Below are 72,089 nucleotides of genomic sequence, written 5' to 3' on the forward strand. Positions count from 1 at the left end.
ATGTCAACAAGCATTCATAGCAAAAGAGAGGTAAACCTCAGATGGTGATTAACTATAGAGAATTAAACGATGCTTTGTTTCCTATCAGGTATCCTCTGCCATCTAAAGAAGCTTTATTTCAGAAAATCAATAATAATAATGTGTTTAGCAAATTTGACCTTAAGAGCGGATTCTGGCAGATAGGGATCAAACCATCTGACAGATACAAGACTGGTTTTGTGGTACCACACGGGAAATTCTAATGGCGAGAAATGCCCTTGGGATTGAAGAATGCACCCTATGAATTCTAGAAAATAATGGAAGACATTTTTGGAGATTTGAAATTTGTTATTGTTTATATTGATGACTTAGTAATATGTTCTTTTGACTTAAAAGAACATAGAAAACACTTGGATATAGTTCACCACAAGATTTTGAAGCATGGGTTAATCCTCAGCAAGCCTGAGCTTGAGTTTGCAAAAACTAGAATTGAATATTTAGGACTAATCCTATTCCAAGGCAAAGTTGAATTGCAAGAACATGTGTTGAAATATTTAACAGAATTTCGAGATGCCATTTATGATCGTAGACAATTGTAGAGGTTCTTGGGAAGCCTTAATTACATTAGGAAATTTTATGAAAATCAAGCCAAATATGTCAAGGTCCTAAAGAATAGGCTCAGAGAAATAGAATTGACCCCATCTATGATGATTGCAGTTTAAATTATTAAACAAAATGTCCAAAATCTACCAAGTCTGGTTCTTCCAAGACGTGAATTGCCCCATAATTTAGAAACAGATGCATCTAATGAAGTATGGGTGGGATTTTTGACGCAAAAGCATGAAAAAAGGGAATAAGTTTGCTCATATGCATCAAGATGTTTTAATGACAGTAAAATCAGGTATCCATCTTCTCATAAAGAAATCCTTGCCGTAAAAAATGGAATAAAAAGATTCAAGTTGTTCCTGAAGCCAGTAAGATTCATTGTAAGAACAAACCTCAAACATATGGCTGGGATGCTTAGAAACAAAAGATTGTTAAAACAGGGAAATAATAGGGTACTACGATGGATCTTATGGTTGGATGGATTCAACTTTGAGATTGAATATATAAAGGGCAAAGATAATTGTTTAGCAGATTTGCTTACAAGAGAAGCAACTCCGAAATAAATCAAGATGTTCAGTTGTTCATAAGCTTCAACTTCATCACCGCCTCCCTCTGCTCCAGAGGGTTTTCAGTGGGTTCTAATATGTAAATATTGTCGTGTGTCATTTTTTTTTCAATATCTCATAGATAGGCTCAAGGAGAGTCATGCATACGAATACATCCTTGAAAAATGGGTTAATAGTAGCCATAGTAATGTAAGTAATATTATGTATTTTATAGAGTCACCTATAATGTTTCAAGGGGCCGTTAGATTTGCACCTTTTGTAGGAGAAAGATATGTTTGTTTGTATGAGCCATGGCTGAGCAATGTAGACTACTGTAATATCTTGATGTACACCAAATATGCCAAGAGAGTTTGGATGATGTTCGAATGTAGTTATATGTGGAACCCCTATAATCACTGGTCGGCTTGGTCCAAAATACTGCTACATGACTGGTGCCCAAGAGAAAGAATATCATGGACCATCAAAATACATGAATTTATTGATTATCTTCGAGACGATATCAAAACAACAACACAGTCTGAGGCATGGTTTTGCTTCCATATATAACATTTATTCGACACACTTAAAGTACATACTATTTAGCCACCATAGAAATCCGTCTACAAGGAAATATCTCAATTATTTGGATCGATTTGTAATCCTATAGATGAGAGCGTACCTAGTATGTATGGATCTCCTTTCTTTCTATGCTATAATATCATGCCACCTCATGCATAAGCCCATTTGTCATCAATCCTGCAACATTTATATTACTCAAGTGACAATGATAATTATGGATATCTAAGCGATTGACAAAATCTTTGTGAGGAAGCATGGTGGGTTGTATTTCATGTCTAGTCACCTGATAGTGAGTGTGATTGGTACCGTGGGATTCTGATAAAATCTCAACTGTGTAAACCTTAGAAGATATTTTTAGGACAATTTAAATGACTAAGTGGAGGGGTCTGTCCTCTAAAGTAAAATCTTAGGTTGACTTTCTGGGTGAATATCTGAAACTCAGAGCACTTCTCTGACTTTTGGTGGGACTTGACCCACATTTCATAGAATCTACGGAAAAGCTTAGATTTTAGATCTATAGTTTGTAAACTTTATGTAGACAGGTCAGGTTTCAAGAATATACTTGATGCCCTCTTGAAATCCCATAAATAAGGAAAATGTATTGCCATTTGGGTAGTCGAGTTTGGGTTTTCGGAGCTCTCTCTTTCTAAATCTTTATGTCATTCTGTCTTAGGTTGAGTTGAACAAGCCTGCACATGTGCACTTTGATGCATATGTTAACCCAAAGTGGTGGGACTCCTAGGAAGTATTGAGTTTGAGACTTTGCTAAGGTCAATTTGCGCCTCTGATTAAAAGACTGTAAATCTGGTATCACAACCGAAGTTGTGTAAAGACAACATTGTAATAGGCAGAGTCTGTAACGAGCCAAAATTCCTTTGGCCTCTGAACAGTGTTAGCTTCGGCTTTCTCATTTTCAGTGTGGTTGATAAATGCTCTTACAGTTAATATTTGTATTTATAACGTATCTGATGTAATTTTTGCTATCATCCAATAAAAGTTATGCCTTTTCATTCTGTGAGTTTTCTTTATTATTTGAGTAAGCATTCTAAGTCATATTAACTAATAGTATAGCAAGCGAGATGTGGTAGACGTGTCACTTGGATAGTAGGCACCAAGATTCACCATGTTTGGCTGTGTGATTTTGGCAAGTTGGTGCTGGAGGGCTGAGAGACGTTTTGTGAGACGGTGTTGGATGGCGAAATCTCCTGGTGTGAGGGAAGAAATATGAGGTTGTATAGATGCAATTCAAATATGAAGTCTGCAAAATTTTCCAAATGAAACATCTTGACATCAAAAATGAAGTCAAGATTTGAGGTGGATTCAGAGCAGAATGAGTCTTTAGGATGTGGAGATGGAGGGTTTGACTCATATGAATTTGTGACTGAAAAATATTCTTCATTTTGTGGGGGTTGATCTACTTGCTCCCATTCAGTCGGATCATAAATATTAGAAAAAATGTCAAACAATTTATTTTGGAAATGAGTTTTACCCTTCAAAGGACATTTGCTTGCCCAATGGCTTGACTTCTTGCAAATGAAACAAGTTCCTGATTGTGCTCTTTGGGTGCCTTCTTTCCTTTTCTTGAAATATCCTTTTCTTGGTCTCTGAAACCTTTGTCTCCTAGGGTAAAACCTTCTAGGCTGGCTTTTCTTCGTGCATTTTCGACATTGGCAATCACTTCCACATTGTCCTTTGCTAGCGTTCTTCTTTTTGCTTTTGCAGCCAAAATGATAGGTTTCTGCATAGATATCACAAACACTTGCATTGAAGCTGAGTTGTTTCTTCACTGATTTGGTTGTCTTCTTTTAGGCATTCTTTCTGTAGAGTAAATACAATTTGTTCATGGAGTCCTGCAAGAGAAAGATTTTCAATATCTATATTTTCAGCTTCAAATTTGGCCCTGACAAGGTCTGGGATCCTGCCAGGCATTGCAGACAAATATTTTCTCAAATAAGATGTATTATGTGGGTCTCTTGCCTTATAAAGAAGATCTTGCATTGTGTAGAAGAACTCAAGAAGTTATTTTATATATTCTTTCACCTTACCTATGTAAAGTTAAATTTATATTTTAATCTTCATCTATGGAATCACTCTCTTGTTTCTATTTCCGCTTTCAAAATAATACACAACAAAATTTCGCGTAAAGTTTATATTTTGGTCTTCATACATGGAATCACTCTCTCATTTCTACTTCTATTTTCAAATAATACATAACAAACTTTTCATTCCAATACATCTTAACAAGCATTGATTATATTTTTACTTTAATAATAGGAATCACACTATGCCAATTAGGTTTATTTCGAGTGGTTGGGAGGAATGATTGGGATCCTCTAGCCAAGTTAAATTCCCACAAGTGACATGATGAGCTTTGATGTAATGGATTTGAGTCTTATTGTTGAAAATGAATAGTCCATCGAGGACCAAAACATGTATATTCCTCATATGGAATATAAAGATATTTCCCACATGTAATATATATATAAAATTCATGTGGAACTAACCATTGTTCTCAAATCTTGTGGGCATAAGACTTTTGGATGGCAACACTTATACAAAAATGGTCCAACATTCGCCACCACATACCAGATGTTAATGTATGGCAAGCAAGTTTCAGACTTCCACCTCCAAGAAGCATTGTTATGCTACCTGGGATACCTTTGTGTTCCTTCAAGCAAGCGTGCCAAGTTGATTTCGGAGGTGCACTACAGTCGGGTTGTAGGACATTTTGATGTGGAGAAGATAGTGGCAGTACTGTAGAAGTATTTTTATTAGCCAAAACTCTAATATGATGTCGGAAAATATATCAAATCTTAAATTATCTATGCCATCGCCAAGCCAACCATTAAGAAGCAAGGTATGTACACTTCTTTGCCTACTCCTGGCCAACCTTGGGAATACATCTCCATACACTGTATGTCTGGCCTTCCTTCTACCAAGCATGGGATTTCAATCATTGTGTCCCATTTATGTTGCAATGCCTCTTGCAACTACACAGGAAAAATATGCACATGTGTTAGTCCAAAGTTGATAAAGCCACCAAGTTTAGTGAATGCATTCAACACATCTGCTAGTAGGTTAATGATATCTTGGATAAATCCAATGTCAAGTACAAATAACGTCACGATCAACATTGTGTGCCGCATAAATTTCAAGTGGGCATCAAGGTTTGGTTGCATTTGTAGAAGGAACGCCTTGTCGGAGCACATTGAAATCTTCGACCACTTTGATATGGGCCTTACACTATCACCAAGGTTGTGGGTTATAATTCTTTCGAGCTAAGTATCTCCTCCTTTCCTTGACACGCACCCAATATTCATTGTGGATTGCTTTCGACCATACTTTCCACCATTATTGGACACATTATACATTGCTGAGTAGTTGACACCAACTAAGCTCAACCCAAATTGCATTGAACAGGTCACAATTGATTGGATCGTGGACACATAGATTAAGAACACTCACTAAAAGAGGATCTAGATGTATTAGGTTGTCAAATTTGTCCAGGTTTCGCACTAAGGCAGGTGGCTCACTAGGGACCAAGTTTTTAGAAGTTTCCCGATCTCATGGAGGCACTCAACGCTTGCTTCCAAGTGGGAAGGACTGGTCCAAGTGGATATTGGTGGTCAAATTCATATTACACTTGGACCCCAACATTGTTTCCTTTCAGTTTTATATTTCCCAACATAGTTTCCTATTTCAACATTTTTCTATTTTTGGTAGCATTTTGGGTCGCGAACTTCTGGAGCCATTTTGAGGCCCTAAATGACGTTTTTTAGGGAAACAGGCAAACATGGGTTAGAGATAATGTTTGCAATCGAAATGTGTTGTCCTTAAATAGATATTTCTAATAGGCTACCATGCAAAGGGAATGGAGATCGTATGCCAATATTACGACCTGAGGAACTTGACGTTCCAACTAACCCCATTGGGGCCCACAAGTTTTTGGCACTTCTCCTAGGGTTAGGTTTTGAAATGTTTAGGGTTTCACACCATCTCTTTATGATAAAAAGGTCAGAGAGACTCATTGTAACTCAGTTCAGAAGGCATGTAGCCGTCACATCTCTTCTTAGAATAAGCTACCATAGTCGAGCTAGTTTAATTCCTATCTACATGTAAATAGTTTTCAACATCTGTTATTTTTAATTGAGGTTTTGTTTCGTAGGATGTTTGTCTATTTGTTTAAATCTCTATTTCATTTTGTTCCTTCATAACTCCAGATCATGTATGCTACCATTATAAATTATTTCATGGGGTAGCCATTAACTACCCTACCTACGACAAGGAGTTTTATGCCCTAGTGTAAGTTGTGAAGAAGTGGAAGCATAATCTGATGGGAGAGGAGACAATGATCCACATAGATCACCAACCACCATAGTACTTTCAGGCCTAGAATAAGCTACAACATACTGGACATTACAAGTGGATGGGGTTTCTATAACAATTTGATTTAATGATTAAGAACAGGAAGGGAAACACAAATAAGTTGGCAGACATGCTTTCAAGGCCACCCACATCAAGGATAACAACTTTAGGAACTCTGATGCACATGGAACCATTCACCCATGATGCATAAGATGCATATTCAGAGGATGAGGACTTCAAGGAGGTGTTTCAGCAATTGGAGAGTTAGAATCATGCACACAATGGAAACAACACCATTGAATACGATCTCCAAGATGGGTAATCTGCAAGCTAGATAAGTTATGTGTTCCTAAAGGTGAGTGATTGCAGCTGATTAGAGAGGCTCGCACCTCTAATGTTGCAGGGAACTTTGGTGTAGGTAAGATAATGGCCAACTTGCAGAGGTATGTGTATTGGCTCAATATGTAAGAACAAGTAGCCAGGTTCATAAGAGGATGCATGCTTTATTGTACAAACAAGCCTACTAACAAGAAACAGGGTCTGCAACATCCCTTACCTGTATCCACTCATCCTTGGGAAATCATTTCCATGGACTTTATGGAAGTTTTACCAACAATTAGGAAGGGGCATGACTTCCTATTCGTGGTAGTTGACAGGTTCAACAAGATGTGTGTTTTGATTCCCAGTATAAAGACCATCAATGGGCAATAAATAACAAAAACTTATTCTTTGAATAGGTTTGGGTGCACTTACCAAGGAGCATCGATTCAAACAGGGACACGAGATTTCTCAGTGCATTTAGGACTGCATTGTGGGAGAAAATGGATGACAGATTGAATAGGTCTACAACATTCCATCCACATATAGATGGGCAGAAAAAAGTAGTCAACAAGACTTTGGTGTAGTTTTTGAGGGGTTATAATCAAAATCATTTGAAGATTTGGGATGAAAATATGGTATATATGCAACACTCTTATAATAGAGTAGTCCACACTACTAATGGTGAGCCCCCATTTGAAACTTGTCGCATTTACCTTATGATATTGCATATGGGAAGTAAGGAGGAGTAAATGAGGATGTTATAGGGGACGCCTTGAGGGTTGAAAAATTCATAGAGAAGATTAGGTAGATCCATATACAAGTATAATAGATACTGAAAAATTCACAATAAAAATATAAGGCTAGGCATGGTCAACACAAAATAGAGAAATCGTTCAAGGTGGGAGATAGAGTATGGCTACAATTGAACAAGGAGAGACTATAAGGTCCTAGTAAGAAATTAAGGCTTTGTAGTGCCCTTCAAGATACTTGAAAGGTGGGTGATAATGCCTATCGACTCAGTCTACCACCATACATGCACATTTACTTAGTTGTGAATGTAGAGAATATGAAATTCTATGAGCCTTTCATGCTAGATCAGGAAGAGGAACATATCATGCCTTTTATGGAGGATTTACCACCAAATGCTTAGGTAAAGTTGATAGAAGATACAGTTTTGAAGAAGAGGTCCAGAACTATAAGACAGGGGCAACGTGACCTTTGGTAGATTGGGTTGAAAGGACAACTTATGGGCAAAGCTAAATGGTACACCCAAGAGAAGGTGGAGAAAAAATTTCCTCACCCCATTCAATAGAAGATTTTGGGGAAAAAAAGCCTCAAAAAATGGGGAGATGTGATCCAGATTGGTTCACTATATTGTTTTCACCCATATCAATGTTTTGAGAGTGGAAAAAGTGAAGGAATCAACTCACAATCCTGCTTTTAGTGGTGGGACTCAGTTTGGAAAATTGGCATTTGAAACCTTCCTCAAGCATTTTGAGGCATCAAATGACATTTTTCAGGCTTTAAACTTTGCCACTCTAATGTGGCATGTTTTCCTCATATTCTACACACAGAGACCTTTCTAATGGTGCAAGAATTACGTCAATCAAAGTTTGTATGCAAAAGTTATGCCACTCAAAAGTTGACCTTCCTCTTTTCACCACCATAATTAGAGAAAATGCCTTATCAAGCCTCCATTATTCATGGAAAGGGGGCTAGACACATGATTATGATTAAAAAGAATCCATATTGTAACTCTAAGAGTCGATATAGTCAAACCTAACCACTAGTAGGCTATTGAGCTATGTTATAATCAGGCCACTAGGAGGGAAAGGGGTTCCATTCTTTCTAGTGCATTTGTTCTATAGACGAGCAAAAATAACCAAGAGGGATAGGAGATAGAGCACATAGAGAGGATTTGTGTACTATAACAACCCGTGGGCCACATGCCATACTTGTTTGCACTCACAACCATTTTCTATTTGGAGGAAGAGAGCAAAGCAACCTCGCCTTCCAGTTGGGTTTTCTCTCGTAAGGATTTCCTAGGTCATATCTTGTGCCAAATCGTGGTTTGTGAGATTTTATTTCATTGTTCTCTATTTTTGGCATAATTTTAATTTGCATGCATATGCAATTAATAGTAATCTACAAATCTAAAGAGTAATAAAACCCTAATGGTGTAGATTTCAATTTTTTTTTTTTAAATATAGTTTTATCATATCTATTACGACGAACTATCCAGTGGAATATCTAGGGAAACTTATGGATCCTTTAAGGATGTGCTTATTGTGTATATTAGTGCAAATTCTCCTCTATCTTCCTACTCCACCATTAGACTTATAGCCCTCTCTATAAATTGACCTTTAATGTTTTCTTTTTGGTGTCTAGGTCGAGGCCAACCCTTATATTGGATGGAAGAAGTATTGATCACTCATATAGTGGGATGCTTATCACTAGGTTTGTGCGAGGCTTGGTCGAGCTTGGACACCCCTTGGGAAGTTTAATTATCAAATTGGCCTTTAATGTTATCATTAACAAAGTTGACTTGGTCACAACCTGGCAATGGCAATTGCTATTATTGTAAACCACGAGGTTAGTGTTTCAAATCTCAAGGGGAAAATATGGGTCATGGCTGCAAAACTCAGCCCTACCTGAAAACCAAAGACAACATAAAGAATAGGTATAACCATTTTGAAACTCCCTGGACCCACATATAATGGCTATAATGCTAGAGACTCATTCCCAACCCTAACGACTATAGGTGAACTAACCATTGTTTTCAACACCATTATTGTATAATCATGCTTGATTTATCTCCCAAAAAATAGAAAAATGAGAGAAAAAAAGGGTTATCATTTTTGTGTCATTTTTAATCTATAAATTTTTATATAAGTGGACTTAATTTTTATTTGAATCAAGATAATTTTCAAGTTTTCAAAAGATAAAAAATCACACTTGGAATGACATGCTTATATATCATGAATTCATATATTTATTAGCAAATGTATTATGTAATTAGAGCTAATGCAACCCCAAAAATAATCAATAGGGGGTGATAATTTGTGATTGGATGCTAGAGGGACTTTCTTCTTAGATGTTTGGCGAGTCCCATATGGAGTTCTAGAATGTGACTATGGTTGCGCATAGACACGATGACATTCAAGTTGGCTCTAGGTTGCACCTTGTAGACAACATAAAGTGTGAAACAATTTAGCTACACCAAACCTGAGTTGCACTGACCAAAGAGTCTAACACCAATATGAAACAATCTAGTTGCACCAAGTCCGCATCTTGGAGTGGAAATAAAGAGGAGGGAAATTATAAGTGTGAGCATATAAATTTGGATTTGGAGTTGGGCATGCAAATGACCACGACATGATATCTAACATGCCATTGACTACAATGACAATATTAACAATAATGACAAACTACAATGACAAGTAATTTTATATAGTAATAACAGTTATGATTGCAAATCAATCATTTCAACCCATTAACTCAACCAACCCTATAATTTAGTTTTAATATTTTTGAAAATTGGTTTTAATTAATGACAAATCTATAAATGATAATTAACCTTCACCAAATCTATTAAATCATCAACATATTATCAATCTAAAAATGAATTTTTTAAAAATATTTTTACAATAAAAAACAATAAATAAAAATATATATTGAATTAATAAAAATTCAAAATTATTTGACAATAGCCGAAAACTAATAAGATCTATTTTATAAATCAGCCCGTGATTTTATGTGTCAAAAGGCTAGTAAGTGAAAATTCCTCTCCATGGTTGGAGTTCTTCTACTCTACGTTTGTCTCCCCATTCTCACCATTAAAAATAGGTATATCATTCAAAAAATTTGACAACTCATAATATTTCATATTTTAGGTTTTTGCGATCTTTATAATTGTGTAGGTCATCTTTCGGATTCATCTCACATTAGGCTTGTTTTGATCGAAAAAACTTTAATCATACCAATATACACATTTCAAACCACATATGAACCATATTTATGACCTTAATAAAATATAATTTCAAAACTATAATTAATCTTAATAATAATTGAAACATACAATTAAAATGAAATATAATTAAAATAAGAAAATATAAATGAATTATGACCATAATAAAATATAATTTAACAATAATTTAAAATTAACAATAGAAACTATAAACAAACTTCAATTTAACTATATAATAAGATATCTTAATCATATAATTTTAAAAGAATTAAATAAAATATAATTAAAATAATAAAATATAAATTAAAATTCAACAATAATTTAATAAATTAACAATCCATAAGATCTGTCGGCAATGCATCTCAAACATCTATTTATAAGAAGACCAGTTTTCCACTAATCTTTCACATCCTGAAGATGAACCACCGTTGCTGGTTCGAAACGTCGATCAAAACAAGCCTAATGCGAGATGAATCCGGAAGATGATCTACACAACTCATAATATGGCACGCCTCTTGTAATGCATGGTCTTTTCAACATTAAACGGGTATATGATTGTTGTTATAGAGCTACTTTTCCTTTGATGATTCTATTGAATTTATTATGTCCTTAAAAGGAAATATCTAGTCTCATCCCAAGAATTCTTACCATGGGACTCCCATGTTTGCTAGTTTAATATTAATGTTGAAGTTAATAAATATTGTAATATTAATGCTTCTAGATTATTGTATATATTTGGGGAGGTTGCTAGTTTCTTATCAAAGTTTTTGGTTGAAAAATAAAGATCTCAATATTAATGCCAATTATTTTTCTAAGAGCATATAGGAATAAGCACTCAAAAATGTATAGATATGGTCCATTTAACCATTCAATTAAGCAAGACCTCGAAATCTTGTTGTTTAAATACATGCCTAGGGTTTTCATACACCTCATGGTTCAAATTTAACTACTTGTATGGTTTTCGTGAAATAAAGTTGAAAATGTTTGAGTTATGATTTAGTTATTGAAATGTGGTCATGGAATGTGAAATATAAGGTGTAGTTAATGATCGCTCAAACTGGAATTCCTCATTGCTGAAATGGCAATAATTTAAATTCACGATGACAATAGTTTAAATTTAAATTTAATATTGTGTAAATTTCTATAAGGAATAGTGATAAAAATGTTGAATTGAGATAGTTACTTGTAATGTCTACATGGAATGTCCAATCTATGTTTTATTGATTGCTTAGACGTGAATTCTTCATTGCCAAAATTATTATGGTGAAGATAAGTTAAACTTTAATTTAATATTGCACAATTTTTTTGTAATGAACTTTTTTTTAAAGGAAATGGGTATGAATATTTATATTCAAAAAGAGATATGGGATTGAGCCCATAACCGTTACATTTTTTCAACATTGCCAATATCCCTTGTGGGTTTGAGAATGAGCATGATAGCTCAATCCAAACTCTCAAGCGGGAAAGCCATAATACAACAATTTTATTCCCTTTCTAGCTAAATATTTTCCAAACTACTCCCAAAATCTAGATACATTTACATTCTATTTCGCATTGCTTGGCAATTTGAGTTTCACTAACTTCTTGTTTTCCTTGGCAAAATATTTTTGGCCTTTTTCCCAAGTTTGATCCAACCCATATTTTCAGCTAAATTTGGGGGGTCACCCTTGTGGGTGATCTTTGATGTCTGTCTCTTTTAGTATATTTTCCCTCATCAACTTGATTAGCCCAAGAAGTTGCTTTTCCAACCTTATTTCATGAGGATTTATAAGGGGATCTAGCGTTCACAAGGGATTATTGATCCTTTGTCACCTAGTATGAAGGATTCTCTTTGACATGCACTTCTTCCTATTTGATTTTTGTTTCCTTTGGTGAATCCTGTTTGACAAGAGCTTCTTCCTAGTTGCCTTTTGCTTCTTCCTTATCCTGGATTTATTCTTCTTTACACTGTATAATGTTTGCCTTGAGCTCCTTCCCACCATTTGGGCCTTTAATTATTTTTTGGTCTCTATTATTCTACAAACGCTTGGCACAATTTTTTATTATGTGCCTTGTTTAATAACACAATCGATAATGAAATGATACTTTTTCATAATCAAGCTTTTGAACTCATATAAAGCCGAGAGCCGTAAAATTTATTTTGGCATGAAAACCCTTATCAAAATCCATCTCCATTCATATTCAAGCATAAGCGGTCTTAAAAAAATATTTTTTTCTTGGGTTGCAGAAATAAAAATTCCCTATTGCATTTCCAATAGAAGTTAACAATGGGATATTCCAAAGATGTAGGGGAAGGTTCGAGAGCCTTAACAAAACTAGAGTTGTGGTGATTAATGACGAAACTGGACCAAAAGTAGGAGTTCAAGGCTGCATGAAGAGACCAACACTACCCCAAAACCATGGCCAAAAATAAAAAATAATCTTCTTATCCTCAATATTATCAAAGACAACAACAAAATAACCCTAGGCGAGAGGATAAATATTCAAATCATGAGTGAATAAAGGGTTCCACGATTCAGAGATCCACTTGTGAAGATTTGTCAATCGCAACCAAAACCCATTAAATCAATAGACCAAATCTTAATCTAAAAAAAATTCACAGATAAAGACTTCCTCCTCCAAAGGAACATTATGAGCAGGAGCTTCTTGAACAATTAGAAGAATAGATTCAAATTTCAACACAGACTAAATGAAACCTTGGCTTGATCTCCCTGAGAGGAAGAATTTACATAACCAACTGCCATTCTGTTAAGAGATATTGTTTTCTTTTCTAAATCACAAAATTCCGCCATCGACCAAAGAGTTGTCGCAACCTCATAGTGGAAGTCTGTTGGGAGGTTTGCATCAGGGAAGGAAGAAGCTATCTATGGTGAAACCCTATCCGTCACGTGATGCTTCAGAGTCCGCTCCATCACTTTTATATATATATGGAATATTGTTGAAAAATAGATTTGTGATTGAATTGCTTGTAATGTCTTCATGGAAGGTCAAATCTATGTTGTAATTAATTATTGCTCCAATTTGCATTCTTTATTACCAAAATTATTTTTCTAGTGATAGTCTCAATTTTTAGTTAGGAATTTTCAAAGTTTTGTAAGGAATGGTGTCGATACTGACAAGTTAAGATTTTATTGTTTGCAATGTCTTCACAGAATGTAATTTATGGGTTGTAGTTAATGATTTATTTGACTTTCATTCTTTATTTTCAAAATTCTTATGGTAATAATAGTTGACTTTTTATTTAAAACTGCTTAAATTTATGAAAGAATGGTAATGAAAATGTCGAGTTGATATTTAGTTACTTGTGAAGTATTTATATAATGTGGAGTCAAAGTTACAAGTAATGATTTCTCTAATTCATATTCTTCATTGCTCAAATCAAATCTCTTTGCATCTTAAGATATTTCCATCTCAAGAGATTTGATCCCTCTCGATGTTTGGTAGACCCAAAGTTAAGATGGATCTAGGCTGGTTTAATTCCCTCTTTAAATAGGCTATATTCCACATGAATACCATATGTTCTCATAAACCTAGAGCTCAAAAACCACTAGTAACTTGACCAAGTCAACTTTACCTTAACTGCTCAAGAAAAAATAATAAAAGAAAATAATAGTGTAGAATTTGTATTTTAACATAGGGTTATTCTTATTTTATTTTGACGGAGTTAAAATGTTTACATTACATTACAATAATCCTTTTATTTGATTTAATTTTTATTTATATTTTTATGTATTTTGACCAAGTAATAATATTTACAAGAGAAGACATTACAACATCTCTTGCATAATGGGCTGGAAAGCGTCTCTTGACGCATTATGCTAATGATAGTTCAAATCTTAAGTTAAGACTGCTCAATTTTTTGTAAGAGGTAGTATCGAAAATGTCAAGTCATGATTCCATTACTTGTTATGTCTTCATATACTGTTGAGTTCAGTTTTGCAATTAATGATTGTTCTTATTTGCATTATTTATTGTCAAAATTGATATATTGGCGATAGTTCCAATTTTTAACAATGCTCAAATTTATGCAATAAATAATATTGAAAAGTTCAAGCTGAGTTCCATTAATTGTAATATCTTCATGGAATGTTGAATTTAAGTTGTAGTTATGATTGCTCTTATTTGAATTCTTTGTTATCAAAATTGTTGTGTTGATGATAGTTCAATTTTTTTGCCAAGATAGTTCAAATTTTTGTAAGAGATAATGTTGAAATGTCAAGTTGAAATTATGTTACTTAATGTCTTCATGGGAAATCAAATTTGAATTTGTAGCTCTAGTTGTTTTCTTCACTTCCATAATTTTTTATAGAGACAATATTTCAAATTTTAATTTAAAACTACTTTTGATCAAATTTTTGTAAGTAATAACATTGAAAATGATGGACCAAAATTTAGCTATTTGTGATATCTTCATGGAATGTCAAATCTATTTTGTAGTTAATGATTGCTTTGATTTGCACTTTTCATTAACATAATTGTTTTACTAATGATAGTTCGAATTTTAGGTTAAGGTTATTAAAGTTTTTGTATGGGATAGTTTCGATATTGTCAAGTTAGGATTATGTTTCTTATGATGTCTTCATGGAATATCGAGTTTGAGTTTCTATTGATGATTTCTCTAATTTGCATCCTTCATAGCCAAAATTGTTGCAACATTGATTGTTTAAATTTAAGTTTTAAACTACTTAAATTTTTGTAAGGTATGGTGTTGAAATGTCGAGATGGGATTTTGTTACTTTTAATGTCTTTGTGGAATGTTAAGTCCAAATTGTAGCTAATAATTGTTTTGGTATGCATGGAATGACAAGTCCAAGTTGTGGCTAATGATTGTTTTAAGTGATATTTTTCTTTAGCAAAATTCTTGTGAAAGTGGCACTTCTAATATTAATTTCAAATCAAAATTTTGACTTTTACCCATGTACTAGGCCTTTGTTAATGTGAATTATCATTTTGATTTCATCATTGAAATTGCAAATATGAAAGATGAAATTACAACCTTACATTATTGAAATTATTGATGATAAATAGAATGGAAAATTTGTAGGCTTTCAAATTTTGGATGAGGAGACCATGATGGATCATGATATTGGGTTGGTTGATTATTTAGATGATTCTTTGTTTGAAGTGAATATTTTTGCATACACTCTAGTGAAACATCCCTTTGGGATCCAAACTTAAGATCCATGGGAGCGAATAGGGGGGCGAGGGAGGGGGGGGGGTTATGAAGATTATTGACTTATTAAAACCTTATACAATGGATTGGAGATGGGTAAAGTGATCCCAACATTGGTTCCCTCAAGGTTGGTACACCTAGATCTATCAAGAAGTTATGTGGCAAGTTCTGTAGATTCGTTGCTATTGACACAATAGTACCAATTCTAACATTCAAGCATAATTTGTTTTAACTATGCAGGGGAGTAAGGAGATTGGTTAATGTGTTGGATTTCACTTTAAACCTACCATTTCAAATATTTTTCTTGTTATTTGTTGCAATTTGGAGTCAAATGAAGGGGTATCAGGAGTAGGGTTTATGGGTTCCAATGTGTTGATGGAAGAGTTGAATAGTGGTGGGTGTACATAATTTGTGGCAAGTCATAGTAATAGGAAGCAAACATTGATAAAGTTGTGAGGTAGATATCTCATTGGTCAGGGAAGGGGGTGAAGATATTATGGTGGAAAAGATCAGATTGCTATCAAGTAAGATGCTTGTTGGCAAGTTTCTTAGTTGAAGAGTGACAATGAATTGTTTGAATGATTAGATACAATTGGAGTGGCACCTTAGCTGCACTATAGGATAATCTGTCATTTACTTGCTAAAGGGTGGATATGATTTATCTTTCGCTCCAAGGATGATTCCCTAAGACTTTTGAAAGGTAATTGATTTCTTAACAGGGCCTATATATCACTTAAGTTATGGCATCCTTGCTTTGTTGCAAACAATGAATTCCTAAATGTTACTTTGATGTGGGTAAAATTGTCTAGTTTGCTAATGAAGTTGTGGTAAAACTATTTTTTTAAATATATAGGGGATACCTTGGGTAAGTATAGGTCAATATCATTGAAAAGCTGCCTCGCGCGCGTGCCCTCCTCCGCGTCCCTGAGATCTGACTGCGCCCGCTTGTGCTTTGGGCTCCTGCCATGGCCCCCTCGGATCCGCCTCTGGAGGGGGTTGATACTCAGCAAGCCTTTTCTGATTTGGTGAAATATCTACCTCCGCAGTGCCCCAGGCCTGCTGTCTCAAGATTCGTCAAGAAATTGGATGTACTCCAGGAAGTTCAGTTACCTCCGGCTCTGCCTCGCATGGCGGCTTTGTCTCTCGCTGAAAAAGGTCTCATAGGTCAATTTACAGGCCTCTGGCCTTCTCCTAGAACTGTTCAAAGATGGGTTGAAAGAAACCGGTCTGACAAGATTCAAGGGAAAATCTCCATTAGGTTATGTGGGAAAGGGTACTTCACATTCCACTTTGAATCTAAAGAGGATAAGGATTTAATCTTCAGAAATGGGCCCTATTTCATGGACTCCAGGGGCCTCTACCTCAAGAAATGGACTCCAGACTTTGATCCTGAACTGGATGTCCCCAATGCTGTTCCGGTTTGGGTCCGTCTCCCTCACCTCCCTCTCCATTGCTGGGGAGATGAGTCTGTTCGTGATCCGGATTTAAACAGGAACGCAATAGATTACAGAGATAACCGTAAATACAGAGATGCAATAACCATAAACACATAGATGCAGTGGAAATAATGCTTCATTTCATTAATGGAAAATACTGAAATATGCTTACAACCAGAAATGGAAATAAACCAGCTAGGGCGATGGTAGCTTATCTCTGAGAAGAGATGTGCGGCTACATGCCTCTGAACTGTTCCGAACTGTATTACAATGAGGCTCGAAGGCCTATTTATTGTTGAGAAACAATGGAAAACCCTTCACATCCCGAAACCTAACCCTAGAAGATGAAACACCAAACTGTGGGCCCCGTTTGGGTAAATTGGTACATCAATTTCCCAGGGTCGTAACTTTGGCATACGATCTCCGTTTGACGCGTACGATAGCTCGTTAGAAAGATCTATCTGAGTACTACCACTTTGGGAGGCAACATCGGTCCATGGACCGATGTTGCCCCAGAATCCCAAAAAAAACGTCGTTTAGGGCCTCAAAACGGCTCCGGAAGTTCAGGACCCGAAAAACTGCTAAAAATAGTAAACTGTGCTACAATTAAGGAAATTGAAAAGACTGAAAGAGACAGTTATGGGGGTCCAAATGGGTTGGTGGGTGGCCACCAACATCCACCTGGATCAGTTCGTGCCATTGGGAACGCAGTGGGTAAATACATCGATCACAGTGAACCAAAAGATAAGATGTAGGCTTGCGCAAGGATCTGTGTCGAAGTAGATCTTGGCAAAGGTCTTCCAGAAGCAATAAAACTGAAAGTGGATGAATGGAGCCATATCCAGCAGCTGGATTACGAGCAGATCCCTTTTAAATGTAAGGTATGTCACGAATACAGACACTTTGCCAATAGATGTTCTAAACTTGTTGATGCAGAGAGCGGCAAACAAGAGGGCCATTGGGAAATGGTCAAAAAGAAGAAGTCTGCCCCATCATCTAAACCCCCCCTGGAATCAGATCCTCCAGCTCCCTCTGCTTCTCGACCCTCTGCTTCCTCCCCCCCTTTATCTGTCCACCCCCCCCAGATCCGCCGCTCCCTTCTTCCTCAAATCCCTTTCTAGTCTTATCTTCCCTTGATCCATCTTCTGAGGACCTTTCTCAGCCCCCCTTGACCAACTCCGAGCCCTCTGACCCCCCTCCCTCCCTGATCATCTCATCGCAAGCTTCTCTAGAACCCCCTCTATCCAGGCATACCAGAAGCAGCGCTAAGGAGCATGGAACTTCCAGCGATACCTTTAAGAGCCCTGAACCTGGCAGAAAATCAGCTAAGCAACATAGGGACGAAAACACTCAGAAAGATATAGCCATGGGAACTCAAACCCCAATAGAGTCTTTCATACAGGGACATCAAGAAAAAGATATAAACCACAAAGATCAAGAGAGGCGAGCACCTCTCCGCACGCCAAATACCCAATGATGAAAATACTGTCTTGGAACAGTAGGGGGTTAGGGCACCCCTCCAAAATTTTCGCCCTCAGAGATTTAATCCACAGTGAAAAGCCAGAAATATTATTGATACAGGAGACAAAATAGGATCAGCAAGTAATGAGAGGCATTATAGACCAGCATAAACAATACAAAGGGTGCGCCAGCGATGCAAGAGGAGCTTCTGGAGGCATAGCCACCCTCTGGGATCATAGTAAGTGGAACTGCGCCTCAGTTAACCTTCATCAGCATTGGATCAGAATCGCGCTGGACAACAGAACAAACAACCAAACTGTAATTATCTATAATGTGTATGCCCCCAACCACTACAGAGAAAAGGAAATTTGTTGGGGCGATCTTAAGGCCAGTATCGATGGTGAGCTAAGCATAAATATCATAGTGGCAGGCGACTTTAATCTCATCCTTCATGCCAACGAGAAACGGGGAGGCAGTTTTACTCCAGACCCCTTCAGAGGCCGGTTGGAGGCAATCATTCAAGATCACGACCTTGTGGACGTTGCCCCTAAAAATCGCAGGTACACTTGGAGCAACCGCAGACTTGGCATCGACAATATAATGGAAAGGTTGGACATGTTTCTAATCAACATTTCGTTTCTTTCCTCCTTCTCTGTGGGTTATGCCAACATTCTCACCTCGTCAGCCTCTGATCATTATCCTATTACCCTCACGCTAGAAGCTCATTGTCCCCTTGGGCTCGTTCCATTTAAATACAACCCCCTCTGGAATTGGGTTCCAGCAGTCACAGAAATAGTTCAGAGAACTTGGAAATAGCATGTAGAAGGATCACCAGGCTTCATTTGGGAAACTAAACAAAGAAAAACCAAGCAGGCTATCAAAGAATGGGCAAGAGTTAATTATAAGGAACCCGAGGAGACCAAAAAGAAAGTTGAGAGCGATCTAGAGAAAATCAAGAGATCGATAGAAGAACATGGCCTCTCCCAGCAGAGTATGGAGCAAGAAAGGGTCCTCTATTCTCAGCTGAGTCACATAAACAGGGAAGAAGAATCCAAATGGTGGATAAAATTTAGGCAACACTGGCTCCAAGGTGGAGATAAAAATACAACATTTTTTCATAAGCAGGCTACAGCTCGAAATCTCAGGAATAATGTAAGTTCAATCTTGGATAATGAGGGCAACCAACAAAACACCCAAGAGGCCATTAGAAACGTTGCTACTGAATACTATAGAGATCTTTTAACTGAAACTAAAGGTGAAGAGGATTATGCTGACCTTATTCAATATTTACCCAAAGGTCTCACCAAGGATATGAATGACAACTTGAATAAATAAATCGAAGAAGAGGAAATAAGAAGAACGATTTGGACACTGAATCTTGATAAGGCTCCTAGGCCTGATGGATTCCCCATATGTTTCTACAGGGCGTTCTAGGGTTTAATAAAAAAGGATATGATCAAGATGATCAGGTGGATTCAGCGGAAGGGTAAGATAGGTGGTTACACCAATGCCACTTTTCTTGCCCTCATCCCTAAAGAAAATAGACCCACCTCTTTCTCTCGGTTTAGGCCCATATCCCTCTGAAATTCCTCCTACAAAATCTTGTCCAAAATCTTAGCATCTCGACTCAAGCCTCTTCTCCCCTCTCTAATTTCTGATAACCAAGGAGGGTTCTTGCCCAATAGGCAAATTACTGATTCTATTCTTCTTGTGCAAGAAGCCATTCATTCGAGTCTCTCCAAGAAGGAGAAAGGATTCATCCTCAAACTTGACTTGGCCAAAGCCTTTGATAGAGTTAGGCACTCCTTCCTTATTGTTGTTTTAAAGAAGATGGGGTTTGAGTCGCCCTTCATTAGTCTTATCTCTTCTTGCATCTCTGGGCCATGGATCTCCCCTCTAGTTAATGGAAGACCGGGTGAAGCCTTTCAATCCTCCCGGGGTCTCAGACAGGGCTACCCCCTCTCTCCCTATCTTTTCATTCTCATGGCGGAATCCTTCAGTCAAGTTCTGAACCACAATAGAAGAGTGGGTCTCATCACTGGTATAAAGTTCGGGAATGGAGCCAAGAATATCAACCATTCACAGTTCGCTGATGATACCTTGCTCATTGGAGGAGCCTCCATCACTATAGCACAGAGGTTCAAGATTCTTCTTGATCAATTTATGGGGTACTCTGGAGGTTTGATCCATCATAAAAAAAAGCTGTATATATGGTTGGAACGCTTCAAATCAAGTCATTCACAATATTGAAAATATTTTTGGTGTCCCTTGCAATTTAGACTGGACTCATTTCTCTTACCTGGGCATGCTAGTGAGCCTAGGACCTTTGAAGGCAGGAACTTGGGACAGTATCATCGACAAGATGAAGAGGAAAGTTCAGCAATGGGGTTCAATGTGGCTCAACCCAACAGGCCGTCTCATCCTTCTTAAATAAGGTATCTCTTCTCTTCCTCTCTATCGCTTTTCTCTTTTCCAAGCCCCAGCATCCTTTCTCCACAAAATGGAAGTTGTTCTCTGCCTTTTCCTCTGGCAGGGAGGAAAAAACAACAAGAAAAAATTTAACCTTTTCAGTTGGAAACAAGTCATTCAGGCCCAGGACAGAGGAGGTCTCGGTATTAGGTCCCCCACTTTTTCTAATCTTTCTTTTGGAGGGAAGATCATTTGGAGGCTCATCACTGGCCCTCCTGCGTGGTGGAAACGGGTTCTGGAAACCAAATATTTGAATTCCCCCAGACAGCAGCTTCTAGATTCTGAAATACCCAATAGGGACTCCTCTAAAATCTGGCGATTATTAAAAAAAGCCATTCCCTTCATGTTTCAGAATATTTCCAAAGTGCCTAGGGGAGGAGCTAGCATAAATATTGGGGCTGATAAAATCCTGGGACAACAGCCAATAAACAGGCATGATGAAGCTATTCCTATTCTAACTTTTCTCAACAACATGGGTATCTTTTATGTGGATCAAATCTCTAGATGGGATCCTTTGTCTCATATCTAGATTGGATGGTACTTTCCTGCTATCCCTAGCGATCTTAATTTTAGCCTATTCGCTTTTCAGTCCCTCCTCCATAGTAAAGCTCCCATAAAGAAGAATGAGAAGGACGGCTTCCGTTGGGATCCCTCAGGATCGGATTACTCTGTCCAAGCAGGACATCAGCACATCTGCTACAACACCTTCCCCATGACATTGTGGAACCACTGGAGAATAGTTTGGAAATCAGAGGCGCTACCTAAAATCAAATTCTTTATATGGGCCCTTCTAAAAGGGAAAATCTTAACAGCTGAGAACTTGCAAAAGAGAGGTATTAACGGTCCATCTCGCTGCTCCAACTGTTGTGGCGCTGAAGAAACTATGCACCATCTTTTTGTTGAATGCTCCTTTGCTGTAGACTGTTGAAAAAAATTATCCCTCTTTGGTAAGTTATCATGGACTGCCTAGCAATCTATAGGGGAAGTGATCCTTGCCTAGAAAAAGAGCTGTCCTTGGGAAAATAAGAGGAGCAATCTAGTGAAGAGAGTATGAAATACTCTCCCCTACACCATGCTATGGAGTATCTGGCTAGAAAGAAAATGGAAAATCTTTAAGGATAAAAACTCGGTACCAAGAATTGTAAGTAATAAGGCAAAGAATCTTGCTCTCGAAACCATTTCAGTCAAAACCCAAAGTAACATTGATGTATCAAAGTACAGTGTTGAGGAAAGAAGTTTCATTAGCTACATCCTGGATAAAAACAACAGCATTCAGAAAGGCAATACAGGGAAAGATCAGCGCAGTCAGGAAACCCATTCATGGAAAATCAGGTTAAGAGAGGAGGAGTTTGCTAACTGGTTACAAAATTGCAACAACTACTACCTGTTCTTTGACGGAGCATCTAAGTCAAACCCAGGAATTGCTGGAGCAGGAGGCTTGATCCTAAATGCTAATGGGGAATGCGTTCTCTATTACGAATGGGGTCTTGGGAATTTATCTAATAACAGAGCAGAAGCGTTGGCTCTCTACGAGGGATTAACACAACTCAACAAACTAGGGATAAGAACAACAAAGATTTTTGGAGATTCCTCGGTTGTTATTAGCCTTATGATTCAACAAAAAGAGTCTCCCAACATCCTCCTTCAGCAGGTCATTCAGAGATGCCAACTCTTGAACCAAACATTGGGCAACTTGCAGTATCATCACATTCTCTGCGATCTTAATAAGCACGCTGACAGGCACGCCAACAAGGCTTGCGAAAGGACAATGGGCAGTTTACGTTGCAACGCTGAGGAGATTCATCAACCTGTGCCATGATCCGATCCTGTTTACATTGCATCAATTTAGTTCTTCCTGATAGAATGAAGTGGTTGCAAACTTCCCAGATCTTCATCAAAACCATTATTTGTAAAAGGATTAGGTGCAGGTCAGATTCCCTCAAAGCTCTGTTCCAATTATGCAATATCGTTGCTTTCTCTCTTCACATTCTCGACTCTTTGACTCTTATGTGTAGTCTCCAAGTCTCCCTTCGCTTTTCTCCGGATTCCCCTTCTTTCCCCGTGTTCGATTCTCGTCCCTCCCGCCCTTCTCCATGTTATTACTTAGCGCCCTTCCTTTCGTTAGATCCTCTGTTTGCTCTCTTGCAGTATTCTGGTGGCCGAGTGGATGTGTCTGTCTCCTCTTCAGTTAGAATTCACAGACAACTCTCCATTGCTATCGACCTACTTCAACTCAGGTTCCTCCCTCTTCTTCAGCAACTCAATCATCGGTCCATCAGAGGCAGCCAGATGGAAGAGACCACTGCGGTTCTGATTTACATGAAGAACATTCCTAACAACGAAATCTCAAGTCCTTCAAGCGCCAAGCATATGGAAGGTGTAGAAATGTCGACGATTTACATAGCACGGCATAACAATCACATAGTATAGATTAGAAATGATTTGCCAATGCCAGTTTTTGTTGTTCCAATTTGTAAGAATCTACTCATGTCGAGAATTTCTCAAAACCAGAATAAGCAGGATTAAGGAGAACTTTCTGCTTTGTAACTCCTCCGATCTTGACTTACTTCGCCTTCTATTGTATTAGGAGACCTGACTCCCTTCTTTTTTCAGAGACTAATATAGCAACCGAATTTGTAAAAAAAAAAGTATAGGTCAATATCATGTATTTTGGTCGAGATTGATGTAATTCAAGGGCTCTTCAAGGCAATGGATCTAGTGGTGGGTGAGAAGCAACACACTCATATTTTGGATCATATAAACCTCCCATTCCACTGTTCATCATTTTCTCTCTTGAAGGACAAGTATGGTTTTGTTGTAAAGTATGTTGATTAAAACTACTATTTAGTGAAGGCATAAGAGGTGCATTTTATGGCCAATCAAGACTTACTGATGGGGATATTTCCATCCCACAAATCCTTCAGGATGTAGAGCATGAATGGCTTGACATGAGAGATCCTTCTCTCCCTTGGAGGGAAAAGTTGGCTTTTTCAAAGTATGTTGACTTAAAGCCTAATTTGGTGAAGGTGGAAGAGGTGCATTATATGATAATTCAAGACTTGTTGTTTGTGGATATTTCGATCTCCTATCAAAGACATTATCACAACACTAAGATTCTTTGATCTCTCACTGTTGAAACTTTGAAAGATTGATATTCTTTAGCAACTCCCCCTTTAGGTGAGTTTATTAAAAGTGCCATTTTCCCTTTAGAAAATTGTTTTGGGGAAGTTAAAAGGTTGGGGGTGATTCATTATACCATGATTCCGAGTAGCATGGTCCCTTTGAATTTAATACTACTGCATGCTATGGTTTGGGTTCTGCAAAGGAAGAGGATTACATTGTTAGTCTTTCTTGGGACTTGGACTTTGTGGTGGTGGGGTGAACTCCTGTTTGTATATGACTCAGTTATCTGTGTTGCATGTCATCGAAAATGAGGGGGGAGGGAATTTCCATTTAAGATTCTATATACTTCTCATGTTATCCAGATCTTAGGTTCCTTGGGGATAAACTACAAAACAAAGCACAGGGAGTCTTGAGCAGGGAGAAAATCAACCCTAAAACATGCCAAAGACTCAATTTTCAAAGAAGTAAACCAAAGGAAATAGAGGTTGCTTGTAAGGGATTTTAAACAAGAGAAAACACCCTCTAAGATTTCCTTGTGAAGTTATTATATCTCAATGTAAGGGGCTTGGGGGGCCATGCCAAGTAAATATCCCTCAAAAGATTCATTACTTTGAACAATGTAAAGGTCTTAATCATCCAAGTTTCCATGGGTAGACGAGACTCTTCGATTAGGGATTTGAAAAGTTATTTGTCGAATGTGACTTTATTTCTTTTGATGTAGAAGGATTTTCTAAGTGGTTAATCATGGGTTGATGCCCAAAATTGACCCTAATAAACTTTTTGGTGATTTATTGAGGGTTGTGCACAAAAGTATTTTGCAAAAGCATTGAAATTAATATAACCCTACTAAATGTGTATGCTCCTTATGATGGAAAACAAGAATACTCGTCAAATTATTTTTTTTCCTTTTTGCTGGATTAATATTAACAACTTGATCATTGGAGTTGACTCAAACCTTGCCCTGAACATGGGTGAGATTTGGGGTTGCTCATCCCATTATGTTAGCCTATTTGAATTATCTCTTGATAGATTTGAATCTAGGGGGTGGGTTGATGTTGAGCCTATCAAGGCAGAGCCTACCTGGACAAACAATAGATTGAGAGAGGTAGATTCACAAAAAAGTTGGATCATTTTTTGGTGCATGATGCTCTATTAGAAAAGTTCACTATATATAAGTATTGGGGGGATACTATGAGATGCATAAACCAATTTCCCATATACCTATAATTGAGCCTTGGTGAAGAAAAACCTAAGGATCCCTTTAAATATAGTCCATATTGGTTTGCAAAGGTGGAATTTTAGGGGATTGTCAAATTTACTTGGAAAAATTTTGATGTTCAATTTGATGACTCAACCTGTGCATGGTTTTCCAATTCTCCTCGACTAGTTAGGGAGAAGTTTGTCCCTTGGGATATTGAGATATACAACACTAGGAATTGTTTGTTGACGGAGGCTGAACAAAAATTTGAAAAATTTATATCAAGAACATCCCAAGGGTCTATATAGTGAAGAGGTAATGTTTAGGAAAATAAAACATGAGATTTTGAAGAATAACATTCTCATGGACAACGGGAAAGATTGGAGAATTGAGAGGACGAAAACCTAGTTAAGTTTGGGATACTAGCACACAAAGTGATTCCATAAATTTTCCAACTTTAGGAAAATTCACCACACCATTTGGGAATTTTTTGATGATGACAATAAGGTCAAAGGGTTTCAATGGCCAATAGACCTTGGTGTCAAATAAATTTCAAATTTTTTTAGGAACTTTCAAGAGTTAATAGAAAATATATCTTGAATGTTGTATCATATTTCCCTAAAAGTGTGGAAGCAAAGGATAATGAAAATCTATTTAAGAAGGTTTATAGGGAGGAGTTATTATTAGTTTTGAACCCATTTTAGAAGGATTGGGGTCTTGGGCTTGATGGATAGTTAGTGGAGTTCTATTTGGATTTATTCAAACTGTCAGGGAAGATATTTTAAGGATTGTGGTGCAGGTTTGGCTAGTAGGAAAGGTTCTGGGGAATCCAAATTCTCATTACTTTTATTTATGCGTAGGATTGCCCATAGAATTTTTACAGACTCAGATCAATTTCCTTATGTAATTTTGTGTAGAAAGTATATCCAAAGTCATAACTATGAGGCTTAATCGCCTTTAGTCATCTCTCCATATTAGTTTGGTTTTTTAGAAGGGAGGCTGATCCATGAAGATATAGGTTCAATCCAAGAAGGTGTACATTGCATCAAACATATACACATCCCTGCTACTATCATCGAGTTATACCTATCAAAGGCCTATGCCAGGTTCTCTTGGTTGTACTTAAGATTCCTTCTAACACATTTGGGTTTCTCCCTTTCTTTGTTGAAGTAGATCATGGGTTGTGTGACATATGTTTCTCTCAATATATTGATTAATAGGTCATCTTGTTTTTCAAGACAACTAGAGGGATCCAATATGGTTTCCCCATGTCACCTTTTCTCTTCTTGTTTGTAGCAAAAGACCTTAATAATGGAATCTGTGAAGCTAAATTACTTTAGACTACTATAAGAGATTCAGGTAAGAAGTGGAGTCTCTTTCACATATATTCTCTTCTTATAGATCTTCAATTTACGAATTCCAAGACAGGTGACCTTAGACCAAGGCCCTCTAAGACCAAGTCAAATATTTCCTGCTTTCCAACAACTGTTGCAATTTCGATACCCAACAAATTCTTCTGCAACTTCGACCAACAGATTCTTCTACAACTTTGACCCAACAACTTCAGTGCCTCGACCTTTCACAGCTTCAAATTTTCATAGCTCCAACCTTCCACAACTTCCACCTTTCACAACTTCGACCTAGCTACAACTTCATAGCTTCGACGCAACTTCACAACTTCGATGCATCTTCACAACTTTGATGCAACTTCACAGCGTCGATGCAAGTTCACATCTTTACAACTTTGTTGCAGCTACATAATTTTGTCTCGCCCAGTAAATGTAAAAACCCTAACACGAGAGAGAGAGAGAGAGAGGGAGAGAGAGACCCAAAACTTCGATCTTGCTCTTCTTCTCCTTTTTCGTCCTTTTCTAGCTTCTATCTTGTGGAGATCGAACTTGCTTGAGAGAGAGAGAGAGAGAGAGTCCCAAAACTTCAATCTTGCTCTTCTTCTCCTTTTTCGTCCTTTTCTAGCTTCTATCTTGTGGAGATCGAACTTGCTTGAGAATGTGTTCAAATGAGTTTGAGTTCCTTCATAATTATAAATCTCCCTTGAGCATGAAACCCATGCCTCGAGAATAACAATAATAATTTTATTTTTATCTTTTTCATTAAATACATAAAATCATGATTACATATGTCATTATGAAGACCAAAACTAGTTACATATTTCAACGCTCCCTGTTAACTAGGGAGGTATTCATAATCCACACAATGTACTTGAAATTCTTAATCTAAATTTTTTTCATAAGAATAGTCGGATTGGTAACCCATTTGTTTAGCATCATATCATCCAACATTGTCACATAACAAGGCCTTGAATAGCAACTCTATCTCTCCATAAGATCATAACACAATGTTGGCGAGACCAATGATTTATAGACACCATCATCGTTGTCTCTCAAGGAACATACCCACCCGGGTGTTCATAGGGTATATCCTTCTAGGACTATTCTTATCTTGGATTCCTAGTCCTCAAAGAATATCGATCCTCTATGACTAATCCTATCTTGGATGCCTTACCACACCCTCAAAGAGTATCAGATGTCAGAAGCTTACCCAATCCTCCATTCTTTCTTCCCAAAGTGAAGAGAATAATGATGTGTCTATTTCGCCCTATCAAATAGGGAGGATATACATATTCCTATAAAGGAATGTACCCGTTCCTACAAAAGGAATGTGCCCAAGTTCCATCTCATCTAGGGACTTGTCGAAGCTCCCTCTTAACCAGGGACTTCTTTCTAGCAACAACTATCTATTCTTTGGTGGAGATCATGGGACATATATCTTTTTGTAGGGATCCTCCTTTCAATGTCATTAATTTATTCTTAATTATTATGGAGCCTTCATATTTTAATTCTAGGGAATTGGCCATCCATCACTTTCCTTCAGTCACATCATCATTTTCTTCATCAGAAAGTGATCTTATAGTCCACATCTAACTTTCGTTAATACAACTACCTTTTCCACATCATGTTTCTTTTAGGATCTTCTATCCCACTACATGAGTGCTAGTTGTAGGTGACATATACAACTTTTTTTTTGGTAACCCTTTATTAACCCATCCAAATGTTGTTCAAAAACCAAAAAAGAACATCAAATCAAAATTACCTCTTATGATGGATTTTAATCATGACATCTTTCTTGCAACATCCTACACATTCATAACCACATCTCAAAGACTTTGAATGTCAAGGGTCCCCTTTCTTTACAGACCTTATCAGGGTCTTCATGCCTTCTCTATGGAGATGTCATGGCCAATTATTCTATTCATTGGATGTTGATATCCGTAGCTACATGTTTCATGATCTCTTCTTTCTTTCTTCACATATTGCTCCCCAAGAACTTCCATCCCTTGTTCCTTCATCTTTTTCAACCACCTCATATTCCATATGAGGACATATTATGTTGATTTCATTTAGTCAATATGTGAATCATGCCTTCATGCATCTTTCCAAAGGAGGAGATCCCTTTTCTTTAATCGTGCTCATGAGATAGAGCATTTACCCATGCAACTACATGATGACATGACTCAATTAAATACATGCATACATACCTCTTTCCTTGTTCTGGACATCTAGGATTCCTTCAATAACTTCCTTTTCTTGATTGAGAGTACTCCAACCATCTCGACATGCTGCATTCCTTTGTCACCATACCATCATCCTTCTAAACAATGAATCCATACAAGATGGAATTCTCTGCGAGACACTTGCTTCCTCCAAGAGAGGTAAACCTTCTAGTGAATATTCCAACAAAGGATCTATATTATCCTCATTTGGAAGAAGCTCCTTTCTCATGATGATGATGTATGATGGATTCCTTCTATCATGCTAGATGACTTTCTTTCAACGATATGAAATATACATGCTTTCAATGAGGTTCCCTAAGCTACTTCCTGTATATCATGTTTGTTGCATCCATGTAGAATTCTGCTTCAGCTATTCTTTCATGCTTTTCTAATGATATCATGAGCTATTGCTTCAACAGTATGCTTCTAGTATGATGCCATATTCTACTAAGATGTATCTCGTCATAATGTTTCTCATCTTGACTGCCATGATGGAGGTCTTTTCACCTCCCAATTCTCCTTGCTATGAATTGGAGAAACCCTAATAGTGAAGATTTGTCCCTTTGGATTTATTATCATCATGTTCTTCTACTTCTTGAGTGATATGAGCTTCATTTCTTTCTTTCCTTTTCTTGGCCTTCTTGGATTTTGGACAATCTCTCTTGTAGTTCCCATATTCTAGTTGACAGCCATAACATTAGATATTTGACACATTCCTCTTCTTTTTTTGAGGACCAAACTTTCCAAAATTTTATTTTCTCTTGGCCATGGCATAAAATGCTTGAATTTTTTCATTTGATCCCACATCACTTTTTGCCTTCAAATTGGTTTCTTCAATCTTACATAATGACCAAAGTTCACTGAATGGGGTGGCTTCCTTCTTTCCCAAGATGGTAGATGTGAAGTTGCCCCATTACCCTGGAAGTGCATTGAGCAATATGGTGGTCATTTCTTTATCGAACATTATTTCTCCCAAATCTTGTAGTTGGTATCTTATTTCTAATACCTTCATAAAATATTGGGCTATTCCATATTCCTTTGATATCTTGATTTTGTATAGCTCGTTCCTCAAAGATATTACTTCTCCTATAGTACTTACGGAGAACAATTTTATTAACTTGTCATGTATTTCTTTTGATGTCTCCAACTTTGATACATATAGTATGAGGGGATCCCTGATGGATTTAATGAGAATGATTTAAGCCCTTATTTCCCCTCTCATATACTTTGCTAGAGCTTTAGATTCTTCCTTTGGAGGCTTAGTGATTGATCCTTTAACATGTTCAATGATTTCATTTTCTATGAGGATCAAATCTGTCCTCTTCTTCTATGCAAGAAAGTTTAATGACCCAAACAAATTGTTGTTTTCCTTGCAAAATGAAGTCATTTTTAACAGAAAAATATATAGAGATACTTACTTGTGAAGATATTCCTTGATGACACTATCTTTAACTTGATGCCTTCTTGATTTTTGATGATGATGTTGGTAATATAAGATGTCTTCTATATGAATATGTATTCTTCCAAAAGTGACTGTTGGCTCAAATAGAGGGAGATCACCTAGATTCCTTGATGATGACAATGCCCCTTCTTGCTTCCTTGGATGTGGAGCGTGGTGGCCTTCCCAAGGTACTTCAAATGTAGGGTATTTATTTGATTGAGTGGATTATGGATGCTTGAGGTCTTCTTTCTTTTGAAGATTATAAGCTTCCCAAGAATGCTTCAAGTATAGAACCTTTCTTCGAATGAGCTAGGTTTTTGAGGTCTTCTCCTTATCGTTTCTTCTGGATGGTGTGATCCTTAAGTTGTCCTTCTCAATGCTTCTTAATTTTTTCGGTCCTTATGAATCCCTTCTTGATAATTCGATGTTCTTGATGTTTCCTGAATGATATTATTGTGTTTTGGTCCTTGAGTATCCTTATTTAAGTTGCCTTTCCTTGATGTAGTCACCTTACCTCTGATACCATGTTGAGAAATCTAGTTTAGCTAGATTAGGTGATTTCTCTTACTTTGATAATTGTTTGTGATGTATTTTTACTTAACTTGATTAGATTCTTCTTTCACTTTATTATAATTAGTGTTGTTATCATCAAACATCTACCAAACAATGAGACAAGAGGACATAAGGTATAGGCGATCAGCTAGGGCCAAAACCTCTCCAACTGAGAGAAAAACTCACAAGAATTATTCTCTTCTTATATATCTTCAATTGACGAATTCCAAGACCTATGACCCTTGACCAAGACCCTCCAAGACCAAGTCAATTATTTCTTGATTTCCAGCAACTTCTGCAATTTCGATCCCCAATAAATTATTTTTCAACTTCGACCAAAAAATTCTTTTGCAACTTCGACTTAACAACTTTAGTGCTTCGACCTTTCACAACTTCGACCTTTCACAATTTCGACCTTCAACAACTTCGAACTTTCACAATTTCGACCTAGCTACAACTTCACAACTTCAATGCAACTTCACAACTTCATTGCAACTTCACAACTTTGATGCAACTTCACAACTTCGATGCAACTTCACATCTTCAATGCAACTTCACAGCTTAGTTGCAGCTTCACAACTTTCATGCAACTTCATAGCTTCGATGCAACTTTACATCTTCACAGCTTTGTTGCAGTTTTAGCATTTTTTCTTTTCCAGTAACTGTAAAAAACCTAACACAAGAGAGAGAGAGAGAGGCCAAAAACTTCAATCTTACTCTTCTTCTCCTTTTTCCGTCCTTTTCTAGCTTGTATCTTGTGGATATTGAACTTGCTTGAGAATGTGTTCAAATGAGGTCGAGTTCCTTCTTATTTATAGGCTTTTGAGGGGTACAAATTGCTATCTTTAGGCAAACTTGTCCCTTCGTGTAGGTCGACTTGATCTTTTCACCATGACGAGGTCTTGGAGGGTCTTTTGACTTTCTTTTAACTCAAATATTTTTTTTTTATAATATGTGACATGCCCAAAAGGGTCTTTCATACATGACAATAACTCAATTGACTTGTAGACTCAATGAAAAGCCTAGAAGCACTCAATGGGTGCTTGAACTAAAAATAAATCTCCCTTGAGCATGAAACCCATGCCTCAAGAATAACAACAACAATTTTAATTTTCTCTTTTTCATTAAATACATAAAATCATGATTGCATATGTGATTATGAAGACCAAACCTAGTTACATATTTCAACACCTCCTTGATGATGCTTTACTTTTTGGCCTAGGTTTAGTGAGGGAAATTCAAAACTTAAAATAAATTTTGGACTTATTCTCAGTTGCAACAGGGATTGAAATCCTTATTAGTAAATTTTCCTTGTATACCTATGGGCTAAATGACTCATTATCTTCTAGTATTGAAAGTATTTTCTCTTTTTGACATTTGGATTTTGAAGGACTCAAATATCTTGGGTTTATTTTAAAATCTAATAACCATGGGAAGAAGGACGATAGATGGGTTTTGACTAGAATTGAACAAAAGATCTCCTTTTGGTGCAACAAGTGGATTTATAGAGGTAGAGAGGTAATCCTAATTAAGTCTATTATTGAAGATATTCTAACATTTTGGCATAGCTTAGCCCATATCCCTACGGGAATATTGGAAAGTTAGGAAATGTTTCTTTAAGAAGGGCAACAATGGGTTAAGGGCTCACCTCCAACTAGATGGAAAATGATTGCTACTCCAAAACAATCAGGGGGATGTGACTTAAGGACTCACATCTTTTTGGATGTTTCCTGGTAGCATAAAATTTATGGCAACTGATTACAATGGATAATTTATGGAGAAGAATCATTACTCATAAGTACACTGGACCAAACTTTTCACTAGATTGAATAGGGTCATAATAAAATAACTTTCAAAATATTTCCAATCAATGGAAAGTCTTTGATTTCCCATTATTAGAAAATACTCAACTTAGAAGGAAGGTAATGGGGCTTGGGTAAGGATTGATTATGATGTCATTTTAGGATGTGGATAGATAATCTTCCTCCAATAAGCACTTTTAACTCATTTGTACTAATTAGGGAGATGTACTTTCAATAACATTGATAAGCCACAAGTCTTCACCATTTGGACACAAGGAGGGCTTTTGGCTTAGGACCTAGGCCTTGCAAATGGAATGAGGTAGATCTGGGAAGATATTTTAACAAATCTTGGAAGAGCACATATAAGATTGAAGGATGATATATATAAAATTAGATTAGCTTTGAACAAAGAAGTGAGAGCTTACATAGTCAAACTCAGATATTTGAGAATACAAGATCGAACATCTGTAGAGGAAACCTGGTGGTGGTTGAAATGGCAGAAGGTGAGAGTACCTTCCAAATGCACTTTATTTAAGTCGTTGGTCTTGATGAAAAGAGTTTTGGCTCGAGAAAACTTACAAAAAAGAAATAAAATCGGGCTTAGTTGGTGTTGACTATGCAAAATCCCTAAAGAAACAACTTCCCATCTTTTTAGGAGCCATCCTTTCTCGATGCATGTTAAGAAGGAGGCGGAAGGCAATTTGGGCCTTTCAAATTTATGGATAAAGGGGTGTTTGACTGCTAATCTCAAGGAATGGTTTGATAAGAGGGAACTTAATAATTTTAGGTCCATGCCTTATCTTGTCATCAAGGGGATTTTACTAACAAGAAATGGATATATATTAAAAGAGAAGTAGACTCATCCATTTCAAGTTACTTTTAAGGCATCAAAATTTATATCCAATTTTCATAATAATGACAGAAAAAGAAGGCCGAGGAGGGTGGGTGATCTAATAGTTGATAAATCGATCCCTTGGAATTTCTTTGATGGGCACTTTCAAAGTCTTGGATAGGTATGTGGTTTTTGTTATGTTCTTTATGTCTCAAAGTCCCATTTCTACGCATGCAAGGAGTTGACACACACACGCGTATATATATATATATATATACATATACATATATATATATATATATATATATATATATATATATATATGTATATGTAATATATATCTATATATATATATATATATATATGTGTGTATATATATATACACACACATATATATATATATATATAGATATATATACATATACATATATATATATATATATATATATATATATATATATATATATATGTATATATATATATATATATATATATATATATGTATACATATATATATATAGATATATATATATACATATATATCTATAGATATATATATATACATATATATATATATATATACACATATATATGTATATGTATATATATATATATATACACATATATATGTATATGTATATATATATATATATACATATACATATACATATACACATATATATATATATATATATATAGAGAGAGAGAGAGAGAGAGAGAGAGAGAGAGAGAGAGCTTGAAAAGTATCACAAAACCCGATATCCCTATGTTTTCTTAAGCTAAAATAGGTGGGGTCCCATCAGTCAAAATATTATGAATGAATGCCATGATTTTGATGGCTAATATGACTATATGGCAAGAACATTTCTATTTCAATTGTACATCATTGAAGTTTTATTAGCATGACATGTGTTAAAATTTATCACTATTCTATGTTGTTTCAATTACTTTAGTCCAATTCAATTCTTCAATTAGCAATATTTCAATAACAATTAATTCTTTTATCAATCAATGGTAACAGAAGATAGAACAATGGTAAAATTTAACATGGTATTAGAGCAACATTCAAGCCTACGGTCACCTTTGACCAAAAATCCTAAGTCTCAGCGACACAGAAGAAGTGTTCATGTGTGCAGATGAAGCATTTTAGATGTACAAATAGGCTTGTATGTGTGTGGCTATAATTGAAAAAATCATGTGACAACCCTACGGCTACAAACCAAAACCCTAATCCACATGTGCGAGCTTTGTACCTTGCAATTTCAGACTTGTACGAATGAAATTCTGCGAACCAACTTTAGACTTGTGTGAGCCAAACCAAAGAAGAGAGAAGAAGAGAATAACTGATTACAATGGATAATTTATGGAGAAGAATCATTACTCATAAGTACACTGGACCAAACTTTTCACTAGATTGAATAGGGTCATAATAAAATAACTTTCAAAATATTTCCAATCAATGGAAAGTCTTTGATTTCCCATTATTAGAAAATACTCAACTTAGAAGGAAGGTAATGGGGCTTGGGTAAGGATTGATTATGATGTCATTTTAGGATGTGGATAGATAATCTTCCTCCAATAAGCACTTTTAACTCATTTGTACTAATTAGGGAGATGTACTTTCAATAACATTGATAAGCCACAAGTCTTCACCATTTGGACACAAGGAGGGCTTTTGGCTTAGGACCTAGGCCTTGCAAATGGAATGAGGTAGATCTGGGAAGATATTTTAACAAATCTTGGAAGAGCACATATAAGATTGAAGGATGATATATATAAAATTAGATTAGCTTTGAACAAAGAAGTGAGAGCTTACATAGTCAAACTCAGATATTTGAGAATACAAGATCGAACATCTGTAGAGGAAACCTGGTGGTGGTTGAAATGGCAGAAGGTGAGAGTACCTTCCAAATGCACTTTATTTAAGTCGTTGGTCTTGATGAAAAGAGTTTTGGCTCGAGAAAACTTACAAAAAAGAAATAAAATCGGGCTTAGTTGGTGTTGACTATGCAAAATCCCTAAAGAAACAACTTCCCATCTTTTTAGGAGCCATCCTTTCTCGATGCATGTTAAGAAGGAGGCGGAAGGCAATTTGGGCCTTTCAAATTTATGGATAAAGGGGTGTTTGACTGCTAATCTCAAGGAATGGTTTGATAAGAGGGAACTTAATAATTTTAGGTCCATGCCTTATCTTGTCATCAAGGGGATTTTACTAACAAGAAATGGATATATATTAAAAGAGAAGTAGACTCATCCATTTCAAGTTACTTTTAAGGCATCAAAATTTATATCCAATTTTCATAATAATGACAGAAAAAGAAGGCCGAGGAGGGTGGGTGATCTAATAGTTGATAAATCGATCCCTTGGAATTTCTTTGATGGGCACTTTCAAAGTCTTGGATAGGTATGTGGTTTTTGTTATGTTCTTTATGTCTCAAAGTCCCATTTCTACGCATGCAAGGAGTTGACACACACACGCGTATATATATATATATATATATACATATACATATATATATATATATATATATATATATATATATATATATATATATATATATATATGTATATGTAATATATATCTATATATATGTGTGTATATATATATACACACACATATATATATATATATATAGATATATATACATATACATATATATATATATATATATATATATATATATATATATATATATGTATATATATATATATATATATATATATATGTATACATATATATATATAGATATATATATATACATATATATCTATAGATATATATATATACATATATATATATATATATACACATATATATGTATATGTATATATATATATATATACACATATATATGTATATGTATATATATATATATATATACATATACATATACATATACACACATATATATATATATATATATATATATATATATATAGAGAGAGAGAGAGAGAGAGAGAGAGCTTGAAAAGTATCACAAAACCCGATATCCCTATGTTTTCTTAAGCTAAAATAGGTGGGGTCCCATCAGTCAAAATATTATGAATGAATGCCATGATTTTGATGGCTAATATGACTATATGGCAAGAACATTTCTATTTCAATTGTACATCATTGAAGTTTTATTAGCATGACATGTGTTAAAATTTATCACTATTCTATGTTGTTTCAATTACTTTAGTCCAATTCAATTCTTCAATTAGCAATATTTCAATAACAATTAATTCTTTTATCAATCAATGGTAACAGAAGATAGAACAATGGTAAAATTTAACATGGTATTAGAGCAACATTCAAGCCTACGGTCACCTTTGACCAAAAATCCTAAGTCTCAGCGACACAGAAGAAGTGTTCATGTGTGCAGATGAAGCATTTTAGATGTACAAATAGGCTTGTATGTGTGTGGCTATAATTGAAAAAATCATGTGACAACCCTACGGCTACAAACCAAAACCCTAATCCACATGTGCGAGCTTTGTACCTTGCAATTTCAGACTTGTACGAATGAAATTCTGCGAACCAACTTTAGACTTGTGTGAGCCAAACCAAAGAAGAGAGAAGAAGAGAATTCTTGATGATGATGTCCAAAAGAGCTTGAGGTCACTTGTGTTTATATGCAACTTTGGAGGGGAAATTTGTCCTTAGGCCGACCTTGACAATTTGTGAAACTGTGGGCTTCACTTCCAAAATACACTTTCCCATGTCTGAATCAAGTGCTTCAAAGGTCAAAATTTCTCCTCTATGAAAGAGGAATCTAGTCCCGTGATTGGAATTTGTCATTGAGTTGCCAAATTAACAACATGAATTTTAATAGGTTGGAAGTTTCGCATCCTATGGCCTATTCTGTTGCATGGACAAGAGTTATATATATATATATATCTATATATATATATATATATATATATATATATATATATATATATATATATATATATATATATATATTATTTTATTTTTTTTATTTATTTTTTGTTATTATTATTATATATATATATATATATATTTTCTCTGAAGACTAAATTTTGTTTATTGGAATTTTTTGTTGGTTGTTTATTGCCTTGCATGGAAATTTGTACTTTTAGAGTTTACATTCCTTTTTAAGGGTTGCGAGCTCCCTTTGTAAAATGACGAGGGTTTTTCATCTTGATAAGCAAAACTATTTATGTTTGAGACTGTTTATAGAATGTATATTGTTATTTATATACTTAATATACCTGCGATGACTCTTTTCTAGTTTTATTTAAAGTTTTATATTGAGTACAAAATTTATTTTGCAAATCATTGTCTAATCTTATGTCTATGCTTAGATACATATGGATTTATTTCTAAGAAGAAATACATAAGAAGTCTTATTTTATTTGACCATATAGAATATTATGTACACTCATTTATTTAGAGCACATATTTACATATCGTAGCTCTATACTGATTTGCAGAGACACATATACATAGATATGTGTGTGCGTGTGTAAACTTATTGCATATGTAGAAATGGGACATTGAGAGATAAAGAACATAAAGAACCCCAAATACCTATCCAAAACCTTGACAATTCTCATCAAAGAAACTCCAAGCGATTTATTTATTAACTATTAGATCACCTGCCCTCCTCGGCCTTATTTTTCTATCATTATTATGGAAATTGGATAGAAATTTTGATTCCTAAAAAGTAACTTGAAAGGGATGAGTCTAATTGATTCTTGTATTTGAAAGGGATCACATCTCTGTATAGTGGCACTAGAATTGCATAGTTCGCATCCTTTGTCAATGGCATGACATCGCTCACATGACATTTCAATATAGCAATCTTCACATAATCATAGTTTGCAACTTCACATGAAATGGACTATAATATTCACATGAGAATAATTACAATCTTCGCATGGCTTAGTATGGTATGCAACCATCGCATGATATCATCTATGGTCTACAACCTCTGCATATTAAACATACTTGTATGATAAACAATCTCTGTAGTTTGGGTACGGCACTCGATTTCTCATTGATTTTTCAAATAGCTCGCTCTTGTAACTTGATTTCAATTGTATGATCTTTGTTGTGAAAAACTATTAGTTATGATGTTTTGAATATTTGTTAGTCTTATTCTTACGACACTTGAATCTGTGACAATACTCGCACTCATATATTATATTATGACAATGTTTCATTTGTAACCTCAGTCTCTTGATGACTGTAATATGTGATGCATCACCTTTGATACATGATGACAATAAGAGAGTCATGTTTTGTGCGTGAGAGAGAGAGATCAATCCTTAAGATGTGATGCATTACCTTTGATACATGATGACAGTTGAGAGTCATGTAACATGGGATTGTGTGTGTGAGAGAGAGATATCAATATTTACTAAGATATTTTGTGTATGTGTGTGTGAGAGAGATCAATCCTTATTAAAATATTTTGTTTATATTATGACAAGGATATTTGAATGGAATAATGGCAATATTGAAAGGGTTTTATGTGTTTCATTCTATTATCAAATGTATACATTTCACCTCGCTTATATTACACGATAATTCGTGAGGTTGAAGAGTATTATGTGTTGAAGGATAGAAGGATATGATTGTTGGGTTATGGAGAATGGTTATTTTACCTTGGAAAAGTAATGAAACATGTAAGAATTTCACTTTCCATATATCATACACCTATTTCATATATGAAGCTATTAAATTTTAGTTGTAAAAGCTTGTTTGGTCATGTATGAAGTGGCTAATATTGAAGATACCATAAGGCCATAGAACTGGATAAAACCCACAATATCCATATATAACACCCCCTCCCAGGTCTACCCAAAGTAACCATGCCAACTGGGGTAAACATGAGGAGAGATGCTAATACAATCAGATTCAACCTCCTATGTCACCTTAAGGAAGTGGAATCGATAGAACATCACATACAGTCATCCAACATCATCAACAGACCCCTCATGAGACAAGTCAGCCACTCAAACAGCATGTCCCTGGGTCCCATTGCTATTTTTAAGCTCTTAGGCCTCAGTCACTCTCATTCTATGGGCAAGGGAGTGACCATCAACCTAAAGTCACTCTCACAAGCTTGCATACTAGCCACTATGATCCAGAATTTCTAGTTCTGTGCCAGTGACCCCGAGATTTGAGCCACTTTTTGAGACCAGAATCCTCGCCTTTGCCCAGAACCTATTATAACTTTCAGAAATAATTAAAAACATGATAACCATGCTGATCAATCAAAAATCACCCTTAGGACTAGGCCCGAGCATCCCCAGCCGGGACTGACATTCTGTCAAACACTTGGCATCAATGCAACCTACAGGTCTGGGATACAAGACACAGCATAAATGACTGAAACAACTTATGAAACATCACCAGAAGGATCACCTCCTTATCCATTAAACTACTGGATCATAAATTAGGTCTTGCATCCATCCATTTAACAATTACAAGTAAATACATGAAATAACCATGACATGAACCAACCATTCAACCATGCTTATAACCAACATAAAACCATATAAATATCAGAGATATGACAACCATTAAATCCACATATAAATCAGTGCAAAAGTAAGAGAACTTAGCTTTTATTAATCATAGGCAAATCCGACCAGGTTCGGGACTTCCATGTACCACTTGACCATAGACATGGCTGAACCAAATCTCTCTTTCACCTAGTCACCCTCATGCCATATTCCAAGCATGAATGTGGGATCTCATAGAACAACCAATCCAAGAACAACCAAGGGAATCCAGAGGTTAAACCACCTCCACCCTCACCAAAATTGGTGCTCCGATCACAGTCAAACAGAACTTGGAATGCCATCCGAAATCCATCCATCACTATCCTTGAGGAATTTTCTGTCTCCTTGTCTCTCAGGCTTTACCGCAATCCAAACCTAGATCACTAGGCCCAAAACCGAGACTGCTCCCTTAGGATTTACTGTGTATCCTTCCAAAACTAGTCAAGGCATTCTTAGGCCTTTGGGAATGAACGTTGAGACCACCTCCACCCCAAATTCCAAAATCCATTCGAAAATTCCAAAGTTCCAAAACCGAGATAAATATCCCAACATACCATGGAATCCAAAAAAAGGCTAGGCTAGGCTGAAAACCACTGTCATAACCCAGCAAGACCATGTCGCCAACATCAAGAGAATGATACACCAACATGAAAAGCCATGCATATCCAAACCAACTAGGAAATCACACATGTAAAAGGTTACCTGCAAGTATTCTTGTTGAAATTGCTTGATCCTACTTTCATTTCCTTGATCCTTGCTTGCTTTTCCTTTCCTTTACTCCAAAATGAGAGTGCTCCAAGAAAATCTAAGTGACTGAGAGAGTGAGAGAGAGAGAGACAATAACAAGAGAGATCCAAAATTGAACTTGACAAAAGCCATGAACTAATCCTCAGAAGCCTTTTTAAGCACAAGGCTTCTAATTTCTTCATTTTCCATTATTTTCCTTCAATTTCCTCCTCACATGCAACCTATGACCTTTTACCTTCCTTTTCTCCTATTTTCTTTTATTTTCATAAATAAATTTTCCAAAAAAGCCTTTTTGCCTTTTAACACCTTTGCCTTAGAATTTTCCAATTTTCCTTACCCAAAACACACATCTAGTGATGCCCACTAGGATATCTTTGCCCAACATTCAGCTTGGAATAAGTGTCCCTTAATAATGGTCTTATTTTGCCTTTATTAAATTTTATTACATGAACTTTTCATCAGAGTTGTTACAGAAACCTCCCCCTTGGGGAACATCGTCCTCAGTGTTAAACCACACCATGACCTCAGAAAGACTGCTAAAAAGTAAACATATTGCCCATGGAGCTTTATAACTTAGTTCGTTGCAGTGTTTATAATGAAATACCTACTCAAAAGAAAAACATCATGACAATATAACAACCATAATAACATGACACCCATGCCACTTATTGGAGCTTTATAACTTAGCTCATGGCGGTATTTACATCCATATACATATACATACATATACCAAAGTATGAGCAAAACATATGCCAAACATAAACCAACATCAAACCAAAAATGTTTTGCCTCAACCGACAAACAATTAAGGATATAGGGCCCACATCTGATCCACCATCTCCCATGTAACTTCTTTAGGCCCAAAGTGCTTCCACTGCACTTTAACTTTCTCTATGGCTTTTTTCTTGAGCATGATATGTTTTCGCTGCAATATGCACTAAGGCTCTGGCTGGAACTCTCCTTCTTTCTCCACCTGCAATACAGACCAATCAATAACATGATCAACATCCTTTATATACTTCTTAGGTAATGAAATATGGAAAACATCATGGATTTTCACTGTTGGAGGCAGTGCAATTCGATATACCACTGATTCAATCCTCTCACGGAACTCGAAAGGCCCACAATACCGTGGTACCAACTTAGCACATGAACCAATCCTCAAAGAAATTTTCTTAGGCTTGATGCACAAATACACATGCTCCCCAACCTGAAACTCTTTAAACACCCTATGCTGATCTACATAACTCTTATGTCTATCTTCAGCCACCTTGAGATTCTTCTTTATAACCTCCATTTCCCACTCCATGTTTGTCAACATGTACGGTCCAATAAGTACCCTGTTCACTGGATCACTCTAGCTGATGGGAGTGTTACAACTCCGTCAACACAATGCCTTGAAAGGACGCATCCTCAATGACTCATGATAACCATTATTGTATGAAAACTCTACCAATGGAAGATACTCCTCCCATTTCCTCTGTTAGTGCGTCACGTACATCCTCAACATATCTTCCAAGATCCTGTTGACCCTCTCTATCTGACCATTTGTCTGCAGATGATAAGCTACGCTGAAGGCCAAATTTGTACCCAAGCTTGCAAATATCTCCTTCCAAAACTTGGAAGTAAACTTTGCATCTATGTCCGACACAATCTTCTTTGGAACACCATGTAGTCTCACTATCTCTATGATGAACACCTATGCTACCTCACTAGTTGAATATGTAGTCTTTACCAGAATGAATTGAGCTACCTTGCTCAACCTGTCGACAACGACCATAATAGAATCACGATGCTTCACTGTCCTCAAAAGACCTATGATGAAATCCTTGGAAATGACCTCCCATTTCCATTTCGGAATCGCTATAGGCTGTAGTAAACCACTTGGATGCTCACACTCCGCCTTTACTTGCTAACAATCTAAGCATCTAGCCACTAACTTAGCCACTTCTTTCTTCAAATTCAGCCAATAATAGAACTTCTTTACCGCCATCTATGTCTTCTGATATCCTAGATGACTCGAATATGGTTCTACATGAAACTCCCTCAAGATAAGCTTCTTGAGCTCAGTGCAATTCGGCACATAGATCCTATCTCGAAACCTCACAAAGCCATCTGCTGTGAGACGATAGTCTGCATCTTGATCCATTGTGCCTGTACTTGTACTTGTGCTCTGTTGTAACTTGTGCATGATCTCCATGTATTTGTCATCCCGCTAACTTGCTTGCAAAATCCTATCATGTAACTTTGTCCCATAAGAGCTTATAGTTGCTATATGATTTACTTGTACCTTCCCGCTAAGAGCATCTGCAACACGGTTCTCCTTCCCTGTGATGTATGTGATCTAGAAGTCAAACCCACTAAGGGCGGTTAACCATCTAGCTTGCCTAGAATTGAGATTCGCCTGGTCAAACAAATACCTCAGCCCATTGTGATCGCTCATCAATGTAAACCTCCTACCCAGAAGATAATGTCTCCACATCTTCAATGCATGTATAATCGTTGCTAGCTCAAGATCATGCATTGAATAGTTCTGCTCGTGGTCATTTAGTTTCCATGACTCATAGCACACTACCTATCTTTCTTGCATGAGAACTCCACTAAGTCCCCTTTTGCAAGCAACTGTACACAAAACAAACTCTTGGTCCAGATCCACAATCTTTAACACTGGTGCATATGTCAAAAATTGCTTAAGTTGCTCAAAACTATCTTCACATTCCGCCATCCATTCAAGCTTCTTATGTTTCCGCTGCAATGATGCGATAGGATATGCAATGTGTGAGAAGTTCCTTATGAACCTCCTGTAGTAACCTGCCAATCCCGCAAATGATCTCACCTCATCTACATTCTTAGGAGATGCCCATACCACGATGGCCCTTATTCTTTCCGGATCTACTGGTATGCCTTCCTTGGAGACAACATATCCCAAGTAATGTACCTCAGTATGAAATAAGTTGCACTTGCTAAGTTTAGCATACAACTGCTCTCTTAGAAATCTCAAAATTGCTGCTAAATGTTCGGCATGTTCCTCCTCATTCTTAGACTATATTAGTATGTCGTCAATGAATACAATAACAAACTTGTCCAAATAAGGACACAACACCCTATTCATCAAACACATGAATGTAGTTGGAGCATCAGTTAAGCCAAATGGAACAAAAACAAACTCTTAATTCCCATACTTGGTCCTAGACGCAGTCTTAAAGATATCCTCTTCCTTGATGCGTACTTGATGGTATCCCGATCTCAAGTCGATCTTAGAGAACATTGATGCTCCCTTTAGCTGATCAAATAAATCATCAATCCCTGGCAAAGGGTACCTGTTCTTGATCGTTACTTTGTTCAGTTGTCTATAATCAATGCACAATCTAAGAGTACCATCTTTCTTCTTTATAAACAACATTGGTGTGCCCCAAGGTGATACATTGGGTCTGATGTATCCATTGTCCAACATTTCCTTTAGCTGCAACTTCAACTCTACCGATTTAGGTGTGCTCATCCTGTAAGGCGCTTTTGATGCTGGAGCTGTCCCTGGCACTAACTCATTAGAAACATCTACCTCCCTGTGAGATGGAAACTCTGAAATGTCCTTTGCAAACACATCCTAAAACTGCTGTAATACTGGGTACTTGCTCAACACATCAGCATCCTCAACCTCCTTACCCTTGTCACTAGAAATGTGTATTGCAAACATCACACAACCTTTTCTACAACTACACTTAGCTTGCATAGCAGTAACCATCCTCATTGATGTAGGCTTCTTCTTTCCCTAAAAGGTTCTCTTTTCCCCGCTATCATCCACACACTCAATGGCCTTGTCGAAGCAATCCACTTTGGTTCTATGAGGGTATAACCAATCCATACCCAGAAGCATACTATATGATCCCAATGGCAATACATTCAAATGTGTTGTTTTAGGCATACCATTTAACTCAAATGCACAAGATCTTACCCAATGGTGAACTTGCTTTTTTGTACATATAAACAACTGTACCAACCAAGATTCTGCATGCACTTCTTTTCTCAAACCACACTTAACAACCAGGTCAGGACTAATATAACTAGAGTTAGATCGAGGATCAATTAAAATAGAAACAACTTAATCACAAAGCTTACCATCCATCTCAATGATCGATGCCTGAAGATCCGCCTGTATGTTGTCCACAATTGCATAAATTAGAGGAATGTTATGACCATCATCACCAACTGTATGTGCCTCCTAAGCACTGTAGATCTGGGGTCTACCACCACTTTGATACTGTGGAAAATCCCTCTTACGAAGATCCTTACCACATATCAAACGCTGCAATGGTTCCTTACCACCACCTCTAGCCTGCTGCTCTCCATGTCTCTTCTCACCTACATTGAATCTCTTGTAAGGAACTGCATTATCTTTCTCACTTGCATCTTGAGGTCTTCCTCTCTTTGGTGGCCATTTTTCCTTAGCTTTATCATTTATTTTCAAGTCATGTTTAGGCTCAACTTTGCGCTTCGAATGCTCATAACAATGCTTCAACTTTCGCATGGCCTCCTCCACTGATCTAGGCTCATCAAACTCAATCCAGTCTCTGTATGCAACTGGAAATTTGATGATGAATCTCTGAACCTTGTCCTTCTCTTCTATGAGGTAAGGCACATATCTCAACAACTCCAAAAATATGCTAGTATACTCGTCATCTATCATAGAACCCATTCGCAACTCATAAAACTACTTAGTTCTGTCATCATAATACCTCTCAGATAAGTACTTCTTCTTGAAGATCCTTTCAAATGCATGCCAAGTCAACTTATCCTCATGTATGTCCTTGAAATTCTTCACGTCTTCCAACCAAATATCCGCTTTACCTTTGAGATTGAAAAGGTCTATCCTTGCTTTCATGTTTTCTAAGTAATCATGCAATCTAAAGAATTTCCGCATGCCAAACAACCAAGCCTCCGCATACTGCAATTTATTCATCTCTCCATAAAAGGTAGGTGGGGTTGCCTTCTTGAACTCATACAACAAGTATTCCCTATCATTCCTCCTGTACGGATGATAATGATGAGGATCATGATGTCTATGAGAACCAGAACTAGGGTAATACCTGTGTCCAATGCCTCTCCTATCCAGAGTGTCCAACAACCTGCCATATTTCATAGTGTCAGATCTATCTAAACTATGTCTACTATGAGACCTGCTGCCATATGCTCAATTAGTTATATCCTCATGTCCATGGCTGATCTGAAGAGGTCCTCGTCGTTGCAAATCTAACAAACTCTGAAGTAATATCACATTCACCTCTGCTTGTTTCTCTCGTGCCTACATGATATTTGTTGATCTAGATTGTGATTGATGTCAATATGGAAATATTCTAGGATACTAAATGATAATATGAAGCCAAGGAGAAGAAAAGCATATCCGTGAAGTAACAGGAGTAAGAAGCCAAGGAGGAAAGCCATCAGGGAATCCATTGGAAGCCATATCAGAGCAAGAGAAACATATCAAGAATCAAAGAGTAGCTATCGAAAGTCATAGGAGCAACAAGCCAAGAAAAAGCATATGCCCAAGAATAAGAGCCATACCGGAGGAACTAAGGAGAAATATTGGAGGAAGGAATAAACCGTGAAAACCCTTTAAAAGTTCACAACACATGGAATACAACGAACCGGAGGAGTTAACATATCGACATATATAATATCGACGGGTTTTATTATGTGTCACCACTCGAAAACCCTAATTGCGATATGAGCATTGTGGACCCGATGGTTCCATTATAATACAACTTAATAAAATATCACATCCGCCGTATGCACTTCCATATCGCAAGTCATAAAGGGATGTCACATTAAAAACTGCGATTGCAATATAAGGTGCAGTTCCGATTTCTCCATTATAAAATGTCCTAATGTAATGTCGCATCTACGTATCAAAACTTTCATATCACAAGTCTTAATGGGATGTCACGGTAAAACGTCGATTACAATAGTATCATGGACCACCAATTACGATAGAGTGGTGGACCCCAGGCTGCCGATTGCGATCATATTGTGGACCCGATTGGCTTATAAAAAATAGTTTATTGAATATCGCATCTGCTCCATCGGAAGTAGGGTAATCGACGATATTATGTGTGGACCTCCGATTCTCATGAAGTTTCGATTGCAGGATTAAAGGTGATGATGTGGCATGTGGGGATCTCCATGTGGGCATAGCCTCTCCTATGTGATATCTGTAAATAACAAGTCTATTGAATGAATATTAAAAAAAGGCCCCTCTGATATATTTTGTAATGTGCAACCTCATAAGTCGGCCTCCTACCAACGAATGTGTCTTTCGGTCATTAGTGAAACTCGTATAAAAATGAGTTAAAGCGCTTCACTTCAAACAAGGATCTCGGAGCATCGATCATAGAGAATAAGAAAAATTCCACAACTCGCGAACTTGAAGGAATAGAGGAAGTCGAAGGTCGATAGAAGGAGAAATACACAAGATCATTAAAGAGTTGAAGAACGAAGAAAACTGAGATTGACCGTGCATAGGATCATTAATACAGCCTGAACCTGTGTTTAACAGTGATTCAAATGACAGTTCAAATGATACAAGTGGATGTTGGTGGCCACCTACCTATCCCACTTGGACCCCCACAATTGTCTCTTTTAGTTTTTTCAGTTTCCTTAATTGTAGCACAGTTTACTATTTTTAGTAGTGTTTCAGGTCCTGAACTTCCAGAGCCGTTTTGAGGCCGTAAACGACGTTTGTTGGGAAAACTGGGATAGATCTTTCTAACGAGGTATTGTGCGCATCAAACGAAGATCGTATGCCAAAGTTACAACCCTGGGAAGTTGATGTACCAATTTACCCAAAACGAGGCCCATAGTTTGGCGCTTCATCTCCTAGGGTTCGGTTTTTGGATGTTTAGGGTTTTCCATTGTTTCTCAACAATAAATAGGCCTTCGAGCCTCATTGTAAGACAGTTCAAAGACATGTAGCCGCCACATCTCTTCTCAGAGATAAGCTACCATCGCCCTAACTGGTTTATTTCCATTTCTGTTTGTAAGCATATTTCAGTATTTTACATTAATGAAATGAAGTATTATTTCTACTGCATCTCTGTATTTATGGTTATTTATTTAATTTGTTGCATTCCTATTTAAATTTGGATCATCAAAATCTATCTGAGTATGAACAGGGTTGTTTTAATTGAACACACATTAAAAAGCCATGACACTCATTCCTCTGAAGCAATCACTCCTTAAGCAGTTACCGCAATGGTGAGAACAAAGGCTCGAAACAAAGAATTATTTGGTGCAGATTTTTGAGGCTTACTGCAGCTTATTGAAGGCACATGGCTGAGAAGCCTAGCTGTACTTAGAGTTCATCTTGGAGACCATGATGCATTAGTCATCATGAAGTGACCTTGGAGAAAGTGGTTGGGTAAATATGAAGAACAGTGGCGACACTTTCATGGTAAGACAAGGTTGTCATTGATAAAGTAATGTGGAGACTAAGTGAAGACATTGCTGAAGATTGATAAGGTTCGTTGAAGAAGACCTAGGGATCCGTGAGTTACTACCAAACATATTTAAACAAAGTATAACAAGGGGTTGGAGCCTAGAGGGTAGGTGCCCTGGAGGTTGGAGCCTCGAACAAACATGGTAGGTGCCTTAAAGGATAAGGTTGGAGCCCTAGAGGATCAGTGTCCTCAAGAAACCAGGTCGGAGCCTATACCAGATAAGGGTTGGATCCCTAGGGGTTGGAGCCTCTAAACACAATGTTGGTGCCTTGAGAAGATGGGGTTGGTGCCCTAAAGGTTGGAGCATCACAAAAGACCAAATTGGTGCTTGGATACAAGTTGGAGCCTCGGAGATTGAAGATCGGTGTCTTCATCAAGGGTTGGAGCCCTATATATATTGTACTTGATTCATTATGAAGATTATATTAATAAAAACATTTATTGTTGTTTCTAATTTTGTGTTCTAAATATTATTGATTTAACTGGTAAAAGTAATAATTGAAAAGAAACCTTGATTCACCCCCCCTCTCAGTATTTCCAACGATTGGTATCAGAGCCAGTACCTTCACACAAGGCCTAACAGCTTGAAGGTTGATCAATTAGAACACAAATGGTGAAATCAAGGAAGAAAGTATCCAATCCTCCTAAAGACGTGTCTCCCTCAACCATCGAAGTTGAAATCAATCAATTTGTGAAGGCTCCATTGTTCAATGGAAACTTTGATATATGGGAAGCAAGAATGAGGAATTTCTTAAAGACTCAAGGCATTGAAGTCTGGAAATCAGTGATTGCTGATAACATGATGGATGAAGAATCCAAGGAGTACAATGCAAAAGCGAGGAAGGCAATCTTGAATGGGCTACCAGATTCTATAAAGGAAAATTTAGAAAAGTGTTCGTCAGCAAAGGGTATATGGGACAAACTTCATGACCTTCACTCAAAAGGAGCATTGACCATGACCACTAGTCAAGAAGATGATGGAAAGAAAGAAGGAAATCCAAAACCCATCTTGGAAGTTGAAGATAAGAGTGATAACATCAAGGCTAAAGAAGACCTAGAAGATGAAGAGAATGAAAAAGATTTTGAAGAATATCTCTTCACTAAACTTATGGCTACCATAGAAGAGATTATCAGTTTGAAAAAGGAAAATGAGGAAGTTAAGAAGAAAGCACTCGCTGGTGACCATGACCAAACAAGGAAGGAAGTTGACCTTGTCAAGCTTCAAGTACAAGAAAGGGATGAAGAGTTTTCCAACCTTAAGGAGTAATTTCATCAAAACAAAAGAAAACATCATGAAGAAGTCATATCCATAACTTATCAAGCCACCATGAACAAAGGCACAAGAGCTTGAACAAACTTGAAGCATAGATTGGTCAATACAAGGAAGAGGTCTCCTCTATTAAATCTCAACTAGAAGAAGCAAGAAAGCTAGTACAAGGAGCTGAGAAGACAATGGAAGCATTGGAAATCATAGAAGGACAGGTTGATGAAGCCAAAAAGGAAAGAAACACCATGATATCTCAACTGAAAGCAAAGGATGAAGAAATCTTCAAACTAAAAACTGACATCAACCTTCTCAAGGCTGAAACATGTAAAGCTACAAGGATCATGGAAGAAATGGAGAGAAGACTAGCTAAGGAAAATGAAGAAATTTTCAGAATTAAATAAGATATTATCTCCCTTAAAACAGAAGAAAATGAAGCAACTTGTATCAAGGAAGAAATTGAGAAACAACTTACTAAGAATAATAATGATTGCAAGAGATTGGAATAAGAGATTGTCTCCCATAGGAAAAAGGTTGAAAGAATTGACAAAATCTTGAAGAGCTCTCAAGCCCTGGATGACATGCTGAGCCATCAAAGATCTCCATTTGATAAATGAGGTCTTGGATATGAAGGTGAATCCCCAAGCAAGAATGATAATGCTTCAAACAAACAAGGATGTGAGGAGGCCAGAAAGAAATATTGATGCTCCCAGTTCCAACAAAGGCAAGGATAAGAGTCAAGGCAACAATGAAGGAAGTCACGTACCAAGAAGAAATGCAGATGGTGTCAAGGATGCAAGAAGCAATGGTTATCATCAAAGGATCTCAAGGCAGAAAGACTTTAGAAGTACATCTAGGAAGTCTCCATCTCCCAGGTACCAAAATTTATTTCTTGGTTATTGTTATGCTTGTACAAACTTTGGACACATGGAAAAAGATTGTAGGGCATATCACAAAGATAAATATTATGGTCCCTGACAATCTTCGAAAAGTGATTTTGCAAGAAATCATGAATTCTCATTCATGAACAACATAAAATGCTTAAAGTGTCAAAAAATTGGTTATATGGCACGTGATTGTAACTTGACTTGGGCTCCTACACAAACTAGAACCATGCTAGAGAAGAAATTTATAAAAGTATGGAGAAAGAAGCCAACTGGATCCAAAAATCTCTTGAACACTCCCGCCAACAACACATGTTACGGAACCAGCTCACAAAAATATAGAAAAGATAGATCAACGACTTAAAAATCAGCCTCTTCAAGGGGGCAACCTCCTTTACATTACACAAATGAACAATTCTTGGATGATACAAATGACAATACCTCCTTTCTATATATAGGAGTCTAAGTGGTTCCAATATAATCAGAGCCTACATAACAATAATATTTTAGGGGCACAACAATAACAATAGTGGGATTCTATGGGGCACAAAAAGAACAACATGGGGACTACATGGGCATAGCAATACCATAAGGGGGTTTGCACTAATAACAACAGGGGGCTAAACTAGTAGTATAGGGACCTAACATGACCCTCTCCTTCAAAAAGTGTTGTCCTCAATGCTTAAGTAGTTCCGGATTTTTTTGTATAAAATTATCGTCCTCCCATGTGGAATCTTCAGCGGGTAAGTTATTCCAGTTGATGAGATACACTGAAATTGATCGATTTCGTAGCTGTCGGGTTCTTTTTTCCATGACTGCTTTAGGTTCAAATATGATTTTTCCTTGTCAAGTTCTGACAATATTGTTTGAACTGGGATCTTGTCACCTATAACCTTTTTGATCCGAAAATACTGAACTATGCTTACAAATAGAATGGAAATAAGATAGCTCGGGCGATGGTAGCTTATCTCTAAGAAGAGATGTGGTAGCTACATGCCTTTGAACTGAGTTACAATGAGGCTCAAGGGCCTTTTTATTATTGAACAATAAGAGAAAACCCTAAACGGCCAAAACCCTAGCCTAAGGAGATGTAACACCAATAGTTTATGGGCCCCATTGGTGTTAGTTGGGCAGCCAACTTCCCGGGGTCGTAACTTGGTCATATTATCTCAGTTTGATGCATTTGATACCTTGTTGGAAAATATCTCCCTGAGGAATTTTTCCCAAAAATTGTCGTTTAGGGCCTCAAAATGATTCAAGAAGTTCAAGACCCGAAAAACTGCCAACAATAGTAAACTGTGCTACAATTAAGGAAACTGAAAAAAGTGAAAGAAACAATGGTAAGGTCCAATTGGAATAGGTGGGTGGCCACCAATATCCACCTGGATCAGTCCTCCCCGCTTAGGAAGCAATGGTCCCCATTGTGTTGAGTTCCTCTATGAGATGAGGAAACTTTTGTTGAACTTGGTCTCTGGTGAGCCATTTCCCTTGGTGAAGGAATTGGCCTGCTTTGACAACTCCATATAGTATCCTCTGTTGCCGAGTGTTCTTGATATGTGTGTCCATGATATGATCAGTTGTGGCCTATTCCATGTAGTCCAGATTGAGCTTTGTTGGTGTGAGTTGTTTTGCAATGTCAGATGTGTCCAACAATGGTGGAAACTATGGCCGAAGGCGATCTAGATTGAACACTAGGTGCGGACCAAGGAACGGTGGGATGCTGAGCTCGAAGGCATTGTCCCCGACGGCCTTGGTGATGGTGTATGGCCATATCGGAGCGGGCGAAGCTTGCGGTGGGGTCCAGCAAGGCGCTCCTTCTGCAAATGTAGCCAAACTTTGTCACCCACCTAGAACTTGTGCGGCACTCGATGCTGATCATGGCGCTGCTTGTACTTAGCATTAGATTTGTCCAATATATCATGGACATGTTGGAGGATGTGTTGAATGCACTCAATGAAGCTATTAGCCCTTTCAGCTTCGGACTACACGTGAGATGGATCTACCTGAGTGGTTGCAGATGGTATGGCCACATCAATGGGGCATAATGGTTGAAATCCCAGCCCTACCTTAAAGGGGTTGTGGCTTGTTGAACTGTGGAGAGCTCTGTTGTAGCTGTATTGGACATAAGGGATAATTTCGTCCCATATTCGTGGATGCTTCGAGTTGTACATACGTAGAATGTGTACGATCATCCTGTAGACAACCTCGTTTGGCCATTAGTTTAGGGATGGAAAGTCATGGACTTAGCGAGTTTTGTATCCAGTATCGACCAAAGGCTTGAACAAAATTCACTCAAGAATTTGCTATCTTGATATGAGATAATGGACTGTGGGATCCAAAAGTGTACCCACACTTGCTTAAAGAAGAGATTAGAAGTGGCCTTTGCTGTGATACTCTTCTTGCAGGTTGCCATGATGGCCATCTTAGAGAATTTGTCGACGACCACGAAAACGCAATCGTTGCCGTGCTTAGTAGAAGGAAGGCCTGACATATAATCCATGGAGACAGATTCCCAAGGTCGACTAGGAGTATACAAGCCTTGCTTCTTGATGGTTGGTTTGATAATGGTGTAGGATCTAATGTACTTCCCAAAATCCTGACGAAGTTTCAACCAATAAAAATACTTCTACAATACCGCCACTATTTTCTCTACTTCGAAATGTCCAGCGACCCAACTGTAGTGTGCTTCCCAAACCATCTTGGCACACTCACTTGAAGGAACACATATTTGTCCCAAGTGGCATAATAGTGCATCCTGAAGGTGAAAATTTGGAACTTTCTTCCCTTCTAGGAGTGTCTGGTATATGTTGCTGAATTCTAGATCGCTCTTGTAAAGATGCAGCCACGCCAATGTCTCGTGCCCACAGGAGTCGAGGATAGTGATTAGCACCATGACTGGTGGTCCGCTGAGGCAATCAACGACATTATTGGTGCTACCCTTCTTATACTTAATGTTCAAATGGATCTGTTGTAGATAGACCATTTCTGATGACGATCGTTCTGCAACTTCCCTTGTGTTTGCAGGAACTGTAGAGGCCAGTGGTCTGTGTGGATGACCGTTTACTTCCGCATAATGTAATACTTCCATTGACGGCAGGCCTGCACAATGGAATACATTTCTTTGTCATAAGTGGGGCACTTTCGGACCGTGTCTAAAAGTGTCTCACTGTGGCAAGCCACTGGATGCCCATGTTGAGTAAGAACTGCACCAATAACATTGTCATATGCATCTGTCTCAATCTCAAATGGTTGTTGCAGGTCTAGCAATGTGAGAATTGGTGTAACACAGGCGATTCTTCAACTCGAAGAATGCTTGTTGTTGGGTTTCTGACCAAAAGAACTTGGCTTTTGCTCCACCCTTGGTGACTTGACTTAAAGGCCAAGTGATATGAGAGAACCCCAACGCAAAGCTACGTTAGAAATTGGCAAGACCCAAAAAACTATGGAGCTCTATTAGAGTGGTTGGGGCTGGCCAATCTCGAATGACTTGTATCTTGGATGGGTCCACATGTACACCCTGATCATCATTGATGTACCCTAGATATTGAACCTGAGTCAGGCCAAAGGTAAATTTCTCCAAGTTAGCCCACAACTTGTGTTGTCGAAGGGTTTGAAGAACCTGTTGAACATGGTGGAGGTGCTCTTCCCAAATCTGGCTAAAGATCAATCTGCCATCTAAATACAACACCATGAATGCATTGGTGAAGGGTTGCAAGATGTTGTCCATCAGTCTCACGAAGGTTTCAGGGGCGTTCGTCAATCCGAACAACATGACCAACCATTCAAAAAGGCCCTCCTTGGATTTGAAGGCAGTCTTCCACACATCGAAGGGTTTGATAGGAACCTGGTGATAACTTGATTTCAAGTCATTCTTGCTGAAATATTTGGCCCCCTTGAGCTAGTCTAGAAGGTCATCAATCCGTGGGATTGGGTACCTATTCCAGACAGTGATCTTATTCAGCGCTCGGTAGTCAATACAGAGCCTCCACGTCCCATCCTTCTTCTGTACTAATACAATTGGTCTCAAACATAGTGATGAGCTTGGCCTCATTTGTCCTTTCTACAGTAATTCCTGAATCTGCCTCTTGATCTCATCGTTCTCCAGAACAAAGCGTCGATAGATCGGTCCATTGGGCAGCAGCGCACCCAAGGTCAAATCGATGGAGTGCTTGAGCTGACAGTGCAGAGGTACCCCTGTGGGTGAGGCGAAAATGTACCTGTACTCCTCCACGACCTTGTCCATCTGTTGTTGCTGTGCAGAGGAGCCCTGCCTGGAAGTCGTGGTCATAACCTTCTTCTTGCCCTAAGGGTGAATCATTAGGAAAAAAAATTTCATGGTCTGGGAAATGATCTTAATGCATTGCTTTGCAGTGATCAAAGAGATGGCGGTAGGAGGGGCTATCTTTGGTATCCTGTACAACTTATTAGCCGAAGTAATAATCACAGAGCGAGGTCTAGACTTGTATACAACATGTCGCTTCCACAAGTATGGTTTTCATAATAATACATCATAAACTTCAAGAGGAGCAACATCACACAATACCTCATCCGTGAAGGGCTTGATGTTATAGGGAAGGGGACACTGCTGGCTGAAGCGAAGATCTCTTCCTTGGTGAAGCCACTCGATGGTGTACGACTGTGGATGTGTTGTAGTCTTTAGACCCATCCGCTTCATGACTTCTATTGAAATGAGGTTATTCTGGCTCCCATCGTTGACAATGAACTGCAATGGAGAACCCTTCACCCACATCTGTGAGTGGAAGAGGCGTTCCCCCTCCTTTGGATATTTAGGCTCAATTTTTTGGATCTTTGTGGTGGCCATGGTGGCACTGGGCTTCGCATCAATGATCTGCTTCCCTTTGTCATTCCCCTTATCGGAGTTTGATTTAGAGTTGGAACCCGCGTCTGATTCGGAAGCCTTCAGCTCGGCCACCAGTGACTGCTTGGCCTAACACTCACTTGTATTGTGAGTGGAGCTCTTATGGAACTCACACCATTTTCCTGTATCCTTCTTCATCTTTGTGGTGTTGTTCTTTACTTGTGGCTTTGGCGGGTTATCCTGGGTAGCCTCGCCTTGGCCTGGTCCCTTGTTCTGTGGTTTGGGGGTGCCTTTTCCTTTCTTTGGATTCGTAGATCCAAAGTCTCGGTTCTTCTGTTTAAACTTCTGCTTAATATTTACACCATACCGGTACGCCGTGCCAAGTGAGGAAATGTCCAAGAACTCCATCTCATCCTGGATGTACTCGTGTAGATAGTCGCGAAACTTGAGCACCAGATGAAGCTCAGTATCCTTGATACCCAACTTTGTGTGAAGGGTATGGAAAGTATTTGTGAACTCCGACACATCTTGGTCCCTTCCCTGCCGTAGCGTGGTCCACTTTATGTGTTTATCTTCATAGCTTCCGACAGGGTAATACTATTCCTTGATGGCGTCTCAGAAAGAATTCCAATTGTGTGCAGCTGAAAACAACGAGGGTTCACTATTGTCCTTTTGTTCATAGTAGGTTTCCCACCAGTCCTTGACATGTGGGGCAGCTTTGAGAAGTGAAAACGTAATATTTTCCTGATTGGAAAAGTCATGAACTGAAAAATATCCTTCCAATAGATTTAACTATTTATCTACGACATTTGCATCTATGAGGCCTTCGAATATGGGAATATCGAAGTTAACTTGTACCTTAAAAGGAGTGGCCTCTCCAGAGTGGCTGCTGGATGAATATGCATTGCCTGTGGGTAGCCGTTGAAGGATTTGGGCAAAGTTATCCATCATCGCGTCCCTCTGTCGCTCGAGGGCTTCTTTGAGCAACATTTTTAAAGGATCTCCTACCCCCTCATCTTTATTTTCTTCCGCCAGGGGAGGTCGTCGAGTTTTGGGAGGCTGATCCTGCAATGGTTCAACCAGATCGAGCCCTAACTCCTTATACCTTGACCTCATTGGGGACATGCAAAGAAAAACAGAGAAAGAGTAGACCCCTCTGATACCACTGATCCGAACTTAAGCAGGAACACAAAAACTTACAGATATACTCATAAACACAGAGATGCAACAGAAAAACATTTCATTTCATTAATAGAAAAATACTGAACTACGCTTACAAACAGAATGGAAATAAGATAGTGCGGGCGATGGTAGCTTATCTCTGAGAAGAGATGTGGCAGCTACATGCCTCTGAACTGAGTTACAATGAGGCTCAAGGGCCTTTTTATTATTGAACAATAAGAGAAACCCTAAACAACCAAAACCCTAACCCAGGGAGATGTAACACCAAGAGTTTATGGGCCCCATTGGGGTTAGTTGGGCAACCAACTTCCCGGGGTTGTAACTTGGTCATATTATCTTCGTTTGACGCGTATGATACCTCGTTGGAAAGATCTCTCTGAGGACTACAAATACCAATGTGATTACCATAATAATTGGTAAGGGAATTTTTCCAAAAAAACATCGTTTATTGCCTCAAAACGGCTCCGGAAGTTCAGGACCCGAAAAACTACCAAAAATAGTAAACTGTGCTACAATTAAGGAAACTGAAAAAATTGAAAGAAAAAATAGCGAGGGTCCAAGTGGAATAAGCGGGTGGCCACCAATATCCACTTGGATCACTTTTTTAAGCATGAAACATGGAAAACTGGGTGCACTGGGGAAGATGCAGGAAGCTCCAATTTGTATGCCATAGTACCAATCTTTTGCAGCGCTCTATAAGGACCATAGTACTTTGGTGATCATTTATTATCCTTCTTAGCTTGCTTGAGGGACATTTTCTTGTATGGTTGTAGTGGTAAAATACCCAGTGGCCTATGTTAAAACTTCTTTCGCTGCGATGTTGATCTGCCTGTTGTTTCATTTGATTCTGCGCGAAAGTGAGGTTATCATTTTTCTTCTTGAAATGTCCTTCTATCTTGAGAGTTTGAGGAGTGGTAATTCCTACCAATGCATTACAAGGTATGGTTGGATTCATTTCTTTTTTCTTTGGGGTTGGTTCCTAGTGTATATCCCCTTCTTTTGACGTTTTTTGATGCTTTTATTTCTCCTCTTCACAATCATTGTAAAATAATTTCTTCTCAGCAGACTTATGACCTTCAGTGTATTTGCTATCACAATTGTAACAAAGCCCTTTTTCTCTTTTTTCTTCCAATTGTTGTGGTGTAAACCTTGTAGGTTGTGGAAGGCTAGGAGCAAAAACACTTCCATATTTATAGTTGTGAGTGGTAGGATTAATGTTAGAAGTCGGTCTGTTCATCCCTCCGTCAGAGATCAAAACTCTTTTGCATTTCATGTTTAGGTGTCCCATCGCTTTCGATCATTTTCATTTCGCTAGGGGCATGCCATTATTTGATGGAAGGGTTTGGTGTTCTTGTTTTCCTCATGCTTGTACCTGCCCGGGCTAGTCAAAATTTCTCTATGTTCATCAAAGTTCATTTCAGTCATTCATAGTCATTATGCTATTTTGGTCAAAAAGAGTTATTTTAAGAGTCTAGGTCTAGTGGTTGGTCTTCAAGCATGTTGAATAATGCCTGCAGGCCATGAGGATCATCAAACACATGTGAGGAAATTTCTTGTTCAAAACTCCGTTTTGAGTAAGAAATTGTCGAATTCATTTTTTGTAATATTTTTCTGCCATGGAGTTTTCAAAGCAGGCTCTGGTTTTCCTTTGCCAAACATCAACGCGTATATCCTTGCAAAAAATCAACCAATTTCATCATTTTGAGTCCAGAAAATCAATGAGAAAGCCAAAGGACAGAGTTTCATTAAATGATAAAGTGCCATAGTCAAAAACATTATGAAGGGAGTTTTTTGAAGAAGTAAAACTTTAAATCATCTCTTGTCAAGATATTTCAAAACTATTTATCCCTTTGCAAAAAGTGTCTTTCATAATCCAAGGGAGAAATTGTGTTTTGAAAGTGCAAGAGCAAAACAGTGAGTGGAAGGGGCCGATTGTGTGACTTGGAGGCAGCGCGACGCATATAGCAGGTGGCGCGACGCACATAGAGCGCGCGGCACATATAGCAGGTGGCGTGACGCACATAGAGCGCACGACGCATATAGCAGGTGGCGCGACACACATAGAGCACGCGGTGCACTGGGAGTTTTCACCCAGTGTAATTTATAACGGGTGCGGCGCATATAAAGAGTGCGGTGCACTGGGTTTTGAGCGCGGCGCATATAGCCTCAAGCCCGAAACTTGCTTGGAATTTCACCAATTCACCCATACCTTGCATGAATTCGCCAGGTAGGCCCTCATTCTTGCTGTTGCTTTGAATTTGGTGATAAGTGTGAGTGGTTTATGGGTGGTAGCATTTGAAACAAAATATAAATCCTCCCTTTAAAATACATTCAAAGGAAATTTGCTGCAGGGTCTTGACTTATTGATTGGTCGCCAAGGACTCTCCCCTTTCCTCATTTCCTACCCCCCCCCCCATCAAGCTCATCAATCCAACATTGCATTCAAATCCAAAAACTACTAAACCCCTATTCCCTATCCCTCCACTCATTGGTCAATGTAAACCCCAAAACCCTACCTTATAAAATCCCCAAACCCTCCTATATATCCTTGAACAAAATTCCCCCCCATAACCCCTATTCCCATCATATTATTCCCCTTCCTAACACTCCCTTTTTACATTGTTCCCCTTGGTGACAGATATCATAACAACACCTAGTTTCACTACCATCATCAAAGTATGACAAATTTTTGGGCACAACACAGGTTTTTTCTCCCTGTGCGCCGTGCCACTGGCGTGGCGCTTAGGATTGGGAGCTCCAAATCACAAATGGTTTGCATTTTTGGATTCAGCATGAAAAATCATGCCTGGTGGTGCATGGACAAAAAGTTTGGGTAAGTTTTGAGTCCCCAGGAGGTCAAAAACACCCTAAAAATGACCTCTCTGCCCCTAATTTCACACACAGAAAGCAATCTTGGGAGATTGAGGTTTTGGAGGGGCAAATGGGAACCAAATTTAGAAATTCCACTTGGGTTGGAAAGTAGATAGGCAGGGCTTTCCAAAAAGTACACTTGGGCTCAATTTGGACTTCAGCAAGTGCCTCAAAATCAGCACCAAAATAGCGCGGCGCATATAGAAATTGGCACGACACACATAGGTTTTTTGCCCAATTTTTCATCTTCCAACTCAGAAATTCGGCTAGTTTGACTAGTTTTGATTTGTGATGTAATTTTTGACTTATCTTGATGTAATTGAGTGAGCATGATGTAATTTTGACACTTAGTTACTTTTTCTAGAAGATTCATTCACCAAAGAGTGAAAATTTAATGAATGAATCAGTTTCCTACCTTATAGAGGCAAGTTGTTTTGACTGCCTAGATTTTAGTGCTTTGTTTAGAATTGGTTGAAACAGCTCCTAGAAGGATGAGCTCGACCCCTAGAGGCAAGGAAAGAGGTTGGCTTGTCTATATTATGTAATTTCTAAGTCATTTTCAGGGTTGGACTCTTGGGAAAAGTTAGGCACTCTATTGTACATTCACTTTTGCATTTTTGGCAAAGGAAAGACCAGGGTTTTGCAGCACTGTTTGGGATCCATGTGGCTTTATGTTTTGATGGTGTGCTTCTCTGAGTAATTGTAAGTTTATCTAGTGTTTTTTGTATCATCTTCAAGCTTCTTCTTCTAAATTTGAAACAAATGAGTGATTAAGGTGGAATCCATAACTGTTATGCTCTGCCTTTGAATTTGTTCAAATTTTCGTGTTTTCTTCAGTTTAAGGAGAATCCTTGAGACTCTCTTTCTCTCCTTATCTCCTCACCTGTCTGATCTACCCATCTCACCCGCTTTAAAGCATCAAAACGATCGCCTTCCTTGCCCCAATCAGACCTCTGCAAAAACTGTGCCTCATCCCCGAGCCCAAATTTGCCTTTCCCAGTTCTTCAACAAAACCCTTAAAAGACCAAATCAAATCCTTTGCACTTAATACCTAGCCTAAGATCAGTTGCAAATTTAGTCATCTCGAGCCCCATCGCTTGTATTTTTCCAATATTGACCCGGAGAGAGCCCTCTCCTGTCCTCGTAGGGCTAGCTACGAGGCTGAGCGTGGTTTGATGTGGACCTAGACCCTTGTCTTTTCAGCCTGAGACAAATCTAGGCTCTAACATAGTGGCAACCATACTGGGGAAGAAAATGGTTTGCTTGTTGATGTCATTGGTTTTCTAAGCTACAGACGGAGCCTGAAGTTATGCTAGGTAGCCTTCGAAACACTTTTATTTTGCATTAGTGCAAGTAGATAAACGCTACTTCAGTCAATCTCCGGTCTAGCTTGTAATCGTGACACTTGATTTGCGAATCACCCCAGTAATTTTGAGAATTCTAAGCTTTGGATGATAGGTTTAGAGTTTGACAGGCTGATCAAGTTGTTTTTGTTCCTTTGATTTCTTGAAAATAACACTCTGGCTTCAAAGAGATATACAAGAGCTAATCCAGATCCAAATCCTCCTCCTTTCTATGAGAATCCTAATCTGATTTCAAGAATTGTTCGCCAAGAGAGCTCTGTCACTCCCGTGTTTAGATCTCGTTCATGCCCCGCAATTTTTGAGTATCTTGAAGAGCTTGATTTTGATGAAAAGTTTGAATTGTCATTATTTAAAACCAAGTTTGAAAACGCTCTTGAGTGTATCGTCCCAAATCCGGATTTTCTTGTTGCTCTAAACATCGAAAAATCTAATAAGTCTATTGAAAATTTCATTCTAAGACAACTCCAAACTGATATTGAGGCTGCAAATATAATTGATTTTCTAGAAGCTGCATCTGCAACTCTTGGAACTATTTCAACTCCATCTAGCTCAAGGGTTCCAACGGAGCTGCCTTTCATTCCCACCCTTCCTCCGCAGCCTAACATTGCTGATCAAAAGTCTGTTGTAAATTCAACTCCATCTACTCCTTCTACATCTAAAATTGTTTCACCTTCGCATACACCTCCTCATACACCTCGCACATCAGCTGCTCCCACTCCTCCATCATCCCCCAGACCAAATCCACCAAGAGCAATGGTTGCTCGATTTGCACCTCTCGCGCTGCCTCAACTTTTGAATGACATGCCCGCAGATTATCAGAGAAAAATTCCTTTGTTTGATGACACGCCTCAAGGTATCACAACTCAACAACACGTGGATAAAATGACAGATTTCTTCAATCTTCATGAGATCAATGAAGAAAATGTGACCATGAGGTTATTCGTGCAGACTTTCGGTGGCGAGGTAAGAAAATGGTTTAGAGCTTTGCCGGCCATAAGTGTTCCTACATTAGAAGACCTTAACAGACAGTTTTTGGAACGCTGGGAAGTAAAGAAAGATCTGCTGCAAATCACTTCTGAATATACCAAGATCAAGCGAAATGCTGGTGAGTCCGTTCAAGACTATTGTATTAGATTCAATGCGGTTTATAATGTAATTCTGGATGACTTAAAGACAACTAGAAGATCAGATTTTCTTAAGTTCCCAGATGGAATTAATCCGGACATGGCTTATCAGTCAAGGGAAAGAGATCCAGCTACCTTAGAAGAAATGCAGAAAATTGCTGTTAGTGTTGAGGCAAATTTGAATGACAAGCGAGCTAGAATGAAAGCTGAAAAGAAAGTCTCAATAAAGGAGGAAGCTTCTACCTCAGATCAGGTGCTACGCAAGGTAGAAAAGATGATTGAAAGGTTGACACTTGATAAGCCCAAACTGTAGATTCGGAATCCCAATTTTCGTGGCCAGCAGCAGCCACAATTTAGGATCAAACAGCGTGAGCAGCGAGCACAAGAAACGGCATCACAACAGCAGCAAGTAAAGACACCTATTCAACAGAATTTTGCTGGCCCCGAATCAGATGATGAATACCATGTAATAGGAGAAGAAAATCACTTCTTTACTCCTGATGATATGCCCACATTTATCATTGAAGATGATGAGTATGTAGAAAGTTCAACGGTACAGCATGATGCAGATTTTATCCTGTCGAATGAAACAGCTCTTGAAGAGGAGTCGGATGAGTATCAACGAGGGTATATGCATGCCTTGTCCGCTCAGCAGCGATAGTATTCATTAAGAAACAGAAATGTCCCCATCAATCCAATCCAAAAGAGAAAGGAGGGTCCAATATCTAAGAATGAGTCGTCGGTTGCAGCAAATAAAGGCAAAGAAGTTGCTGATCCAATGCCTAATAAATCTCCATCAGCAAATGAACAAGTGAATCAACCCATTGCACCAAAAGATAAAGCTGAGAAGAAAGAAGTTCCAGCCAAAGAGGTAGAGAAGACTTCCACTTTTAGTTTAGAAAATGAGATTTCTAAATTGAAGGTATCTATTCCTTTGACAGAGCTGATGAGGAACAACGAATATAGAGGGCAAGTTTCCAAAATTTTGAATTTTGATCCAATGTCCGACATGGTGAGTGTGGAAGATGATAAACCTGAACTGATTTTCGGACCAACATTGAATGGTGAGTCTCCCGATAGCGATGTGCCTCCTTTTTATATCAGTTTGAGAGTGCATGAGTTTGTTTTGCATAACACTATGTTCGATTCCGGTGCCTCCCACAATCTTATGCCAAAAGGCATCATAGAGAAGTTGGGTTTGGACATTACTAGGAAGTATCATGATCTTTATTCGTTTGATTCCAGCAGGGTGAGATGTATTGGGCTTATTAAAGACTTGATGGTCAGTTTGGATCAGATTCCGGCTAAGAATATTTTAATGGATGTTGTTGTAGCAAACTTTCCTCCCTGATTCGGTATGCTTCTTTCAAGGTCTTGGGGAGCAAAGATCAAAGGAACTATGTAGCTTGATTTCTCCTATGCAACGATTCCAGTGTTTGGCCAAATGAGAAAATTGTATCCTGAGCAAAAAATGAAATACATGATTACAATCAAGGAGAAACCAATTAATCATCCGATTAATTATGTACATACAGATCTCGAGTCTTTTGTTTTGTATTCAGATAGTTTCAATTATATTGATAGTCAGTTAGTTGTAGCAGATGATATTCCAGAAGTAGCAGAAAATTTCAGAGAAGTTTTGAAGAGAGAAGGACAAGAACATGGAAAGATTATTCAACAAATAGAAAAAGATGATGGACAGCAAGCAGAAAAAACAGAGGGAAAAGAGTTTCAACACTTAGAAGAAGAGGAAGATGGCCTATGGACCATGGATTTCGATGGTGTAGTGGGAAATGATGGTGCTGGAATTGGAATTTGGGTACGCAGTCCTTTTTCCGCTCCAAACAAAGTGTCGAGTAACGTACGGGTATGTTCTTACAAACTTGCTTTTGATTGCTCGAACAATGAAGCCGAGTATGAGGCTTTGATTGCTGGCCTAAAGATCCTAAGAAAGCTGAATGCAAAGAGGATTGTTGTATATGGTGATTCCGAATTGGTGATTAAGCAAGTTAAAGGCGAATATCAAGCAAAGAATCCTCGGATGCGGGCATACCAGAATGCTGTTCTAGACATTTTGAAGCTTTTTTCAGATTACACTTTGACGTGTGTGCCTCGTATTCAAAACAGTATTGCTGATGCACTTGCTAAGGCAACAAGTAATTTGAAGCTTCCCATGAACTCAAGCAATAAATTTGAAATCCATGTGAAGCATCGTCCGACTGTCCCGGACAATCAAAGATATTGACAAGTTTTCCAAGATGATCAGGAGATCAATGATTTTATGCAAAACAAAGGTAAATTCAAAGATACCTCAATTGATGTAGAGCATGATGATGGCAAAGACGATGTGTAGATCAATCAAATGGAAGTGTTGCAGCTCAAGGATAATGTGATTCCTAAAGGTTTGATACCTTTAGAAGAACTCTTTGATCATGATGATGTAGCCCGCAAACCAACATTGCAGCCAACGGAAAAGGGAGTTGAAGACGTGAACATTGGAACAACCGAGCATCCGAAGATGGTAAAGCTGTCCAAAGCATTGTCACCGAAGGTAAAGGCCAAATATATCAGTTTGTTGTCATCTTTTGCCAATGTGTTTGCTTGGGACTATTATGATTTGAAGACATATGATACCAATATAATTCAACGCACTATTCCCATTAAGCCTAATCAAAACCCTTTCAGACAGAAGTTAAGAAGGCTTAATCCAAAATTGTTGCCATCAATTGAGAAGGAAGTTAACAAGTTGTACAAATCAGGAATCATTGTTCCCATTCATTTTTCTGATTGGATATCTAATTTGGTGTCTGTGCGTAAGAAGACAGGTGAGATTCATTTGTGAATTGATTTTCGAAATCTCAACAAATCTTCATTGAAAGATAATTATCTGCTGCCCAAAATGGATCACATACTTCAGTGAGTAATTGGAGCATCTCGCATGTCACTACTCGATGGTTATTCCGGATATAACCAAATTTTAGTCCATGAAGATGACCGAGACAAAACAACGTTCACCACTCCGTGGGGAACATTTCATTATGCAAAAATGCCTTTCGGTTTGAAGAATGCGGGTGCCACTTTTCAGCGGGCAATGGACTTGGCTTTTGCAAATGAGAAGGATGTCTTCTTGGTTGTGTACCTTGATGATTTGATCGTGTTTTCCAAATCAGATGAAGAACACTTGTATCATTTGAAAATTGTCTTTGAAAAGTGCAGAAAATATGGTGTGTCGCTGAATCCTAAGAAGAGTTTGTTTGCCATGGATGAAGGCAAACTACTTGGGCACATTATCTCAAAAGATGGCATCCGTATTGATCCAGCACGTGTGGAAGCGATTCAGCAAATTGATCTGCCCCGGAATAAGAAGGAGATACAATCATTTAATGGTAAGATGAATTTTCTGCGCCGTTTTGTTCCTAATCTTGTTGAACATCTAAGGGAGATTAAAACGTGCTTAAGAAGGACAACCAAGTGTCATGGACGGAAGAGGCTGTAAAATCTTTCAATTTAGTAAAATTGGCTCTTTCTTCAGCTCCGGTTCTAATCAACCCGGATTATACTCAGGATTTTATATTGTTTTCATTTGCTTCAGAGCGTACTATGGCAGCTATGTTAATGCAGAAAAAGATGAGCATGAAAGACCCATTGCTTTTTTCAGCCAGACTATAAGAGATGCTGCTTTGAAATAAAACATTATTGAGAAGCAAGCCCTTGCACTTGTAAAAGCATTGAAAGATTTCCGTGTGTATATTCTACATTCCCATATTTTAGCTTATGTTCCTAACGCTGCTGTCAAAGATGTTTTGGTTCAGACCGATCCTGAAGGAAGACGTGGCAAGTGGATAGCATCTTTGCTGGAGTATGATGTGGAAATAAGGCCCACAAAGCTTGTTAAAGGTCAAGGTTTGGCGAAGTTGATGGCTGAATCAAATCTGCACGTCTTAGACATAAATCTGATCGCTGCTATGTCCGATGAAAATGAGGAAAGTTCGTCACTTCAGGTATCAGAAATGTTTATTCTTTCTCCATGGTATTCAGATATTATATATGTCCTTCAGAATTTGTCTGCACCACCTGGTATGGCTAGAAACAAAGCGAGAACTCTTAAGTTGAAGGCCGCTAAGTTTTGTATTTTGAATTCTGCACTTTATTGGAAAGATCCCGGTGGCGTTTTGTTAAATTGTTTGGTGGAAGAAGAAGCGAAGCAGGTCATGGAGGATTTCCATAAAGGAGATTGTGGCGGTCACCTTTTTTGGAAAACAATGGCAAATAAAATTTTGAGGGCTGGATACTATTGGCCGACATTGTTTGCTGATGTGTTCAAGACTGTTAAGAGCTGTCATAACTGCCAGATTTTTGAAGGAAAATAGAAATTACAGCCTTTGCCGCTTAAGCCTATTGAGGTGAATGCCCCTTTTCAGCAGTGGGGGTTAGATTCTATTGGTGAAATTCATCCTTCTTCTTCAGGTCAGCATAGATGGATCCTCATGGGAACAAATTACTTCACGAAATGGATCGAAGCAATTCCCACCAGGCAAGCTACGGATGCGGTAATAATTCATTCCTTAAGAATAATATTTTGTCTCGTTTTGGTTGCCCAAATAAGTTAATCACTGATAACGCAACAGCTTTCAAGTAAAAATGGATGGTTGAGTTTTGTAGTAAATATCATATTACTTTGGGGCACTCAACCGCCTATCATCCTCAAGGCAATTGATTGGCGAAGTCTTCCAACAAATCTTTGGTTAATATCATTAAAAAGATGCTGGAAATCAACAAGAAGAGTTGGCATAAGAAGCTGGTTTATGCACTTTGGGCAGATCGTGTGAGTCAAAAGAAATCCATTGGTATGTCCCCCTTTGAGTTAGTTTATGGTGTTGACACAGTGTTCCCTACCTCTCTTGCAGCTCCGGTAGTCAAACTTCTCCAAGAGGCAGGTAGTGAAGAGGATCTAATGCAGAGAAGACTAAATCAAATGATCCACTTGCAGCAGACACGGGAAGATGTTTTTCAGAACACATTTAAGTTGCAAGAGCGAATTAAAAAGATCTATGATAGAAAGGCAAAGGCGGACACATTTTAGTTGGATAATGTGGTGTTAAAGTGGGATGCAAGGAATGAGGAAAAGGGCAAGCACGACAAGTTTGACAATCTCTGGAAAGGTCCTTTTAAGATTGCAGCATATCGGGGTCAGAATGCCTTTCTTCTTAAGGAGATGAACGAGGAAGATTGTCCAGGAGGGCCGGTCAATGGTCGGCTGCTCAAGCGGTACCTTTTCTAAGTTATTTCTGCTGTCATCATTGTCATTGTAAATACCATTTTATTTCAGTTTCGCTGCAAGTGTGTGCTGTAATCTTTTCTTCAGTCTGGGGCCCAAAGTGAAGGCTATAATTCTGAAGAAAGGTTTCAGTTTTGAGTTCAGTTTGTCGAGTCAGTTTTTCAGTCATTTTAGTGTTATCATCGAGTCGTTTTCAAGTCAAGTTTCAGTCAAATAAATTGAGTCAGAAGTCTTGTATTGTTTGTCGAAATAATGACTCCATAGCCCAATGGACGAAGGCACTGTCTAGCTCTTCCAGAGATCTGCCGTTCTTGGCACCTCCAAGGAGCTACCATCCCCATTGGAGCTAATGTTGGAATTTGGTCTGGTCATCCCTCTGTCAGAGATCAAAACTCTTTTTTCATTTCATGTTTAGGTGTCCCATTGCTTTCCATCACTTGCATTTCGCTAGGGGCATGCCATTGTCTGACGGAAGGGTTTGGTGTTCTTGTTTCCCTCATGCTTGTACCTGCCAGGGCTAGTCAAAATTTCTCTATGTTCATCAAAGTTCATTTCAGTCATTCATAGTCATTATGCTATTTTGGTCAAAAAGAGTTATTTTAAGAGTCTAGGTCTAGTGGTTGGTCTTCAAACATGTCGAATAATGCCTGCAGGCCATGAGGATCATCAAACACATGTGAGGACATTTCTTGTTCAAAACTCTGTTTTGAGTAAGAAATTGTCGAATTCATTTTTTGTAATATTTTTCCGCCATGGAGTTTTCAAAGCAGGCTCTGGTTTTCCTTTGCCAAACATCAACGCCTATATCCCTGCAAAAAATCAACCAATTTCATCATTTTGAGTCCAGAAAATCAATGAGAAAGCCAAAGGACAGAGTTTCATTAAATGACAAAGTGCCATAGTCAAAAACATTATGAAGGGAGTTTTTTGAAGAAGTAAAACTTTAAATCATCTCTTGTCAAGATATTTCAAAACTATTTATCCCTTTGCAACAAGTGTCTTTCATAATCCAAGGGAGAAATTGTGTTTTGAAAGTGCAAGAGCAAAACAGTGAGTGGAAGAGGCCGATTGTGTGACTTGGAGGCAGCGCGGCGCATATAGCAGGTGGCGCGACGCACATAGAGCACGCGGCGCACTGGGAGTTTTCACCCAGTGTAATTTATAACGGGCGCGGCGCATATAAAGAGCGCAACGCACTGGGTTTTGAGTGCGGCGCATATAGCCTCAAGCCCGAAACTTGCTTGGAATTTCACCAATTCGCCCATACCTTGCATGAATTCGCCAGGTAGGCCTTCATTCTTGCTGTTGCTTTGAATTTGGTGATAAGCGTGAGTGGTTTATGGGTGGTAGCATTTGAAACAAAATCTAAATCCTCCCTTTAAAATACATTCAAAGGAAATTTGCTGTGGGGTCTTGACTTATTGATTGGCTCCCAAGGACTCTCCCCTTTCCTCATTTCCCTTTTGTTTCCTCATTTCCTACCCCCCCCATAAAGCTCATCAATCCAACATTGCATTCAAATCCCAAAACTACTAAACCCCAATTCCCTATCCCTCCACTCATTGGTCAATGTAAACCCCAAAACCCTACCTTATAAAATCCCCAAACCCTCCTACATATCCTTGAACAAAATTCCCCCCCATAACCCCTATTCCGATCATATTATTCCCCTTCCTAACAATCCCTTTTTACATTGTTCCCCTTGGTGGCAGATATCATAACATCACCTAGTTTCACTACCATCATCAAAGGATGACAAATTTTTGGGCACAACACAGGTTTTTTCTCCCTGTGCTTAGGATTGGGAGCTCCAAATCACAAATGGTTTGCATTTTTGGATTCAGCATGAAAAATCATGCCTTCTGGTGCATGGAAAAAAAGTTTGGGTAAGTTTTGAGTCCCCAGGAGGTCAAAAACACCCTAAAAATGACCTCTCTGCCCCTAATTTCACACACAGAAAGCAATCTTGGGAGATTGAGGTTTTGGAGGGGAAAATTGGCACCAAATTTAGAGATTCCACTTGGGTTGGAAAGTAGACAGGTCGGGCTTTCCAACAAGTACACTTGGGCTCAATTTGGACTTCAGCAAGTGCCTCAAAATCATCACCAAAGTAGCACGGCGCATATAGAAATTGGCGCAGTGCACAGAGGTTTTTTGCCCAATTTTTCATCTTCCAGCTCAGAAATTCGACCAGTTTGACTAGTTTTGCTTTGTGATGTAATTTTTGACTTATCTTGATGTAATTGAGTGAGAATGATGTAATTTTGACACTTAGTTACTTGTTCTAGAAGATTCATTCACCAAAGAGTGAAAATTTAATGAATGAATCAGTTTCCTACCTTATAGAGGCAAGTTGTTTTGACTGCCTAGATTTTAGTGCTTTGTTTAGAATTGGTTGAAACGGCTCCTAGAAGGGTGAGCTCAACCCCTAGAGGCAAGGGAAGATGTTGGCTTGTCTATATTATGTAATTTCTAAGTCATTTTCAGGGTTGGACTCTTGGGAAAAGTTAGGCACTCTATTGTACATTCATTTCTGCATTTTTGGCAAAGGAAAGACCAGGGTTTTACAACACTGTTTGGGATCCATGTGGCTTTATGTTTTGATGGTGTGATTCTCTGAGTAATTGTAAGTTTATCTAATGTTTTGTGTATCATCTTCAAGCTTATTCTTCTGAATTTGAAACAAATGAGTGATTAAGGTGGAATCCATAACTGTTATGCTCTGCCTTTGAATTTGTTCAAATTTTCATGTTTTCTTCAGTTTAAGGAGAATCCTTGAGACTCTCTTGCTCTCCTTAGCTCCTCACCTGTCTGATCTACCCAACTCACCCACTTTAAAGCATTAAAACGATCGCCTTTCTTGCCCCAATCAGACCTCTGCAAAAACTGTGCCTCATCCCCGAGCCCAAATTTGCCTTTCCCATTTCTTCAACAAAGCCTTTAAAAGACCAAATCAAATCCTTTGCACTTAATACCTAGCTTAAGAATAGTTGCAAATTTAGTCATCTCGAGCCCCATCGCTTGTCTTTTGCTGAGATTGACCCGGAGAGAGCCCTCTCATGTCCTTGTAGGGCTAGCTACGAGGCTGAGCGTGGTTTGATGTGGACCTAGACCCTTGTCTTTTCAGCCTGAGACAAATCTAGGCTCTAACACCTTGTTTCCACAATTCTGCTTTCAATATTTTTTGCCAACTTGAATGTCTTCTCCAATGAATCAGGTTCCCAAAGACGAACATCATGTTTAATGTTATCCTTTAAAGTCCCTATGAAGACATCAATCCTTTGCTTCTCTGGTATATCATTTACCCTTATATTCAATTTTTAGAATTCGTCAATGTGCTCTGCCATTAAACCCTTTTGTTTGATATTTATCAATTGGCTAGAGAAGGTGTTTCTCTTTGTATCCTCATAATGTGCTATCATTTCCTCCGTGAAAATTGACCAGGTGACAAGTGTTTTACGAGAACAAATCCCTCTATACCATACAAACTGATTTGGTTCTAAATATAAAGATGCAATATGTACCTTTTGTAACAATTGTACACCACGTAGATCAAAATATTGCTCCATCTGTAGTATCCAATTTACCGGATCCTTGCCGTCAAACTTCCTCATATTTCTTTTTCTTGATTTTAGGACCTCGATCTTGAAACGACTGTAACTCTTTAATTCCTGATCTCCAAGTTCTGAAATTGCGTCCTGTGGTAGCTCTCTAAGCCCTCTGTCTAACCCCACTAGTTTGATCAAGATTCGATTTTGCAAGGAAGAGTTATGCCAAATCTCCCACGATGACCTGATTATAGACTGGTTCAGTAGAATGAACTTGTATGAAGTTCCACATGTCACTTGTTCAAACTTAGGACCTGAAACCAATACACAGAAAACTACAGGCTGTCCTCTTTCTTCCACTGTTTATGAAATTTCAATCTGATGCTCAGAGAAAAAGTTATGACTATTTTCCCCAGGTCACCTATTTGGGATGTAATTCAGGAGCCTATAGAAACCCTAAATGTCTTGGACTGTATCTCTGAAAATAAATCAAAAAAGGCTATTAAATTTGGGCCCAAGATGCACCAAGAGTTTGGATCAAATGGGTTTTAGTTTCAGATTCTGAACCTTCTTAGAAACAAAATTATAGCGAAAATTCCACGCTAACCTGTTTGAGATGGAATTCTAGAGCTTGCATAAACCCTAACTTCCTTCGATCATATCTCCGAAAATATAGTGAGAAAAGATCTGAAATTCAGACCCAAGGTTCAACTAGATTTCAGCTCAAATGGTTTTTTTTTTAGCTTCTGAATGTTGCATAAAAAAAGTTATAGTGAAAAATGCCATGATGACTTGTTTGGAGTAGCGAAACCTTAGAATCCAAAGCTCTGAAACCAAATGTTATGAGACTAGCTCACAGAAATATAGACAAGATAGATCAACGACTTAAAAATTAGCCTCTTAGAGGGGGCAACCTCCTTTACATTACACAAATGAACAATTTTTGGATGATACAAATGACAATACCTCCTTTCTATAAATAGGAGTCTAAGTGGTCCCAATATAATCAGAGCCTACATAACAATAATATTTTTTGGGCATAACAATAACAATAGTGGGCTTTTATGGGGCACAATAATAACAACATGGGGACTACATGGGCACAACAATACCATAAGGGTGTTGCAATAATAACAATAAGGGGCTAAACTATTAGTATAGGGACCTAACACTCCCGCCAGCAAAACATGTTGTTGACTTTATGAAGATATCCTTGATATTCCGAGTGTTTGATAATGGGGTTATACCAAAAAGAGACCATGCATATAGTTAGGGGAAGCTTGTGATTCTTGATAATTATTGCAAAAGTTATCCGTGAAAGGGTCTCTATGAAATCCTTGATGAGCTATATTAACAATCATTCTTTGATAGATCATTTCTCAAGAACACTCCATTGAAGAACATGATATGTTATCTATTCAATGAACTATTGTTGAAAATGTTTTTTCTCCTTGATTACTAAGTAGAAAATTGAGAAAAAGAGAAGGCCATCTAATGCTAAAGAAATGGGGCAAAGAACTATGTTGCTATTATTACAGAAGTTGAATATCTCGACTCAGGTATATGATGTAAGAACAAG

The sequence above is a fragment of the Pinus tabuliformis genome, chromosome 9 (assembly GCF_031772625.1).
Source record: "Pinus tabuliformis cultivar Carrire ecotype Pingquan chromosome 9, CPIR1, whole genome shotgun sequence".
Lineage (NCBI taxonomy): Eukaryota > Viridiplantae > Streptophyta > Pinopsida > Pinales > Pinaceae > Pinus > Pinus tabuliformis.